Below are 72,089 nucleotides of genomic sequence, written 5' to 3'. Positions count from 1 at the left end.
CGGACAACATCCCTGTATTCATCCCAGGCCACCTGTCCTTGTTTCCACCATTTATAAGCCTCTTTTTTCTTTGAATTTTTCTCAGCAGCTCCTTATCCATCCAAGGAGGTCTCCTGGCCTTCCTGCTGCACTTCCTTCTAGTTGGGATGTATCACTCCTGAGCTTGTAGCAGGTAATCCTTGAATATTAACCAGGAGTCTTGGGCCCCCTTACCCTCTAAGGCTATATCCCATGGAACCTTGCTAAGCAGGTTCCTGAAGAGGCCAAAGTCTGCTCTCTTGAAGTCCAAGGTAGTGAGCTTAGTGCATGCTCTTCTCACTGTCTAATGCGGGAGAAGACCTTAGGATCTGATCTCTGTCTTCTAAGATGTTTGCTTTCCTCTTTCTTGTTAGTAGTTTGCTCTCCTAGAACAGCTGGAACAATGAAACTGGGAAGTATAACACTTGTAGTAGAGAACAAAGTATAATAGAATTTAGAGTGAAAAGGGAGGTGTTTGTTTAATTTTTGCTCAGAAGATTGCTTGCCTGAAGTGTCTGGTTTGTACTGGGTACAGCTAAATAATTGGTAATAAAGCAGCTCACAGCCCTTGATCCTAAACCTTTACATTTGCCTCAGTGGAAATTACAGCAACCTAGGGCTGCTCTGAATTAATGATTAACTTGGCTCTGGTCCCATAGGAGCCATCTGGGTGGACCTAAAGTGCAGCAGCTCTCGGTTGGCAGGAGCCTGTGGGGAAAGGATGTAAGAGAGAGCTGTGCAAATAGGCAGTGACCTCTTAAGATCTGATGGATCCCTAACAGGGCATTTCTGGTTGAACAGGGCTGCATGGATACTATGGTGTTATGTAAGAGAAACTAATGTTAGGTTACTTGCTTGATTTAAAAATATAACTACTCTCTGTTGTGCTCCTGATTTTTTCAGTCCTCTGGTTATGTAATTTCTCTTTTGGATGTAGAAAGTGAGTTGTGTCCCATCATTATTTGACTTTTTCTCTGTAGGGATGATAGGCAAAGGGGGTTATATTCTTCATTGTAAACAGCCTTTGAAGACCAACAGGAGCAGTGAGACCTGGCTGAGATGCAAATATGCCATGGAAGAAACACCTCATTTATTGTGGAAATAGGTAATTGTGGAGGAAAGTTCCATGCAAATGAAAAATTATGTTGAAGCATTTAGGCTGGTTTAAACTAAGATGTTGGACGAAGAAAGCAATTTAAAAGTAAAAAGACATTTGCACAATCAGTTTGAGAAAATATTTGGAAAATTCATATTATATAGAAATCCAGTAAAATATATTGGGGAGTAACACAATAGATTGTGCCAGTAGCAGATTAGGAAAAAAAGAGATCCAACCTTAAAAAAATACTTTTTTTTTTTTTCTTTAGATATGCATCATAACCTGATCCTAGAAAAGAATCTGAATTGTCTTGAAAAGATATGGTCCTCTTTGGGGATATATTTCATTTGGTTTTACTCCATTGGAAATGAGTATTTTTCTAATTCTCTTGGGTAACACCTATGGCACTTCAGGAAGCTGAATAATAATCGTAGTATCTAAGCTTGTTACTAATTACATGGCAAAATGTTTGAGGCATTCATGACATTGATGTCAGAAAAATCAAAATGTTGCTAAACATTTCTGATAAGAAATCAGTGATGTTTTATGTGGTTAGAAGCATCTGTCCCATGGCCCCATCTTCCTAGCTTTTCACCAGCATAATCTTGCTGAGGGCACAGCATCTTACAGTATATCTTACAGTATCTTCACTGGCTGCTCCCACTTCTACAGTTTTGTTCCAAATGATAGGAGACAAGTGCAGAGCCTCTTTAAAGATGTATACTGAGATATAGGTGCTTTCTATCCTCTAGAAATCCTGCTGTGGGATAGGTACTGGCAGAACTTTCCTAGGTGTTTGATACAGGAGACATGCTGTCAGAAGGCAGCTCTTCCTGATGCAGCATTAATATGACTCACTGGTGCTCCAAGAATGTCCCAACAGCTTGCAGAGTGGCTGAGGTGAGTCACCTAATACAACAGTAAAAAGGCAATCTCACAGAGTGACTTGGGAACTAGAAACTGTTTGCTTAGGTTTACCAAGTTGCCTAGTCTCATTACAAAGACTTTCATGAAAGGCAGATTGTACCCTTGTTCACCACAAGCATCTAAGTCATTTTGACCCAGGAAGCAGCAAGTCCTTATGTCCTTGGATCAAGTCTTCAGCCAGCAGATTAAAGCCAGATGCTGCAAATGTGTGAGAATTTAAGCACTAGGCCCCAGCAAATATGATGAGATATTCTCAGAAGAAAAAAATCCTGTTTTTTTCCAGAGCTCTTTTTCAAACCACATCCTTTCATTAAGGCACTGAAGCCCAAACCATTAATACTGAGCTGTTATCAAGGCTTAGCCCTTTAATTTCCTACTCCATGTAATATGCTCAACTGGAAACGAACCAGGCCCCTGGAAAGCACTGGGTAAGAGCTAGGACTCCTCAGTCATTCAGAAGCTTAAGTTATCAAAAAATCACACCCACAGGAAAAAGGAGTATCTGCCTCTCTGAGCCAGGACGTTATTCCTACTGCATGAGCTTTGCCAGCATGAACTTTCATTGGGCTTTCAGACACAGGATGAAGTGGTGCATATTTGAACAGTCAAAGAAGGTGTGTGTGTTTTGCTGGAATTTATGTCCATAACATAGTATGTCTTGATCACATCATCCTAATTTGTGATTTACAAAAGAGAACTATTTTCAGTGTAGTTCAGCATTTAATAACAGTACTGCTTAAGTTAAATGATGGGTGTACATGGCTACTTTGCATCTGGATCAGCTCTTTAGTCCAGTTCACACTGTAACCACACAAATGCTTATGCAAGCATAGCACAAAGAAAAGAGGTCAGAGAAGCAGAGGGAAGGTGAGCCAATTAAAACCTATACTCTAGCAGGGAGCTGTTCAAGAAATTGTCTTTGGAGTTCTTACAAAAGGTTCTTCTTCCCTCTGCTCTCACTTCATTTTCAAGTATTTCCAGTGATAGAAATACAAAATGTGATTACAGAGGAATCCAGCATGAGTTAGATAGCAGAGGCATCTAGTTTCCAAAATCATAGTTATAGCTCAGGTTGTCTGAATTCAGACAAAAAATTAAGGCAAAATTAATGTAAATGCCTAGCAATATCCCCATATACTGGATATATGTCACTGAGTTTTTGTTTTTGTAGTAGCAAAAATGTTAATTCTCATTATCTTTTTCATCAGTATGAGTAGTCACCCTGTTGCTAGTTTTATTATTTTATTTAAATTAAATCCTCATGTATTGAAGTTATTTTTAGAGGACTAATATCTGCTGTTGAATCAGTGGTAGAGACAAAACAACAGACAAGCTTTGTGGCCTTTAAAATTTATGTCAGAAGCAGAAGCAATAAGGTGCAATCTAAGGTGATAATGAGAAAATTTTGCTTAGAATTTGATTTAATTATATTAATTTACTTTTTTAGAACTTAAGCATAATTTTCTTGTGAGCCTACAGATGAGTCCTGGAAACCCTGAGTGTGAGAGCATGACTTTGTGGACACAGACAATGAATAAATGCGCCTGGCAGGAAGGTGAGGAGGAATTGTACAGCAAAAGGTATCTGTGACACTTAAAAATACAGTACTTAACTATATAGCTCTATTGTCTTACATGTGCAAAGAGACATTGTGTGGACATCTGATGTAGGACCCTGGAAGTATTGGCAGACTTCGGGGGCCTGGGTTAGAGCCACTTAAAACTACTTTTAGCATTTTAACCCTAATTAAACAAGAGGCAGATGAAGACAAGAAGCAAGAGCATTTAGAACATTTTATAAAAATACTTCATGAATATTTCATAAAGCATTTTGTATTATAAATGCCTTTTCTGGAACTTTCAAGACAACCATTTGAATTTTAATGTGGCTGATAACTTCCCTGGGACTAATGAAGCAAGAATGTTTAATGTCTTTGCCAGCTACCTGCAAAATGGCTTTCCATGAACTTCATTGATCATGATGAAAAAACTGTATCAGCTAAATATCCATCTTATCAGACACATGCATAACGAAGCATTGAGATTTTTAATTTATCTTTTTATTAGGTGATGTGACTACAAAGTGTGATGGTTTCAAGTCCAGAAGCCAAGACCTTTTATCACATTGGTATATTTACTAATAAGCAGCCATCATGCAGCTGCACAAGCACATTTTTTTCAGACTAGGTAGTAGGCAAAGTCAATATTAGGTAGTTCTTATTCCCCATCCTAGCTCAGACACAATCCTTTCTGCTTGAAACTACTGTGTAAGTACAGACACACATGAACATAAATGCTCAATAGTACATGGTATCCCAAAGGAGCAGGAACCTAAATATTCAAAGTTATTCCTTTTCTAGCACCAACTTTGTCATGCTAATTCAGCCTTCCTAGAAGAGAAATGGGATACAGTGGTTGTTCTGTGAAAAAATGGGATTTTTTTATGCATAATTCTGGCCTTTCCAACATATGTTAGCAAACTGAAAGTGCTCTGGTGGGCTGTCAATGAGTGTAGGGTAAATATATGGAATTTGCAGAAAAAATTATCTGCAGCCTATAGATACGCAAGAGTGATTTTCCCACATCTTCCTTTCCTTTTTCTAACTCAAGTAAAAACACTTCTGTTTAGTTACATGGCATTGACATTTTCCCCGTGCAAATTTCATATCAAGGACTTTAAATCTCTGGATAACCCAGACAGATTTAAGAGAACGGCATTAAGTGAGATGAAGCTTTGTCTGTCCATCTTACTTAGATTAAAATCAACCTAGTGCCAGGAGCCAAAACATTATTTCCAGAAAACCCAATACGTGCCAACATTTACTGAGGTTTCTTACTCAGGAACAGGCTTTATTTAACATAAGAATCTTCACTTCTGCACTTAAAATGAGCTTCGTACCTCACACAATAAATGATTCTTATTGTTATGAACAAGTTGTCTTCCTGAAGAAATCAAATGTAGAAGGAGCTTTGGAAATCCTCCACAGGTCAAAAGAGATATGGGTCTTGGGTCTCACTCTCTTACTAACAAGAAACTCTTTGCTGTGTTGCCTGGTGAGTAAAGTCAAAACACATTCAGATCTGAAAATGTGCCCTTAGCTGATTGGCTATATTCCCAGGTACAGCATGTTACTAAAAATTTGCCTTTCACATGAAAAAAACAAGTAGAAATAATTTTAACTGTCACAGGATCCACTGCTGGTGGTGGTGGCCTTAAATACTTCAGAAAAAGTTCTGCTGGAAGTTGCTTGACATTTGGCTCTAAAAAATGGTCTTGGAGGACAAATTGCCCATCAGCTAATCAAAGGAAAAATAGAGTAAGATAGAGAAGAATTGGAGTTTACGTACTGCTTTTCCCTTTCAAGGCACAAGTGAAAATGGGTTTTTATCTTGAACGCATTCTTCCCAACTTCAGGTATGTACAAATCTTACTATGTGGAATGAGAAAAAGTAAGTTTTCCTTCAGCAATACCACTATAACTTGACCAAACCCAAAGTGACACAGAATGAAATCTTTAACATTACAAGCATAGTAGAAGGATCACATCTCCAAAATTGTCTTTCAGACCATGTATTCTATTTAGTAAGAAGGCAGAGATATGTTGAGGTGGAAATGGCTTTTTCTTTCCCCATAATCACCTTAAGAGCGCAGCTGCTGAAATTTACTATTAATGTTTTTATATTTTCTTCTGCTTTTAGTTTTTTTAGTACGTAATACATACAGGTATTAATTTCATTATGCCAGAATCATAGAAACTTAGTATCATAGAGTAGTTTGGGTTGGAAAAAAACCTTCAGAGGTCATCTAGTCCAACCCCCCTGCCAGGGTCAGGGACATCTTCCACTAGACCAGGGTGCTCAAAGTCCCATCCAGGCTTGAACACTGCTAGGGACGGGGCAGCAATAGCTTCTCTGGGCTACCTTTTCCAGTGTTTTCATCACCCTCATTGTAAAATTTTTTTTCCTTGCATCCAGACCTAATCTTGATTTCTTTTAGTTTAAAACCACCACTCATTGTCCTATTGTAACAGGCTCTGCTAAGAAGTCTCCTCACATCTTTCTTGTAGGCCCCTTTTAAGAACTGAAAGGCCACAATAAGGCCTCTCTGCAGTCTTCTCTTCTCCAGGCTGAATAAGCCAAACTCTCTCAGCCTTTCCTCACAGGACAGGTGCTCCAGGCTCTGATAATTTTTGTGGCCTTCCTCTGGACCCTCTCCAACAGGACCATATTTTTCTTGTGCTGAGGACTCCAGAGCTGGATGCAGTACTGCAGGTAGGGTCTCACCAGAGCAGAAGAGAGCTGAGGGGCAGGATCATCTCTCTTGACCACTGACCATACCTTTTAGTATGCAGCCCAGGATACAACTGGCCTTCTGGGCTGCAAGTGCACGTTACTGGCTGATATCCAAACGTTCATCCACCAGGTCTTCTCCACAGGACTGCTCTCAATCCCTTAATCCCCCATCTTGTACTGACACCAGGCATTTCTCCCTGCTGAATCTCATGAGATTCACATGAGTCCACCTGTCAAGCCAGTCCAAGTCCTTCTGGAATTTGGGACTGTCCTCATGTGTAAACTTCCACAATGACATATACTGAAAATTGGAGAGCAGTCTGGATATGTATATCAAGAGAACTTATGCTCAGCATGTAAATATTTTTTCTAATAAATTAAAAAATAAATACAAAATCTAGATTTGAAGTTGTTTTGAGCACAGTAAACACACAAACAAAAAGGTTAAATATTTTACTCTCTCAATTGTTTCTGAGAGTTTTGCTTTACAACCTCACCTCTCAGACAAGATTAATCTAGTTGTAATCCTAGCATTGTTTGTGAATTATGCAAATACAATAGTCAGAAAATTCAGGATTGGATTTGCAAAATAAAGATAGCAGCTTTGCTAGTAGCAGATAAAATTAAATTAGTGTACCTCTTTTTCCTAGACAAGAAATTGTACGCTGCTGAAACTGATGTATGTCTCATTTCAGAACATTTTAATTTGAGCTCCTAATGATTTGATTTGGGTTGTTTTATTTTTCTTGAGATGTCCAGATATTCTTTTCCTTGAGATAAAAAATGACCTAATCATCTACGTGGCTTGTGCACAGTGTGTTGGACACTGTCTAGCACGACATCCTTGTCTCCAATCTGGAGAGACATGTGTTTGATGGATGGACCATCGAGTGGATAAAGAATTGGCTGGATGGCCACATGCAAAGAGTTGTAGTCAATGGCTCAGTGTTCAATTGGAGACCAGTAATGAGTGATACCTCTCAGGGGCCAGCTCGATCCTGTTCAACAACTTTGTTGATGACATGGATAGTGGGATTGATGCACCCTCAGCAAGTTTTCAGGTGACACCAAGTGTGTGGCTCAGTTGATATACTGGAGGGAAGGAATGCCATCCAGGGGGACCTTGATGTGCTTGAGAGGTGGCCAATGCCAACCTCATGAAGTTCAACAAGGCCAAATGAAAGGTTCTGCACCTGCATCAAGGCAATTCCAGACACAGTTACAGGTTGGATGGAGAGCAACCCTGTGGAGAAGGACTGGGAGTGCTACTTGATGAGAAACTGAACATGAATGGCTTCAGTGTGTGCTTGGAGCCTGGAAACCAACTGTGTCCTGGGCTGCATGAAAAAGAGTGTGACCAGCAGGTCAAAAGAGGTGATCTTGCCCCCCTGCTCTCATGAGACCTCACTTGGAGTATTGTGTGTAGTTCTGGTGTCCTCAATATAAAAAAGACATGGGGCTGTTGAAGCAAGTTCAGAGGAGGTCACAAGGATGATAATGGGACTGGAACACCTCCCATATGGAGACCTCATAGCAGCCTTCTAGTATCTAAAGGATGTTGGAGAAGGACTCTTCATCAGGAACAGCAGTGATAGGACAAGGGGTAATGGGTTCAAACTTAAACTGGGGAGATTTAGTTTGGATATTAGGGAGAAGTTCTTTACTGTGAGGGTAGTGAGGCACTGGAACAGGTTGCTCAGAGAACTGGTGAATGCTTCATCCCTGGCAGTGTTCAAGGCCAGGTTGGGAGGGGGCCTTGAGCAACCTGGTCTGGTGGAAGGTGCTCCTACCCATGACAAGAAGGCTGGAACCAGATAATCTTAGGGAGGTTGGGGTCTTTCCAACCCCAACCATTCTGTGATTCACTGACATAGTCAAGGAGATGCAGTCCTATGTATTTTATGGCTCCACTTAGCTTTAAGCTATTATTTATAATATGGTCTTTGGGGAATTAGTCCTTCCATACTTCATCTACCTGACTCTGCAGTGCATAAAGAGAATTTTCCATCAACTCCAAGTGGCTGGAGAAGGCTTTCAAGACCCATTATACTCTTTCTAGAGTACAATATAGTTACTACACAGAGCTTCCTTGTGCTGTAATGGATCACATTGAGAGGTTGTAGGTCTGCTAAGCTGAAATTTTCTGGGATAGTTTAAGTGTCAAGATGGAATCTGTCTGTCAGGCATAGTGAATATAGATCTTGGTCAATAAATTGTAGGATATGCGATGTGTGTGCTGTTTCCCACTATTTTGTTATCTCAAGTCAAGCAATCTGTGGAGAAAGCCTGTGTTTTTTTAAATAGCAGCCTTGCTTGTCACTGTCTCACAACTTTATTCAGCTGCAAATAATGTGCAAATGAATGGTTCTGCAGACATCAAGAAGTGTAAGATGCTGAGGATGTGTATGTAAATGTATTACGTATGTTCAAGAACAGTGTTGAAAACATTTCCAAAAATCTCAATGCAGTCATCGCACAGACAGAAAGGTCATGTTCCTCCAAAACTGTGCAGTCAGGTAGTAAATAAGGATGACTTTGAAACACCAGGGTGCCTAGTGATGCTGTAGACTTTAAATGAAAAGCTTGCATGAGTGGCCACCCAGAAACTCAATACAAGGCACTACTGTGCTGTTTAAGACTGAAACCTTTCTCTGTCTTTTAACATATTCAGGAAGTACCTTAAATCTCAGATCCTGGTCTGAGAAACATTCTGCCTCTTCTACCAGCACTTTTAACCACGGGTTGAACACCCGCAGACTACTGCAATTTCGTGATTTGACATTGTAATCAGCTAATGTACATAGGCTACCACCAAAGGGCAATAAGGTTCACTTCTGAAACTGAGTGATCACGTGATCACAGACCTCATTTTAAACCCTGCTTGAGCCTTGATTACACCTTAGGCAACCAGTCAAAACTCAGCACAGGGCATTTAAATATTTTCATTACAGAATGTCAACAGTCTTGCTTAACAGCCATATAATGTGATAAATATTTGTGTGCATTTGTGCATCCTTCCAAACAGACCATGGATCATTCAGTAACTGCTAGAGGCTAGGTATAATTAGTGGATGTAAAAATGCAATATTTGCAAAAGGATTTTTAAAAATCTTCAGATACTCTTTCTAGGGAGTTTGTATGAGTTTGAATGAGTTTGCATGGTGATGGGAGGCTATGGGAAACATAGGGAAGGCTGCATAAGAGCTTGCATTCTAGGTATAAAGAATTTTCTAGACTGAGAATACATATAGAATTATTTTTCTCATGTGTATGTGTAAAATAACTATTAATGTGTGTGAAAAATAGAGCCCTTTTTTTTACATTTTGTTTTCATGAACTAGCTGGTGAGAACTAGACCTATAAATAGATCCTAAATTAGGTAAGCCCTTGGCTTTGCACAATAAAACAGAATTCCTATAAGCTACTGTAGTAATGAGTTTAGATCGATCAGAGTATTGTCCCAGATTCTTCTATGATTCTTTGAGAACAAAAATCTTCTTGGTTTGTTTTCTCATGACTTCAGTTTCTGATGATAACATTTCTCTCCATATTCACCCAGATCTCCAAAGGCAATTTCAACATGCCTGTGAGATCAAACAAACAATGTCAGCTAACATCTGTTCCTGTATGAACTCATAAATACAGGAATAATCAATAGCCAGCTACACAGAGTTATAAATGTCACTCACAGCATTCAGACTTGAGAGAGCTTGCAAAGATCAAGTTTTTTCATACTCCAAACAACAAGGATTATACTGTGTTGCCAAGAATACTGAGTAGGCAGTTCCAATGTTGTTATAAGAGTTCCAATGTTGTTATAATGTTGATTTGTCAAGTTGTTATTTGTGCTTGGTGGTTAAAAAATTAGTATACACCTCTACATAGTTTTCCTTGAAAATACTAATCAAATTGAAGCTATTCCCTGCTGAAATACTTTCCAGCCCTTCTGTGATTAGGGAATATGGCTTAACTGCATAATAGGGATTAAGCTTTTAAAATTATTACGTGCAGATAATGTGATGTTAGGCATTCTAACAGTATTGAAGACAGTTTTTTTTTGGTTTGTGGTTGTTTTTTCTTTAAGTACCAGAAAGATTGGAACAATCCCTGTTTTATCATAGGGCAACACAATGTTGTAGGCCAGATAAATAAAATTTATCATAGACAACGTAAATGACAAAGCTGTTAAGGGATTCATCTAATAAAGAATTAAAGGTGAAGAATGTAACTAATGACAACTGAAGTTATTTTTTTGACAGAGAAACTATTCTCAAAAGAGACAGGAAATCAGGTTAGTAAAGGTAACTGCATAGATACAATAAACTTAAGAATTTAAATGTGATGAGACAATACCACAGCTAAGACTTTTGCACATTTATTAAGGAGCCAGATAAGCTACAGACCTCCGAAAGGAATTGTAAATAACAAACAATAACCAAAGTGGAATATTTCAAATGGAATTTGTTGAAGATCAGAAGTCTATGCAAGAAAACAGTTTTCTCATAGTTCAGGAAAAAACCTAAGACAAAAAATAGTTTTAATTCTTCCTTAGAAAATCTACATTAGAAATTGAAGCACCTTAAGAGGATAAAATAACCTCTTCTGTCTCACAAAACTGTGGGTGCTAGGTAAGCTAAATTTGGTCCAAGGAAATTCAAAGAGAAAATAAGATGTGCACACTCTTATGGGAGAGGATGAGAAATCATTAGAACAACCAGTGAAAAAAAAGCTAATTTTTCAACCAAAAATAACTTTTGCTTTACATGAATATACAAGTTACTCGACTCAGCACAAAAGTGTGTTAAATATTCATTACTTGTGATTTACAGAAAGCCAGCCTAATGGTTCTAATGGTCCTTTCGGCTTCACAATCCATAACTCTAGTCATCTATTTTCTGTCTTACAGAGGCAGCCTTCTCTTTTTTCTTTTTTCTTTATTCTTTTTTTTTTTTTTGCAGACTGTTTAAATGACTATTTTATTTTATATCTTCTTTTTCTCAGACTGGAAGTTAAAATCTTGGAAAACTTTTCAGTTAGTTAGCAGCAGAAACACTTCAGACATAGCCTTACAAGATCTGAAGGGGGCCTACAAAGGTGCCATGGAAAGACTCTTCATCAGGGACTGTAGAGATAGGACAAAGACTAATGGGTTCAAACTTAAACAGAAGATATTAAGAAGTTCTTTACTGTGAAGGTGGTAAGGCACTAGAACAGGTTGTCCAGAGAAGCTGTGAATGTCCCATCCCTGGCAGTGCTCAAGGCAAGGTTTGTTGGGGCTTTGCACAACTTCGTCTAGCAGGAGGTGTCCCTGCCCATAGAGCAGGGGGTTGAAACCAGATGAATTTAAGGTCCTTTCCAACCCAAACCCAGATTTCTAGGATTTTTTCTTCTTTTGCAAAATGGGGAGAGAGAGGACATCTCATCTGAAGACCCAAGGTCACAGCTCAGAAAAAGAACTATATAATGGAATCTGTTTCATTTAGTGTGAAAAGGACCTTCATAATTGTCATTCATTTATGTATAAAAATGAAGTATTGATCATGTTTTCTAACCTCAGTTCAACTTAATTGTTGATGGTACTTCATATAATTTGTGATTATCCCTCTGTCCTAGAAAAATACTAAAGCTGCAACAAAAAAATGGAAAGAAAAAACAAACAAGCCCATAAAAAAACCCAGAACCGAAACCCAACACATTAATTGGAACAGCTGTTCTTTAGTTCTAGAAAAAGAAAAAATGAACAAACCAACTATAAAGTGTATTTTACTTGCAGAGCCTCTGATCTGTTATGATCAGTTGTTGTATATTCTTCTATGATAATGAACACCTCCTGTACATTTGCTGCTCATAGAACTTGCAAGAAAACGTCAGGAAAGTTGAGAAATGTGGAAAAACATGTGCACCTATATCCGACTTTTCTTGTAAAGAGATCCACTGTGACAAATTGTGTCCATAATTTTTATGTTGGTGTGGAGCAATCCAGGACCAAAGCCCCTGAAGAACTTCTGCATGTAACTATTGCAAAAACATTATAATCCTTTGTAAAAATATTTTCTCAAAGCTTGACAAATAAATATACATGCATATATATTAGAACTTCTTCCAATATCATTTCCCTTTCTTCCATTTTTCATTATCATTATTAATACATAAATAATATAACAGTAACAGAATTTATGTCATCTAATAAGAGAAGTATTCATATGCACATATTCAGTAATTAAGAGATATCCTGACATTAAAGTTGACAGTGATCATGCCTACAGCACACAGACAGCTCTGAAAAAACATCATGAAGCAATATTAACCTCAATCCGACATCATGAAGTACACTAAACTCATTTAATGAACACTTAATAAAGATGGTGCTAGGGTCAACACTGGTTCTTCTGCAGCCCCCTGAAGGTTAAAGAAAAGAGGAAACCTAGAAGTTGGTTTAGACTAAGTGCAATTTTTTGCTATAACCACTGGAATGGGAACCTCCTTTCTTTACTGAGCAGTTGCAGAAATAATTGTTCACTGACTTCAGCATTATGGATTTTTCGAAAGACTGAAATAACAATAGCCTAATCTCATTTGTCCATGGCTTTTGGGTAGTTAAACAAGATATTTGGGTGAAAGTTTTTTTATATTTTAAGAATTTCCATTTCCTTTGTTATCGTATGTATGCATTTCATTTACTATGAGTGTTGAATGTTTTTCTTTAAGTACTACTAGCATGAAATAGAAGCCCATCAGATTAGGAGTTGTTTGGAATGGAATTAACTTCTTTGCATGCAGTGTTTTCAGACCAGACTATCACTGAAGGGCTTCAGAGCACCATTTCTCCAGCTGGCTGGACACAGCTGAAAAAATATATGTTTTTCTTTGAGGTGCAACCCACTTGGGTCACTGTGAACCACAAATACAAAATATTTTGTTTTACAGTCACCCCCTACAACAAGCATATTTTAAGTGGCCTAATAGAAGTTAATCCTAACTAAAGAACAGCTTAGATAACAGATGATACTTGCTTTATCGGTTTCCGTGTGGTAAGGTTGATCTGTGTTTTCCTAGTGCTTACACCTCTTACCCTGATATTTCTCAGGTTAGCTATTGAAAATGTATGTGCCTAAGGAAGAAAATAAAGGATGCTAGCCTGAGCTGCAGTCTCCCACTTTTGAGTCAGGAGTCCTTGGATTGCCTCTTTTATGCCTACACACCAGTTGTATTTTATGGGCTATCAGCCACCAGAAAGAGATAGAGCACTCATAGGAATATCAAAATAGACAAAGCAGAATATTATGTCCAGCAGCAAGCTGATCAGACCTCAGCATGCAACTAAGATGGATACAATCTGTAAAAATCAATTCTGTGAAAAGCCTTTCTTATCTGTCCTTCCTTAAACAGAAATCTGGCTGGTTTAGTGTCTAAAGTATATTTTCTGTTCTTGGCAATCTGTGATGGATTGCAATGTCCTTTTCTCCAGACAGACACTGATGAACAGTGAATAATGTTCTTCCTTTAGAAAAGAGGTCTTCAAAAAATACTCCATGCTCTTATGCTATCAGTCTATTAGGTGCCATTGGAGCCTGAAGCATCTGATAAATTAATTTCTGGTTATTTTCTTCCAAGGACTCCTGCTACACATTCTATAAAGAGTACAACATTGTAATTGGTTGATCATATTGGAAATTTAGGACTGAAGTCCTCACTGTGACTGAGGTTTAGGAAAAATCAACAATAACGTTACAGAAACTAACAAAAATTAAGACAATCTGAAAACATGTTGCTAAAATGAAATTTATTCTAGATATCTGCTAAAAGAGTAAATTAATTTAGATTTTTTCAGGGTCAGCCTGTGAATTGGAACTGGGAAGCTAGAACTTACAACTGGTTAGGAACCGTGAGAATTTAATTTCCATGTGGAACAACATAAAATTGTTTCAAAAGTATGAGCTGAATAATCCAGTGTATAACTATCTTTGCAACTCATGTACTCATCATAATAAACATAAATAAAAAGCTTTCCACCTCCATCACTTTCAGTACTCCACCACTGTACTTATCACATAGAGGTTTTGACATATGCGCTGTTACTTCAACCACATATACATGTAACAGATTACTGCTGTAACTTAAAATCGAGATTACAAAAGTAAACCTTCCTTTTTAGTGTCTTTATTACTTCACCCTTGGAATGCTTTTTTTATGTCCCAGGGAAATCAGGAACTCCAGAAAGGAGCCTTTGAACAGGAAATCATCCCATGCTAACAAACAAGAAAAATGGAGAAAAATGTGTGTTTTGAAATCACATTTCTCAGTGGAGCTGGGAAGTTTGATCCAGAGTGGTGCCTCTGTCTGTTTGGGACTCCCAGCCTACAGCTGTGTGCTAAAGCTATAACCTTGAACCATTCTTTTGAAGAACAGAGCAAATCGGCTTTCTTTTATAATCCTAATAAAGGAGGCTGCCTGCTTTTCAACACTACAACCAAATGGATAGAGGAATTACCTGGAGAGAAAAAGATCTGTGTCAGTCAACCACAGAGAGGCTAAACCCACAGCTCTGATCTGGTGGAAGAGTGCACTAAACCTAAGTGAGCATTCCTCTTAAAAATGTGCTGTCCTGAAAAAAGGATAATTCTAAATTCACAGGAACAGAAAGGGGGAAAGCAAAATAACCTGTGCTCTATCTGCATCATGAAGGTTAGTTCATTCAGCTGCAAGACATGTATTGCTTTTATATAGGATATTAAAAAATATAGTAGAAAGGTCATCAAGCATATTCCTAAAAAAAAAAACAACAAACCAATACAACTCTATGCTTCAAAAGTAGCAGTTTTATTTTTACAATGATAAAATTCCATGTGTCACTTTTGGTCTCAAACTATGCATTTTGAGGTGAAGGTGGGTTGTGTTATATTATAATTCAGAAAGGAAATAATACAATATAATAGTTGAGGTGGTAGAATGAAAATGCAAAGAAACAACCTGGACAGCTATGAGTTTAGATTCAGACTTTACCTTTTCACTACTTCAGGGCAAGAATTGGTGTCAGCTGAACTTATTCTTTATTTATCAGCTATCAGTAGAGATTAAATCAAGCATCTGGAGAAAGTAAGTTATAAATCTTACCAACTTGATTGACAGTCACTGCCCGTACATTGATGGTTTTAGTAGGTTACAAATTCTGTGCAACAGACAAACCACACAAAATTCACTGTTCATTGGTTTACATCGGTAAGTGGCTGAGCAGTCAGTGTGTTTTCTTGCTACAAGCAGGTGTGATTCAATAGCAGGAAGGAAATTTAAAGTGAAAACATGGTGAGGTGGGAGAAAGACATCTGTTACTTCTGAAATTTAAAACTTACCAGTGTTTTGTTTTTGGCAGATATCTTTGGAGCTAGGCAAGCTGGCTTGTGGTAGAAGACTATGAGTTTGACTGGGTTTTTCTTGTATATTGTAGAAGAGGCAAAATCCTAGTTCTACCTCTACTGATGTTCATGTCATGATGTGTTTGGTGCAGAAAGTGCAAGACTCGATCAAAAAAGCAGAGAAGTGATGAGTGTCTTCAATTATTATTGAGATCTAATTGCTGGAAAAAAAGAAAAATACAGCTCAGGGAACCTTTATTTGTTCTGAAGGTGCATAGTGTGGGCTTCAGAATAGCAATCCTCCATGTCTCATGTATCATATATTAATTGCATGTGTTTTCCTCACATTAAAAATGTAATCCTAAACGCGAGTTATTTTTGCATCTAGCCTGTCATCAGCCTGAGAGGTGTACTCCTCCAGAGGTAGGAAACTTTCTTCTGTAAATATGTAGCACCACCCACTGTTCCTATGAGAGGATGAGAAGGTTTGTTAACAAAATTCATCTCAGGATTTTGAAAGTATAAATATATGATTCAGTGTCCAGTGCTTCACTTGGATAGAACACCTACAGTCTCTTTCTTAACTGAAATGTTGGCTCTGCTTTTACTCACCAATCAGTATTGTTTTGGTGCAAATGAATCAACGTGGCAAGATGCAATAAACATACAGGAAAATATAGTCTAGATTTACGTCTAGATCCAATAGGTCATTATTTGGGTCTGTTTTTATTTTTAATTGGGTGCATGACTTTGTCAGGTAAGGATACCCCTCGTCATTGCTGTTATTTAATTTTGCCTTAGGCATTTTGTCTGGATGAAAAATGTTCATTTACAAATGGATTTCAGAGGACTCATGGGATTTGCATATAAAAAAGGAAAGCCTTTTTTTCTCTGGCTAACAAGCATGACTAGACAATTTGGAATGAGATTAATTAACATGTGTCCCTGAATTACCTGGTAATACTTTGCAGAAAAAGAAATCTGATCTATATTTTAAACTGTGAAAACCCAAACTCCATAAAACTGACACTTCCTTCGCCCCCAAAATCCTTCTTTTTAAAAACTGCTCTTTTATACTTAATACTGGTACTTCATCAAATTAAATTATTATTAAGACATAATTTTGCTACCATTTAAAATAAAACTTGTTTTAAATACCTATTTCTGATACCAGTAGAAATAGATTACATATTGAAATTAAGAGACAGCTAATCACTTAAAAATGTATTCATAAGATTCAGTTATGTAGTAATGCCGAGATTCTCTCATTCAGCTACTGTATTCACTCTAAATATGCATATATATTTTTCTTTAGTATTATGCAGAACGGAAAAATACATATCTTTTCAGCACTGCAAAACAAAAGCAGAAAACAATATGAGAATGGTACTTTCTGTATCAAACCCTTTTCTGTTTTTAAGAAAATCATTCCATTTTCATAGTTTTTTCAGCAGGTCAGTTTTAAAAAGGATATTTTTCAAAGATAAGTACTGATTAATTAGTAAAGAATATCTAACAGTCCTTTTGCTAATATTGTCTTCATCTTCATAGCTTTTTATGTTTGCATTTCTTCATGCATCCATGCTGTAGACACATGATTAGGTTCTTGTAACCCATATGTAACATCTCTAGGAAATCTAGACTTTACAGCATATTGTAAAATTTATGCTGAATGATGCTGACTCTCACCTGTATATCTACCTTTTTAGGTTTTGGTACTGAGAGGGATGGAACATTTAAACATTAAACATTAAATCAGAGTTTAAAACATTACAAAATGTGATTTAAATTCTGATCAATAACTTTATAGAAAAAAAAATTGTTCCTCCATTTCAGTTAACTTACAAATACAAGAAGTGTTTCTGAGAATTTTGATCAAATAATTTGTGACAGCTCTAGCAGGAAGATTCACAGCTATCATCTCTATTGTAGGAACAATAGAAACACATTTCTATCCTCTCCCTTTTGTTCTATTGTTCTTCTGTCAGATAGAGCTATTTAATCTATTTTACTTGCAGCTGACAGTTCAACAGAAAAAAAGAGAGGGGATAAAAGGAAAAAAGCTTGGGTAACTTTATTTTCTTAGAGACACAGAAAAAGACTGTGAAATACAACTACAGTGTCAGTAGTCCAATGATCGTGGCTCTCACTCAGAACATATGTGAGGCAAAATCAAATCTCTCAGAAATTCAAAAGAACAAGGGGTAAGGTCAGATATTTAATGAGTGAGATAACTGGAAACAGTACAGGTAGAGAGAGATACTAGGGGAACTATTAAATACTAAAGTGATGCAGTCATGAAATGGGTTAATATGATTCTACAACATTTTAGAAAATACATTCTGCTCTGCAATTTTCATTTTTTTGAAGCCAGGAAATGAAAGTCTAAGAAGGGATATAACTATAAATACATCAGCACTATTATTACTGGGGAGGATAAAGAGTTATTGAACTTAAAAGGCAATACTGGCACAATTACAAAAGGTTATAAACTTGAGCTGAATGTATCTAGTTTGAACATTAGAATAGGTTTTCTGAATATCAGTATAGTGGAACCATTTTTTAGTACAAGCACTGGAAACACAAGCCCAAGCTAGTTTTACAAGGAACTCTAAGAAATGTTTTCCTGGGATTATACATTACAACTGCCTACCATGAAATAGGATTGGACTTGATGATTTAAGGAACACTCTTTGCATACTAGAGTCTTAATTCCAAGAGAAATAATGCAGATACCGGCTGTTGTCCTGGGCTTAAATCATGACAGCTTTCACCAGGTGGGAAGCCCAGAACATTAGATAAGCAAATTCTGTCTTCTATTTTACCCCATTCTTTTCCAGATAAGTTCTGGAAGATGGTAAAGCTATGCCTTCATTATTAATTTTTCAGGTCAGTTCTTAAAATCAAGTCCTCTGAAATCCTATAATCCTTTCTGAGTGCTAGGATATTATTTCCAGTGCCTGCTCTGCCATGAGTCAGCAGTGTGCCCTTGTGGTGACAGAGGCTATCCACATGTGGGGCTGCGTTTACGAAAATTATGTCATCAGGTAACATTCAAGGAGCTGGAGGAGGGAACTCACTGCAGCCTTCCACGAGCTGGTAGGAAATGGCAAAGAAGGCAGAGGCAGACTCATCTCAGGGGTGCAGAGCGAAAGCATAATTAGCAGGCAGAGATCACAAGTTGCATCAAAGGCAACTCAGCTGCAAGTGAAGAAAGACTTTCACAGTGGTTTGATTAAGCAGTGCAACAGGCTTCCCGGAAGATTCTAGAATCTTCATCCTTTGAGAGTTTTCAAAACTAAGCTGAACAAGGCCACAGTCAACCTTGTCTAATTTTGGAATTATCTCTTCTTTAAGTAGGAGTCAGATCTTTCAGACTACATTTTTCTGATTCTCCCTGAGAGTTGTTCTCGAGTTGATTTCTGTTGTGTTTACAAATACAGGTGTGCATCAATTTTCAAGTGTCTAGTTTAAAGCATGAAATGGTATTTCCAGGTACTCATTTAAAATTCCACCTTTGCAAAGTTTGCCTTCTGCCCTCTAGGTCTAGTAATTTTCTATCTGCTGAGTAAACATCTTTGAGATAATTCAGCTGAGAAGCAAATATTAGAAGAACTTTGTTGCTAAATTTGCTAAGATTATGCAAAAATAAGCTTCTTGATGGTTTTAAAATTTGTTTATCATCTTAGATGGTGTTCAGAGTGCTTTTAAAAATTGTAAGATTGCTCAGCTTCCACATTACTAGTAGGATATAAGGCAGGGGACAAAATACTTTAAAAACTAATCTATTACACGTCCCTTTTTGTTAATTCATTTCCGTGCTGCGTATTCTGAAATAAACCCCAAGAATACTAATTTTAACAAAACGGAACCTAGCTGGATTATGAAGAAAGGTTATGTCACTAACAACTACTCTTCTAGGAGTAGCTTGCTAAAAATCTTTTGTAAAACTTAAGGAAAATCGGTGTTGTTCTTTTGCCTCTATTCCTCTTACATATCGGCAAGGCCATTTTTAGAAGTTATTCTTGCATCTCATAATGATACTTTTTAAAACACATTGGTTTGGTTTTGAAGTTCAAGACTGCACAAAATGCTAGATAGTAATAATAAAGTGTGAAAAAGAAGCAAGTCCAGATTCTCCAAAATGTTGTCACTATGTGTTATTACTGAATACTGTACTACTGAGTACTATAATATGCACTATTAATGTTATAATGGCTAATATTTTTTCTCTAGAAAAAAAAATTATGGTCTATTAATGCCAATCACCCACTATGTTTTTGTGGAAGTCAAAATCAGATTTTTGACAGTGCTGAGTTCCATATTCTAGTGATTTCACATTGTTTCCTTTGCATACACTTGAATATAAACAAACTAGTTGGAATTGCCTTAAAATGGGTTAATGGTTGCTTTTCCTAATCACTTCAGAGCACACCTAGCATATGGGTACATCATGAGATGTATTCGCTGCTACTTAACTTACTAAATTAATTGTCCTGCTTCAAAGTGAAATCACTCTATTCACCAACAAAGCACTCAGTGCACTAGGTCCATGAGTTTCTCAAACCTGGCTTCTTCTTATTTTCAACAATGTTACAAAGATGAAATTTAATATGTAACCAGCACGTCTCCAAAGCTAGCAAAAATTCAAGGAACATATATGTACTTATCCCTCCTTCAGAAGGGAAAACAATTCACTCACCACATAAAGCACATCTTAATCAGCAGAAAACATTGCAAAGAAGTTTCCTTGCCACCTACCCAGGCTTAAAATCCATGTCATTTAGCCTGACATTGTCTGGTTTGACATTGTTCTTACTTTATAAGTATGAAATTTTGGATATGCTTAAAGAAATGAAATTAAGGAAGACATTATCAAATTATACTGAACGTTACTGAGGATATCTCAATACAATCAAAGAAAATTGAATGCACATTTGGTCTGCACTCTCTGGATAACAGGAATGGTAATGGAATCTACAGGAGTAAATGGATTAAGGTATTAGAAATGGGATGATATAATTTTCTGAACTCAGTAGCCTGGTCCTGCTTGTACTACCCAGGTGAATCTCTGCTGAGCCTTCATTCAGTTCACTTAAGAGTGTTCAGGATACAGATCTCAGCTCACTCTCCTACAACTGACTTAGATGTTTAAATGCACTTTAATAAAAAAGGCATTTCAGACTGCAAAATGGCAAAAATTAAGCATCTCACAATCATAATGATGAAGCAAATTCTGCTAAGTTAATTTGAAGCCAAATGATCTAAATATACATAAAACTATGGTTTATATTGTGTTTCAGTTTTGGTTTTCCAGGCTCAAAAATAAATAAAAAAATAGTAGCATGGTGCTTGTGTATTAACAGCTATAAATTGCTTTGTGTAATGCCATAGAACCCACAGACTGAAAAAAAAAAATAATTTAGATTGTAAAAGACCTTTTAAATCATCCAACTATAAACCTAACACTGCCAAGTCTACCACTAAACTGTGTTCCTAAACATTACATCTTTTAAATACCGCCAGGGAATACCTCCAGGGATGGTGACTCAACCACTTCCCTGGCAAGCCCATTCCAATGCTTGACAACCCTTTCAAGAAAGAAATGTTTCCTACTATCCAAGCTAAGCTAAACAGCCTCTGGTCATTTCCTCTAGTCCTAGCACTTGTTACCTGGGAAAAAGGACTGATCCCCACCTCACTACCTCCTCCTTTCAGGTGGCTGTAGAGAGCAATACAGTTCCCCCTGAGCCTTCCCTTCTCCACATCACCCCCCACAGGTCCCTCAGTGGTTCCCCATCACACTTGTGCTCCAGACCCTTCACCAGCTCCTTTGCCCTTCTCTGGACCCACTCCAGCACCTCAATGTCTCTCTTGTAGTGAGGGGCCCAGAACAGAACACAGGATTCGAGGTGCAGCCTCAGAAGTGCCCAATGCAGGGGGATGATCACTGCCCTGGCCCTGCTGCCATACCATTGCTGTTACAGGCCAGGATGCTGTTGGCTTTCTTGGCTGCCTGGGCACAAGCTGGATCGTGTCCAGCTCCATCAGTCAGCACCCAGAGGTCCTTTCCCATGAGCAGCTTTCCAGCCACTCTGCCCCAGGCTTGTAGCAATGTGGGGACTCTGGTACGAGACCTGGCACTTTGCCTTGCTGAGCCTCATATAATGGCCTGGCCCACTGATCCAGCCTGCCCAGATCCCTCTGTAGAACTTTGCTACCTTTGAGCAGATCAACACTCCCACCCAATTTGGTGTTGTCTGCAAACTTACTAAGGGTGCACTTGATCCCCTTGTCCAGATCACTGATGAAGATATTACGCAGAACTGAACCCAAAACTGAGCTTTAGGGAGCACCACTTGTGACTGGCCACCAACTGGATTTAACTCCATTCATCAGAACTCTTTGGTCTAGCCACTCAGCCAGGTTTTGAAATGTGTGCAGGTCCAAGCCATGAGCAGCCAGTTTCTCTAGAAGAGTGCTGTGGGAAATGGTGCCAAGGACTTCCTATAGAAGGAAATTAAGTTAGTCAAGCAAGACCTGCTTTTCATAAACCCATGATGACTGGGCCTCTTCACCTAGTTGGCTTGTATGCGCCACATGATGGCATTTAAATTGATCTGCTCCATGACCTTCTTTGGCACCAAGGTCAGACTAACAGGTCTGTACTTCTGCAGACCCTCCTTCTTGTAGATGAGCATCACATTTGCTAATCTCCAGTCAACTGGGACCCTCCTGATTAGCCAGGACTGCTGATAAATGTTTTAAAGTGGCTTCATAACCACTATTGTCGCTCATTACCCTTGGATGGATTCTATCTGGCCCCATAGAATTGTGTGTCTAATAGTTTTTGGCCTTCATTCTGCTCCCCATCACTCTCTTCGAGCTTGGGAGGGCTGGACAACTGGAGAACTACTCGTAACTATAGTTATCCAACTGCGCAATTGCTTCCAGCTCCTCCTGCTTGCTGCCCATGCTGTGTGCATTGGTGTAGATATGCTTCAGTTGGGCTACTGATTCTGCCACCTTTTTGGGAAGAGGATACCTAATTTCTGCATGCCTGCTTACAGATGTTTCCGTAGTTTCTAACACATAAATAACCCTTACAACTTTGTTTTCATATGGATTTCCATCCACTACTTCCTCTTCAGCTTACCTTGAGCAATTAACCACAGAGGAAATACTATAACCGAACATTTATTATCAAGTAAATTAAGAAAGAAAGAAACGAAAAAATACCCCACAATCCCAACAAACAAACAAACAAATGAAACCAAAGCAAACAAAGAAACCCAACCAAACCCAAGAAAATAGCATTGATAAAAAATGTGCATACTATTCCCTGAACAACCTTTGTAAAAATTATTCTACCAATTCAAGATGGCTCCCAAGCATTTTAAAGCACCTTGTGTCTCTATTGGACTGCTCTGATCAGTTTCAAATCAGTGCCTCTTTTTACTCCCTCTTCATGAGCATGGACTGTGCTCTGGCGAACATGAACTCTCATCCAGGCTTTTCTCATAGAATCATGGAATAGTTAGGGTAGGAAAGGACCTTAAGATTATCAAATTCCAACTCCCCTCCCATGGTCAGGGACACCTCACACTAAAGCATGTCACCCAAGGCTTTGTCCAACCTGGCCTTGAACACTGCCAGGGATGGAGCATTCACAACTTCCTTGGGCAATCCATTCCAGTGCCTCACCACCTTCACAATAAAGAACTTCCTCCCTATATCCAATCTAAGTTTCCCCTGTTTAAGTTTTAACACGTTGTGGCTATAAGACTCTCATTCTGATTTGGATTCCTAATAAGACTTTATATTTTGACAGCTCTGGTGGGGCATCGAGGTTGTCCAAACCCTTCATTTGTGCGTTGCATTTATGCTCTCAGCATCAAGGAATTCTTGTCTCCTCCTCAAACCAACATGTCAAATTTCTGATGCCATCACTTGCAAAGCACCCAATTTCCGTTGAAGGTATTCACTGATCTTTGTGTTGCAGATTTTTTTCCAGTATTAACTTTTCTGGCTTTAGTTCCTAAATTCCCAAATTAGGAAGCCTACTATTCCATGTGGTTAAATACCTTGACTAAAACAGCAGACCATGATTTTACAAATCTGTCATGGTTGTCTTGTCACTCAAACAACAACTTAGTATTTTAAAGTACTCAGGATTCATTCACCATGAAAATCAAATCTGCTAATACACACTCAAATTTTAACTCAAGAATGAACCAAGAATGAACTCCTGCTTTGAAAATATCATATCTGTGTCCCTGGTGGCCAATCACAATTCAGTATTCTTAGGATGTACCTTAATTTTCCATTTGTCTACTCAAGAACATCTAGGTTAACCTGCTCAGACTCTGACAGCTCAGTATTCAATGTCACATCAAATCACATATTGATTCTTTTAGCCTATTTCATTAATCATATTGCAGGATTGTTAAGGGCAAGCAGAAAACACACCTAATAGGTCGAGCCAGAAATTTATTGCTCAAATAAATTAAATCTTAACAATATATTCAGCAAAATATTGTTAGTGAAGATCTATTTTTTGTGGAAAATAAATTAAAACAAGAAAAACACAGTTACAGAAAATAAATTTCAAAATAATGCAACTAAAATTAATATGCATAATACATATAACTACTTTGTGGAGTCTGTGCCTCTCAGTGCATGCCCTTTCATTGCCTCTTAGCTTCCTAATGTTGATAGTGTCCATTTGGTGGTGATGGAGTGTACAAGTGGTCATCACCATCTTGGGTTTGCCTGGGAGGTATGTGCTGTTGATGCCAATAGTCTCCTCTTCCTCAGCCTATGACCTACCTGGGGTAACATTTCTCTTTGATGGCATGTTTTTTTTACTGCTTATTCTTTCTTCATTCATCTGCGAGTCCATATTACTTCTGATTTATTTAATTTGGTGGGTTTTATGTAACTGGTCTTAGTCATTATTATTTCAGTTTCTCTTAATCCTATTTTGACCATGGGTGAGGTGTGATAGCTGAGAGGTCTCCAGTGCTAGCTTGTGCTCCACACCCGTATGTTGTTCCCTTTGCCCCCACTTCTTAAGGCCTCACCTGCAATACCATGTCTGTATTTCTCTACAAAATACACTGGTCTCACAGATCTCTTACTCTGTGCAGAATATGTTGGTTTATACTATTTATAGAAAAACATGGCTGCACCATATGAAGAATAGTAAAATTAATTAGACATAGCCATTAGACAATTTGCTGTTACAGCTAAATCAAGTATAAACAAAGCTCGAGGCAAGACAAGACATATTCAGATGAAGCAAGTCTTTGCAGACTCAGTCCAAAGGTTACATTTACTACCAGCAATGCTACTACTACAATTACTGTGCTATACTTCTACAAGATAAACTGACAATCACAGTATACATATACATGCCCTATACATATACACTCTTACTGTACATACATATTTATATGTATATGTGTGTATAAAGTCCTACTATCTCAGTTTCAGAACATTGTGGTTATATATATATATATATGCTCTGTTTTCTGTATGGCTTAAGTCTTTGTTAGAAACCATATCCAGCACCTTGATGCCTACAGACAGTTTTACTCTAACTGTTGGTGTCTGTTTAATGCTAGTAAAGCTATAAAAGAGAACATGCTGTAGTTCATGAGCTAGGAAAGTAATATCATAGAATCATAAAATGGTTATGGTTGGAAAGGATCTTAAGATCATTTAGTTCCAACCCCCCTGCCATGAGCAGGGGCACCTCACATTAAACCATGTAGCCCAAGACTCTGTCCAACCTAGCCTTGAACATTGCCAGAGATGGAGAATTCACTTCTCTGGGCAACCTGTTCCTGTACCTCACCACCCTCACAGTAAAGAACTTCTTCCTTGTATCTAACCTGAACTTCACCTGTTTAAGTTTGAATCCATTACCCCTTGTCCTATTACTACAGATACTGATGAAGAGTCCCTCTCTGGTATGCTTGTAGGCCTCCTTCAGATAGTGGAAGGCTGCTATGAGATCCCCACACAGTTTCTCTTCTCCAGGCTGAACAGCCCCAACTTTCTCAGCCTGTCTTCATACAGGAGGTGCTCCAGTCCCCTGAATCTCCTTGTGGCCTCCTCTGAACTTGCTCCAACAGCTCCATGTCCTTCATATGTTGAGGACACCAGAACTTCACACAGTACTCTAAGTGAGGTCTCACAAGAGCAGAGGGGCAGGATCACCTCCTTTAACCTGCTGGTCATGCTTCTTTTGATAGAGTTGACTTTCTGGGCTGTGAGCGCATACTGCCAGGTCATGTTCAATTTCTTATCAGCCAACATCCCCCAAGTCTTTCTCTGCAATACAGAGTAAAATCCTTCTGCTAGAAAGTAGAATCACACCTTGCTTACATGACCAGAACAGGATGCCGTTTGTAAAGTACTTATTGAAGGAGGTCATGTAGAGTAAATCTGAAGCAATATTTGATTATGAGTCCCAGCAGGGAGAGTTACACAACCAAACCTCGGCAGTAGTTAAGTCCTTTAAGTCTGTTTGCACATGGACACTCAGGAAAATTGTATAGATTATTTTGAGATCACTAAGTTTCTGTCTGGTCACTTCTTCACAGTGAGAGGGGACTCAGACTGGTTCCACTTTATTAATTCCAGAAATAAACTAAAGTCACTTCATATGTGTAAAATAATGCTATACAGGCAACTTAACACTGCTTCATCATTTTCATCTTTTGTAAATTGTAACTTTCTCACATATTTCAGTATTGGTATCCAATAGATTATTACTGCATTCCTGACTTCTGTTAAACTTGGAAACTTTGAAAAAGATAGAAGGATAGCAACAAACATTAAAGTGCAGTAAAAGTAGACAATTAAGACATTTGAAAGAGATCAATGACAAGACAGACCTGAAATAGCCGTTAAGTGTTCAATTTGAAAAAGAAGCTGAGTTAAATACTATACTGCTGTAAATAGCAGCTCTCAAACAGTCATTTATCTTGGCCAATTAAATGATTCATTAGGGACTAGGGAAGCACTGATAAATGAAATATCCATAGGGGAATACAATAGAGACTTCATTTGGTAAACTGTGTAAGTCAGCAGATTTGGGCTTGCATGCTTACTTACATTTTCTGTAATACTTCTGCCAGAAAACACCTTAGATTTCAATGCTGTACAATAATGGGACTTCAACCATATTAGTGCAGATGATTGTGTTAAAAAGTCAAGAAAGACATTTTAAAACACATGAGGTCTGATTTAATCAGAAATCTTCCATAAAGCTATGTCAGCAATTACAGTTATTCCTACACCAGTGGCTTGGTTTAACCATTAATAATGAAAGGTCACAGGTTATGAACACTTTACACAAGCAGCAGAAAAATTACTTGATGCAATGCCTGCTGCGCTCCACATGGGATTGTGCTACTGCTCGTGGGCATGCAGTACTTTCCTCCACTGAAAATTAAACATTAAAAAGGGCTATTTAAGAGATAAAATTCATGCTGACTAACACCAGAGAGCTCAGGAGACCAGGCTTGATCCATGGGTGTATGGGCAAAATGTTAGTATAAGCACTCTGAAACCTTCTCTGTACAACTTTTCTTCGTCTCTGGGGTCTTAATAAGAGCAGCTTCCCTCCTTTACTGCCAAATGATAGGCAGAGTGAAATACCACAGAATTGTACAAAATATTTAGGATCTCTATAGTCTTCACTGCTGTTCTGCAGTGTCTCTCCTTTCCCTTTACATACAGAATCCCAATCTATGGAGAAATTTTTTCCACAATCTTTCCACAACATTGCAAAGCTTTGCAGAATAGCAAGAGGTTTTCTTTTTTTCAGGTAGTTCCTTATTTTGGTTACCTATCCTTCTATAGTGCAGGAGTCCACTATCTCCAGACCAGGGAAATTCTTATTTCAGCAAGCTCAGGTTATAAACAACATAACAGCAGATGTAAAATACCTTGCGTTAGTCTAAGTACTATCAGCCAGATTAAATAAGCATAAGCAAATCTGCCTGTTTAATGTCTCATGAGAATACAATACCATAAAATACCAGCAACGACCTCACTCCTGGTCAGTTGTTATCATGCAGGCCTGAGTTAAAATTTATCATTGTCTTCCTCCTGGCCACACAAAAATGTGTTCTGAAGGAGAAAACAGTTGGAAACATGTTTCTGTGTGCAGACCACAGATAGCTTGTTAGGAATATCGCAAGATATTACCATGCTTGCACACAGTCTATTAAATGCTCAGGAAAAACAGACAAAAGCTGTGTTTTTTAACTACAGTTGAAAAATATCAATGTAGTATTTCTTCTAAAGTAACAACTTCAGTAAAAACACCTGTTTGTTTTGCCTAAGATTCAGAAATGTATCAGAAGTGAACCTGAATCAAAGAAAGGAGAGGGAGAGGACAGAAAAAACAGAACTACTTTTTCAGGAACATTGGCACTTAAAATGAAAAAGAAATACATGGAAAGTGCTTGTGCACAGCATTCAAGAAGATAGAAAATTACCCTCTGTATTACAAGGGTTTCTTTTTTAGTGATCTGTCACTTCATTCTAGTCACCCATTTCTATTAAGTTTATAAATACATTGAATAATATTTACTCACAGACACAAATACTCCATCTACTATATAACACTCTTCTGTAGGATAACTTTGCACTCTGCAAGCTGTACTACATCACTGAACATGCTAAGACACATGTATTGTTGTTGTCAGTGAATATTTTTTTAGGAAAATAGACTCATCTCCTCACTAGGGTGTTACCAGGTACACAATTTTATTCAGAGTAAAGAAACTTTTAGATGGTGTTAGAGATAACCTCTACCCTGTCCTGTAATGTGTCAGGCTGTAAAAACTGGCAGATGTGGGAAGCAGAAGTGCACTCTTCTTTGGAGATCAAAAAGGGCCCTGTAATAAAAAGGAATCTAATAGCCCAGGGACAGAGAGTTCAGACAGTAGACAGTAGGATGAGGAAGCCCAGCTAAGTCTGCATGACCCAGGCCAAATGGCAGATTATTTTGTTCATATCTGTCATTTCCCTGCCCCTGAGCTATGGTTTCAGGTAGTCAAATCATAAAAAAACAGGGAAGTGGAAGACAGAGAAATAGATGTGTCACCGGGAGGGATGAAAGAGTGGCCTTTTGGGAAGATGATGTAGACAGAGGAGCAATCAGTTCTAGGCATGTTCAACCTATTTTCTGTTTTCCAGAACTTAAAAGGAAAATGGAATTTTCAAAGTTCTGTTTTTATTTAATATTCAAATGCACCTCCAGTGTATATATTCTGTCTCATGCATATATACTGGGATTTGCTGCGTTTTCCAAACATGCGTTTTCTTTGTGTTCTTAGATGTTGAAAACATTTATACTCAGATTTTTACAACACACCTAAGTAGCAAGTATGTGAGCATTGCTTTGGCGTGTGACTTCTGTCTTTACCTGCCATATTTCTCCTTAGTGACTGAGAGCTTTAACGTACAAACATAAATCTTATTTAAAAGAGATGGCTAGACTATAAGAAACACAAAGCACAACAAAATGTCATCTGAAAAATACAAAACTATGAAGAGAGTTCCCCCAGCTCAGTCCTGGATTAAAAAAAAAAAAAAAAAAATCAGATCTTCCTTATCTAAACAAAAAGTCTCATCAGTGATCCTCTTGGGCAGATAATGCAGGTTCAGGATGTATCAAGCCCACTCAAAGCTACCTTCTCTTTCTGTTATATTCTGTTATAATTTTGGTTTCTGATAGGCACCTACTGGCTCTGTTTTCAATTTTTTTTTTAACTATTTTTTTTCTTGCTATGTGCACAAAGGGCCTGGAGATCAGAAGCATTTATAAGAGATATAACATTGTAATGCGAAGGTGCTTTAAGGATGCTTAATCCTCATCTTTCAAAAAATAAATATTCTGCAAAACCACAGAATTTCACACGGTAGTTGACTAAAACCCTTTTCAGTTTTTCCAGGAGATTTTTAAAACTCTTTTGTTTTTACCTCTGAAACATAAACTATTAAAACAGCGTGTTGGTCTGTTATATAACAAGTCCACAGAATACTAAAAAAGAAGTTTCATTAAATTTATACTAAAAGAATTACAATTTAAAATATTGATAAATGAAACCAGTTGTGATTGCTATAAAAAAAGGATTCAAAATATCTAAAATACTTCCAATTAAATTTTTAGAAACATTCAATGGAGAGACATATTTCTTCTCAGTCATTAAGAAAAGAATGAAGGGCTTAAAAGCCCTTATATAGCAGTCTTTAAGATTCCTTACACATGCAATTGAGGCAAAAGGTATCACCTGCAAATATGCAGTAAAAGTACTATTTCTACTAAGCAAACTGCATTTTTAACAAAAAATAAGGAAAGGAAAATGATCTATTTAATTTTACTTCACATGGAGCTGGAATTTACTCCGCATCACCTATCATTAGCATTCAACATTTAATTTTCTTCTATTAAAATGTGTATTTTTAAGATATTGATCTACATGGGTTTCATATATCATTTACACTTTCCAAAACAAAGCTATTTTATTATTTCAATCACATTAAATGTAAGTGGTCTAAAGAAAAAGATTTAAGTGAGATGGAAATGGAAACAAATGAAAATATGAAGTGAAATGAAAATGCTACTGCAATATATTCATTAAGTGGATTCTGCAAGTACCATCCACTATGGAATCTATTAAAAAATGCAGTGAAAAATTGAATAGTCATGGAGTTGGAGATTCATCTCGAGTAAAATAAATTCAAGGGCACATTAACATCTCCTTTGGGAGCAGCTGGGCACTTTTTAAAAATATGACCAGCCAGTAAGTGACAGACTCTTTCAAAAAGTCTGACCAGAAAGGATTTCATGATGCAGTACTTAAAACTAGAAGTACATAGATTCCATCCCAGCAAATTCAAACCACTCAGCAAGCTTTTCAGATGAGTTTGTTCAGCAGACTTTTAGAAGTGGCTGGAAATATTCAGGACTACACTAGCTAAGAATTGGTGTCTTCCATGTATGGAACAATTCTAAGAGCTTTACATCCCTATCTGCTTCCTGTTTAAAGAGTATGGATGTAGAAAGTAGTCAATAGTAAACAACTCAGCAGAATAATCCTACTGTTAAGGGAATCATAGCATCATAGAATAGTTTGGGTTGGAAAGGACCTTCAAAGGTCAGCTAGTCTGATGTCCCTGAGTGATACCCTTCCCTGAATGGCAATTGGGTGTAACTGTTGGCAAGATGATTAGCACATTTAATATAATCGGACTCAAACATGCAAGTTAAATTCTCTTCGGATTTTATGTCACTTAACAGGAAAACTGAACTGAATCAAGCATTTAAACCTTATTTTTTTATATGACTCATTACACCACCTGGGATGGGAATGAGCTGATCTGTTCTGATCTGCATTGACTCCCCATCAGTTACTGTCTGCAGCTCCGAGAGCAGCTCTGGCCTCACACAGAGGTGCTGACACCTGTAAGTAGCTCTGCACTGGGACCGTGATCATCACGGTCACGCCTGCTGCTGGCAGCAAATTGAATTAACTTTGCATATCCAAAACATTGACATGCACCCTGATCTTACTGATCTGTACATTGCATGGTTTCTACACTTCAGGGAGGGAAGAGGTACCCTTATTTCTCACAAGATTTGTTACCAAAAACTATGCAGTTCTCACAGCCAGTGCAGAGATCTTGCATGAACCCAGCGCTGCGGTTACAGGGCATCACAAAGATGTGTCAATAACATTCACACAAGTGGGAAATGAATTAAAAATACCCATAATTATGATCCATCACTTTGGTGATGTATTATTTATGAACAATATCTAGGTTACAAACTGACCCAGTAAGTACTCTCTGGGAATTAATCTTAAAATAGAATCCCACAGAGCTCATCTACAAGGGGATACCGTGATTTACACCTCCTGGAGGAATACAGCAGGAAAATAAGGAATAAAGCTTAACAAAGGATTTTAGTCTGTCATTCATTTACTTTAAATTAAAAAATACAAATGTTACAAAACTTTGCAAATACACTGGCATGCTCTTGTGTCTTCTCTAGTCTCATCCTGCTATATAGTGGGACACTTTCTGGCATTTCAGTCTAGGTAGAGTCCTACTAACACTTTTCTTTCCAGCCTCTCTGTGTGGTCCTTATGAAATAACATCTTTTCAAATGGCTGTTCAGATGTGAAATCTGTTTTCTTATCTTTCTGAGGTTATTGTTATGGAGATACTAATGTTTTGTAGGGACTTTTAAGAACTTGAGAGTCAATCAGAGACAATGTTCTTGCTTTTATCTTGAAAAGGATTTAAAGTTCAAAGTTCAATAATCACAGAAAAGTGGCCTCCAGAGTCACAAGAATAGCAGTATTGGAATCAATACTTCATTTCTGATAGAAAACCAGTGATTTTTATTTGTTTTCATTGAAATTTCCAACCTTGTCAAGATTGTTCCCCTCCTCGTTTCAGCAGCCTCTTACAGAAAAACAGTAAAGTGTATGTACCTTCCTCTCCTGATTTTGATGTCCTTACTCTTAGCAATCCTAACCAACTCAGTCTGCTCATAGCTCATCCTTTCCAGAGTGTCTGTTTTCCTCCACGTCCTCCCCTGGGCAGATCTTGATGGAAGCCACAAGGCAGGATGTGGCATGTCATGAGCCACCAATTCCTCTCTGCAGAAACTGTATAGTATTTCCCATATATCCTGGACATATATTTTAAGGTGTATGAATCCTCCTCTGGGGTGCTGATCTCTCTCCACTGGTCTGTACATGGTAACGATTAGGTGAAACACACCTCCTTTGTTCTTAACTACTTGACAGAGCTCTTCCATTGCTATCTGCAAATGAAAATATTAAATTTATGACTGAAATTCTATTAATTCGTAAGTCCTTTTTCTTTTCACTTTAAAACAGAATAGAAAAACCTGCAACGACTTTCATGGACATTATTATTATTACTGCTACTACTACTACTATTGCTATTATTTGTTGTTGTTGCTGCTGCTGCAGTTGTTTTGTTGTTGTTGTTATTATTATTATTAGTAGTATCTTCCTTCTTTTTCTTTCTTCCTTTTTTTTTTCCTTATGAGAGGAATCCCCCTAAATCCCTATAAATCTCTATAATTTTCGTTTTGCATTGCTACTTTTCAAGCTGTTCAAAAACAAATGTTAGACAAGCTCATGTTTCACTAGTAACCAGTTTCTTTTGCTTTCAGCACAATCAGTTGCTCTCTCTGCTCTAGCCTGTCCCTTATCTTCCATAGCAGTCATGGTACTAGTCCCTATCTTTTCCCTTTTAAACAGTGATAGTCACATCAAATGCTTTACTGAAATACAGATAGATTACATCTACTTCATTTCCCTTGTCTAACATGGTCTTATTTTATCAAAGAAAGTTATCAGATATGTTTACTGTTATCTTTCTTTGATAAGTTCAACATGTTGTTCACAAACAGATCCAGACAAACCCTTTTCATACACACTATCAATTTACATTTCTTATGCAACTGGATACCACCACTATAAGATCTCTTTACCCCTACAAAATCCACATATTTTTCAAGTGATCCATTTCCATGAAATTTGATTTTGGGAGACTGAATTCCAAGTTAATTATAAATTTATTCTTAGGTTCTTATGATCCAAAACACTTTGAAGACCCATGTAAAGCCAAAGAGGAGACTAATTCCAGCAACAAAAAATGTCAGTGATATATTCTCTGGGGTATATTCTCTGATTTAAACGGAACTACAATAGAATCACAGAATAGCTAGGGTTGCGAAGGACATTAAGTTCATCTAGTTCTAACCGCCCTGACATGGTGTCATGGGTTCAGCAGTAGCTCATGCTCTGCCAGGGAGGAGGGAGAGATAGGGCGCCTGGTCTGGGCTAGTCAGGGAGGTATTCCATACCACAGCACGTCCTGCTTGGGGAGGGGACTGGAAGCTGGCCGGGGGGGGGAGGGGGGGGGAGTTCTCTCTTCTGGGCTGGCCTCGTGGCGGTGGGTGGTATCGTATTCTCTCTCCCTGTTTGTCTCCTCTAACACTGATTTTTTATTGGTACCAGTAGTTATTTATGTTATACCTTGATTGCTGGACTGATTTTACCTCAATCCGTAGGAGTTGTATCCCTCCGGCTCCTCTTTCCCATCCCTCCAGGAGTGGGAAGGTGAGGGGGGGAGGGGAAACAAAGGGGGAACTGTGCAGATTTAGTTTAAACCACGACAGATGGACAGGAAACACCTTCCATTAGACCAGGTAGCTCAAGACCCTGTCCTGCCTACCTACCATTGTGAAGAGATTCACAGCTACACTTGTGATCATCACACCAGATTGATTTTATTCAAAATAGTTATTTTGGTAGAAGCATCTTTCAGATAAATGGTCTTTCCTTTCCATGCAACATTAACAGTTTCTGCAGGGAAAATTGATATGCAATTATTCTGTTGATGTCTTCTCTAGACCCATTTTTTTGTATACAACCCAGTCGGCACTAGTAGCAAAAGAGAAATGCTTAAAGAAAAGGATAAACAAAATGTCACCTCTGAAGGGATATAGGATTTGTCATACCAAATCGGTGTATTCATTCTCTACAGAAAATAGAGGATCCCATTTTCATGTGACAGTGTTCCTTGAGCTTGGGAGTAAGAATAAAAATAAAAATAGTAAAACAGCTAATATACCTGACAGCTTAGGAAAATTCTTTTCTGATGTTTACAGAGGGTATCACGAAGCACCCATGAAATGTGCTTACATCAAGTTAAATGGAGATGGTGCCTAAGTGCATGCAGGATTAAGGTCACACTAAATATAGCTGTACATTGTCTCTGGGAACCAACACATTCATACAGGAGAAGTTAAAAATCAGAGAGATTCATGGCTCAGAGATGCCAGAAAGGGATTAAAACTACTTTTCAAATTTTCATCAGTTCATATGCCCAAGATCAGAGGCTTGGCCTGTCCCACAAGTGTCCAAGGTGAAAAATTATGAAGATTTGAAAAATGCAGCTTCATTGAACTCTCCATCTTCTTTAGCTCTCCTCTTTCTATTTTCTTTCTCCTTATGGTTTTCTTCTCTCTAATGTTACACCTGCTTCAATAATCATCTGTCTGTCAGAGTGGTCCATTTGGGTCTAGATGATGCCTTTCCTTTTTTTTTTTTCCATTACCAGTTTGGGAAAGTAACTTGGAACTTAAAACAGAGATGAAAAAGTAAAGTATTTAGGAAAAAAATATGACCTCTCATGCAGTTTTTGTTTATATTATGACATTAAAGCAACCATTGTGATGAAAAATTGAGATGATTCTATTAGGGTATTAAATTTTTCCTTTTCACTTTTAACAGTCTAAAAAATATGTCTTTTATCTGAGAGAAGAGGTATTACCAGCAAGGAATAAATATGCAATCATCGCACAGAAACTTGAAGTAACTTGTTAAAATTCACACAAGAAGCATGAAAAGTAGATGAAGATGATCACAACCATCTTCCCCCCATATCTTCAGTTATACCTAAATCCGTTAGTGTATCAGAAGTTGTGACTGTGTGTACTTTTTGGAAGGGCAGGATTTGTCCCATAATGTTGTCTAGAGAAAAGCATGAAACCATGCAATGTGCTTTAATTTATCCTCTTGTGTGCAAAGTCATTGTGTATGCAGAAACAGACACTGTGGTGATTAGATTTAATAGGATTAGGACTCCCTGATGCCTTGCTTGTACAGTCATTGTTCAAATGCTTACAGAAGGAGCATTTTAATTTCATTTCACTGTAAAACTCAAACTTCATTACCTCTTCAGCTCATTTATAATTTAATTCATTGCATGTTTATTTTCTCTTCTAATAATTGTACCTCTACTTCACCTTCCTAACACAGGATCTCTCTTACAGACAGATTACACTGAGTATTCTCTGTAACAGGCTTGGCACTTTTTTGGGGTTGCTGATTTTCTCTCTTTAGTCCTCCTCATTAGGAGTTCCCTGTAAACAGATATGCATCTGGGTATACAGGTAGTTGCTTTTCTTAACCCATTCCTTGCAGTGCAAAATTCAACCTTGGTTTTTGTTCAAGCATGATTTCCCTAGAGAGAATAAACAGACTATCAAGAAAATATGTCAGATAAAGACCCATTCTCCTCTGGTTATCTCCGTTGCTCAGTTTTTGGCCAGAAAACTTCTAATTTCTATTCTGTACACAAGGTAATGACTTAAGTACTCCAATGACTGGATCATTTGTAAGTAGCACGAGTAGGCACATATTTCTGGAAAATGCTGCCAGACTGTTGCAATCTGTAAGTTTCTGTTGTGTGAACTGGGATTGGGCAAAAGCATGTGGGAGCCATTCTAGCTGGTGTCAGTGTTACTGGTATTGCTTACAAAGAAGATGCTGCATTTCTTGTTGCTATTCTTTCCTACTTTTAATGAAAAATGTAGAATCTGTTGTTAGTTTATGCTCATCTTCTGTAACATGCAGCACAGATAAATATATTTCAACATCTTGAATGCCTTCTTTCCTCTAATAATTGTCCACATAGCTCCTATATATGTATTTTATAAACAAAGCAAGACATAAGCTACTTCATCCATTCTGAAACAAATATGACTTTATCCAGAATCCAGCCCCTCTAGAATGTGTTATGAGAAAAATCTAAATAAAAGCCACATACAGATGACTTATCAATCTACTCTGTATATGGGCTTGAGAGTTAAATAACATATGATCTGGAGTAAATTAATATAGTCAAAGTGGCCTCTTCTTCTTAAATATGACTTACGAAGTAAAAAATGTAATGAAGAAACAAAAAGTTGTGTTCTTCTGCACCTCCTAAATGCCAAGAAGTGGCTAAAATGTTTAATTTAGTAGCACAGTCTTTTGAGTTGTGTGCAACTTCAATGTATCACCCAAACCTCTAAATATGAAAATTTGTATTTTAGTAAAAATGAAAGCCATTATTTTCTCCCCTAAAGGTCAAGGCAGAGATTAACAGTGAGGAATCACACTTGTCACTGCAGCTTCATCTTATCCAACATTAAAGATAAGTAGATAATGATAGGTAAGAGATAAGATGAGAAACATAATACGAGCTGGCTTCAGTGTACGCTCGCAGCCCGGAAAGCCAACCATATCCTGGGCTGCATCAAGGGGAGCGTGAGCTGCAGGTCAAAGGAGGTGATCCTGCCCCTCTACTCTGCTCTCATGAGACCTCACATGGAGTATTGTGTGCAGTTCTGGTGTCCTCAACATAAAAAGGACATGGAACTGTTGGAACAAGTCCAGAGGAGTGCCACAAGGATGATCAGGGGACTGGAGCACCTCCCATATTAGGACAGGCTGAGAAAGTTGGGGTCTATAAGGATGCTGCGGGGGGGACTCTTCATTAGGGACTGTAGTACCAGGACAAGGGGTAATGGGTTAAAACTTAAACAGGGGAAGTTCAGGTTAGATACAACAAAGTTCTTTACTGTAAGGATGGTGAGGCACTGGAAGGGATTGCCCAGGGATGCTGTGAATGCTCCATCCCTGGTGGTGTTCAAGGCCAGGCTGGACAGAACCTCGGGTAGCATGGTTTAGTGTGAGTTGTCCCTGCCCATGTCAGGCAGGTTGGAACTAGATGATCTTAAGGTCCTTTCCAACCCTAACTCTTCTGTGATTCTATGACTCTATAAGAAATAGTGCCACTTTCCCTGATCATTAACATGGTGAAATGTAAAGTATTTTCCCCATGCCATTTACAGACTGTGCTTTATTAGAGAGTTAGGCAGGCATTTTTTAAAATCTTCGAAGTAACTAAGTATGAGAAATATACCTGTACATTACCAAAGTGCTCTGTGGCCACTTATATGTAAATCAGTTTGTGGAATATATTGATTTTAGTTATAGTTTAGTAATAATTTTCCGTTTGGAGTGGGATATTTTGATGTAGTTTTCTAAAAGTTGCATACAGCATGGACTGTAAATGATAGGCTACAGGATGGAAACACATTTTCCCTGCTTTTTAAGGCTGTATTAAGACATCACAAGTGATGAGATAACAAACAATGCAATTGAGTTTTAAATTAATTTTTATAGCAGAAATAACTCTTTTTGTAATTCTAGTTTCATGATTCATTAATTTATTACACATGTTATAATAATGTTCAAGTAACTATGTAGAAGTAAAAGCTTCCAAATAGGTATAAATATCAGTAGTAAAATGACAAAAATGCCTTTAATTGAAGGAAATTAGAACGGTGTGCAAATACACTACAAGATGCTTCCATGAAGGCAGGGGAAGTAGCAAAATGTATCTTGGACAGTGATTTTGTGGACAGAAGCAATTATTAGTCATTGAAGGAGCAGAAAAATCACCAAATACTAACTGAAATCACTTTCTGGACTTTCTAATCATATTCTAAAATTTGTAACATTGCTTGGCAATGCACCGCATCTCTTACTTTTTCACATACTTGAAACGATCTCCAATCATTTTAGTTACAGCTTGCTAAAGTAATGGAATTCTATGAAGTACCTTACTGCCTTTTAAATATCTCAGGTCAAGTACTGCTGTTGCATTTTCTGCTTAGAATTATGTAAATTCAAAATCTTACAAAACTTTTATAGGAATTATATGAATTATATAGGCCTAATTTTTATAAACTCTACTTTAGTTCTTTGAAAATTACAATTTTATTATAGATAAGTGTTTGAGGAAACATTATAACGCTAGGGTGATAAGTAAGTTATTTGTGAGTTGTGATTTCCTGTAGGTGAATATTCTGATTACAATTTTGAATCACTAGCTACTATGGCATTAGATGCCCTCGTGAATTATGTCTATTCCTTCATATTTTTAATGCATTTTAAAATGCTGATTAAGTGACAGAGTTAAACTTAGTATTTTTGTTAAGTAGAAGATTGATAGCTAATATTTTTTTAAATTATTTTATTTTTAATCTTATGACTCTGTAGGATGTAACAAAGAGTACTTTCACTTATGCCCACAGCTTTGGACTTTGGTGGGAACCTCATTTGGGAATGACTAAACCTGTGTTTCATTCCTGGTACTACCATCAATGATAAGCTAGTTGCACTTTTGACTAGTCACTGTTTCTGTGATTAGCTTTTGGCCTAAGATCATATAATTAATAGCAAATGACATCATTACAAAATAAAATGAAAAAATAGTTACCAGCCTAGAAATCATTTAAGCTCAAGTAAGATAAAAGAGCTGTGGGGGAAGAAGGCTCAGTGGGCCCATAGTAACAAACTAACACAAGGCATTAATATAGGGAAAAGTGATTTTTAATCATAGAGATAATTTGAAAATCCATTTGCATAGTTCAGTTTGTAAACTGTTAGCTCTTTGCTTTGTTAATTCACCTCACCTTCTCTTACTCTGACATCTTCACTCTTCAGTGCTTTTATTCAGGTCAACCAAAAGTATGGGCTAGAGACACGTTTCTTCATGTTTCTGATGAAGACTGGTCCAAAGAAATAAGTTAGAGGAACAGAACTGTTTCTTTCAAAACAAAAAGGCTAAATCTGTTTATATAGCCTTTCCTTATTTACCGAATCAGCCAAGTGCTGTAAGCTCTTCTTGAAATCTGTAACTTCCATGTGATTTATTACATACTTTAAATAAAAATTATCAAATCTTGATTTAAAGACCTCAAAGGACTGAAAATCAGACATTCTTAGAGATGTTATTTTAATTGTTCATTATCCCTGTTAAAAAAAAAAAATAATTGAACTTATTTCTACTATGAATTAATCTAACTTCAAAGTCCATTAAGACATTTCTTCTGATAAATACAGACCTCTTATGAAAAGTTATTTTCCACACAGGAATGATAAGACCACCCAACTAGTTTCCTTTTGATGACTAGACTAAATTTCTCTACTGAAGCTTCTGAGTATCCTTTTAGCAGTTTGATGATGCAAGTAGACACTGAACCAGTGACAAGCATACCTGCGTATCTGTAGCTAACATTTTCACTCTGGCATATTCTGAAAGTGTCTTTAGTCTTTTACTCATCATCAAAAGAGAAGTCTCGCTTATTTTTGGTTAGACTGAGGGCACCTTGTATACCAATTGAAAAGTTCAGCTAGTGCCTCAGTGATACCCATGCAATTTTATACAAAGAAGCGCAGCTCTTTTTCCAGGCAGCTGTGAAATGAATCTTAGTCTAAATCATTTTAATTTTATGATTGTTCAGCAATTATGACCTGGCTTACCTCTACAGCCTATAGCCAGGTGTAACCTAACCATATATTCACTTTTCTTTCCTGAAAAACCTATTTGATAGTCTTAAAGCACAACTGGCTGAGCTCAGACAAATAAAAGAGATATTACCTTCCCTGCAGCAAAGTACCTTTTACCCAAGTTCAGCAGTAAAAGTTGCTGAGTCAAATTCAACCCTTGCCATTTAAAACAAAACCTAGTTCTCATATCACTTATAGCTTCATTTTAGCTCTTCCTCCCAGAGCTGATCCAACTGTTTGAAAAAAACTGTCCCTTAAGAAATACAAACAGCATAAAGAACTTTAATTACAACTATCCTTATACAAACATATAACTTTTAAGAATAAATTTATTTTCCTGCACAAAGTTGCATTTTACATACTGTGGGAAAAAGAAATGCTGTTATCTATCTCCATACTCTGTTTCCTGTCATTTACTTATCCACATAAAATGAAACAGCTGCAATGGACAAGTTTGAAACAAAGCAGTTTCTAGAGTTTGTGTTCTCTCACCACCCTTCCTCCATTATCTCCAGCACTATATAATATTCCGTAGATGGTGGTAACTAAGACATCCTTTCAATGGAGGACAGAAGTGAACCCAAGCCTGCCATGTGATACAGTGATTACTTTAGTAATTGTGTTTCTTTTTCTATTTGTAGTTCTGTCTCATAGATGAATGAATATGTCTTTAAATTCCCAAAATATATGGAAACAGAGAAGTTGTGGAATTTTCATCCTTCAACAAGTCAAAAATTCAGCTGGAAAAGGTGCTAAGCAACCTCATATAATCTCAGAGTTGGATACAACTTCAAAACTGGTCCGGCATTGAAGAGGAGGGAGAAACAGATGGTATCCAGAGACCCATTCCAGCCTGAATAATCTTACATCTATACAGCTGTCTTCAGTTCTGTAAAGCATGCCTAAATCTTGGATAAGATCTACTTACAATCTATCTGTGTTGTCAAAATTATGTTTGATAGGGAGTCTATAGTCATTCTCAGAATTGAGTGTTAGAATAAAACTCTAAATGAACAATTGCCTTTGAATGCCTAGGGAATCTAGGAATCTTGATCAGGTCATTAAATAACTTCAGGAAGCCTAACAGCTAGGAATTAAACATCTTTGAGGCAGTATAGACTTTTCTTGTGGATTATTTGTTTACTTACTAAAATTGGAAAGGCATTTTCATCTTTACAGATTTAGACTAAGCTTTTATCTTTGCAAGTGGATATTATCTTTTTATATACTAAAGATATAAATTTTTGTTTGTTTGTCATTGAAATAAATTTTGTAACTGTGCTATGGTTGTGTTCTCCTTAATTGCTTTTCCTTTTACTTTGTATCATTTCAGAAGCAAAAGTGAAAAATAAAAATATCTGCCCTAGTTTGGAGCAACATGAACTTGTGAGTCTTTACCAAAAAGTTTAAAAAAATAGAAACACCATCTTTTTTACTGTCTGCCTTGATTGTACAGATTTGGGCTGAGAGATTGTTTTGGTTGAAAGAATATAGTCTTTTTATCACTTACCACTTGAACAATGTCATTCAAATTGGCAAGGATCCATCATTCTCCCCAGGAAATGCAGCACAGTTGTGAAATTACATCAGATGAATCTGTCATTTCACACACTTGAAAGCAACATAATTGTTGCTAATGTGTGATTCTGTTTCAGTTTGCATTATCCTAAAAAAGGAAAGAAGTGTTAAAACTTACTATTATTTACTCAGAACTGATTTTTTTTTAGTCAGGTTTGTTGGACCTTTATTTTTGACAAAACTGGATAAACTTCAAAGATTTATGCAGAATTTTAATTCTGCCATATTTGAGAGTACTTTCCCACTTCTGTGAAAACTAACACTTTCCTGTTTAAATAAAATTTAATTTTCATATGTGTCTTGAAGAACTGGCAAATCCATATCGCAGCCATACTGCAGACTGCCAAGCACCCTATTGTACAAATCTGGTGTGTTTTTTTAAACTCTGCATCATATTGAGCACCAGTTTGGAATCCTTCATAGTATAGGGTAGATTTAGATTAGACATTGGGAAGAAATTCTTCACTGTGAGAGTGGTGAGATACTGGTACAGGTTGCCCAGAGAAGCTGTGGCTGCCCCATTCCTGGCAGTATTCAAGGCCAGATTGGATAGGGCTTTGTGCAACCTGTCCAGTGGAAGGTGCCCCTGACCATAACAGATGGGTTGGAACTGGATGGTTTTAAGGTCCCTTCTATGCAAACCATTGTATGACCCTACGATTTTATCACTCTTTAGTGCCAAACACACAGTTTATTTGAACTAGTACCTCAAAACCACCTGCCGATATGGTTTATACCAGTGGAAGATCTCAGCCATCAAACAGAGCAAACCAAGGAAAGTCAATCCCAGGAGGACAATTCATCTAAACATCCCTTATCATCAAATACAGTATTTACAGCTATAAGAAATTAGTTTAAAACACTGTGTTGTGATAGTTTGCACAGATTACGTACAGCTTCTGGTACTAAGGTGGGCCCAACAAATGGAAACATGCATAACATTGGGTTCAGGAATCAAAAAAGACTGACTTGCATTTTCTATATAAACTGTTGGTAAAAATTTGTTTGTTTGAATAAGCTCCTCCTTGTTTAGACACAGTTTTCAGAGAACTTTTAGTTTGGATCAAGGCAATATAAAGTCATTTTCTATTGTCAAATCAACTTCACAAAGTTATATTTGAAATTGCATTACATGTTCCCAAATTGTATTGTAGCTGTCAACATTATATATGTTCTCAATACAACATTAAGTCCTCCTATTTTTGGGTATTATAAAACCATTTATAGTGTTGATTTGCCACCTTTTCTTATTTCTAAGAAATCTGCAGTCAGTTGATTTAGAATACTAGATAAACTTTGTAGACTTCACATCTGATGAAATTCTTTGATGTGACAATTTGGGGGGAAAAAGAACCTTAACGCATAGTCTGAAAGGTTGACTTTCCCCCTATAGCTTGTTAGAGAAAGCAAGAGCTTGTAGTTTTCCAAATCTGCGATAGTACACTGCTTTCTTTTAAAATTGTATTTTTAGGGCATATTTTATTTTCCCTAAAGAATAAACTTATCTGTATAAAAATTACTTTTTACTTTTTAACCATAACATGACATTTTTCTTGTTTAATTTGTGGTCATGTAGCTCACTGTCAGGATAATTTCTATCTGTGGTTTTAGTCTCCAATCTACCAGTACAGGTTTCTTTGTCATGTACCTCCATGCCATTTTAATGCAGAGTCACTGACATAATATGTTACTTTCATCAGGTCATGGAGGAAACATCAGTTTTTGGACAGTACTGGCCTGGATTTAAACTGGGATGACAGCAAGATTCACAAATCAGAGCTGATCCTATGTCACACTCAGTCATGAATCTGCTGCTTTGAATAACTTAGGCGAAAACATGAAAAAGGGCTTGAAGAAGACAAGGCCAATTGATGAATCTAGAAGCTGCTTTCAACTACCTAAAAGACTCGGAGCTGCACAGCTAGGGTGAGAGACCATCAACAACTGCAGAAGGAAAAGCTCCTTGTCAGAGGGGCTATTGACCTTCAATTCTTGGTCATGTCTAGAACACAACTGAGCAAGTTCATGAGTAACCTACTGTGACTTCACAACTGACCTTGCTTCAGTAAGGATTCTGGACTGGACAACTTTTCACTGATGCCTTCCACTGCAGATTATCCCATGATTCTGTTCCATGATGCAAAGTTCATCAGGTTACCAAAAGTTTATATTACCTTAAAAAAAATACACTACTTGAATGTTAAAGCAGTGTTTTATATGTTACCCCAAGAAAATTTCCAATACAAGACATTTTTAATATTTTGCGAGAAAAAATATAGCTCTAGTGTACTGGTAAATTATCTGCCAATGTTAGATTCTGATATTTAACATAGTAACCTCAATTAAGTAGAAAAGATGTTTCTGCTTTAAAAAAAATAATCAGAATATTAGCCATAAATACAGAAATAATAACCATGAAGACAAAAGCGCAAAATCAGAAACCATAATGTAACATGATCATAACATAAATAATGTCAACCATATCTTCTGAAATATTACCCGATCAATCAAAAGAATCTTTTTTCTATGGTTTTTTACTATATCTGTTCTGTAACCAGGAGAAACATTGTCATGGGTTCAGCCGTGGCAGTCATTTTTTCTCCTTCTTGTAGTTGGTGTAGTGCTGTGTTTTGACTTCTGTGCTGGGGGCGGTTACTTGGTGGCGGACATGTTTTGAGGGTGTTTTTGTTCAGGGCCTTTTCTGAGCACGTGCTCCAGCCAGGTGGAGGAGGGGAGTCCGGGAGGAAGGAGAGACAGGACACCTGACCCAGGCTAGCCAATGAGGTATTCCATACCATAGCACGTGATGCCCAGGATGCAACTGGGGGAGAGAGCTGGAGGGGTGGAGCTCTGGAGAAAAATGGAGGAAGGAGCACGTGGTGCTCGGCCGGGCAGGGTGGAGTGAGTTATGGGTCGGTGGCTGGTGGGGTGTTGTATTCTTTTCGCTTGTTATTGGCTGTATCACTATTATTTGTAGTAGTAAATGGCAGTAGTGATTTTGTGTTATGCCTTAGCAATTAAACTGTTCTTATCTCAATCCGTGGGGGCTACATTCTTTGAGTTTTTCTTGCTAACTCTCCGGGAGTTGGGGGACTTGGTTTAAACCACGACAAACATTTATAATCCAGTTCTTGTTGTTGCAACTCAGTTTCATTTTTAAGGAAGTATCAAGAAAATTCTGACATTTTGAAAGCATTTATCAATGTACAAAAAAGTTAACAATAAATTTATCAGAGCTGGTGACCTCCTTGAAAAGATTTTTTCCTTGATCAGTCTCTTTTTTTGACTAAAACCATTTCCAAAATGTTGAGAAGTTGCCAACATCTCAACTCTACTGAGAACCCCATGAAAACCGAGTTGTGGCCACCTAGGCAGTAAAGGCAGATTTATAAAAGCCTGCTGCAGCAGAAGTCCCAGTTCAAACTTTAATATGTATCTAGACTACGCGAAAGTCACCTCTCTTTTCCCTCCACCTTCCCTCTCCTCCTTTGTCCTTCAACATGCAGTCACTCACAATCTAGAAAAATGAAACAATGTTAAAGTAATATTCAATTTCTGCAGCCTTTTTAATTTTATCTCTAGTGGTGGTCTTTAAGAGCTGAAATCCTAAGGACAAAACTACTGTTGTTTACTCCTAATTAAATAAATTTTGCATATTTTTCCTGAAAATTACAGTCACAGAAATGTCATTTCCAATTACGCTTTCTGAAGAGATGAAATAGAATAGATGAAGACATAAAGAGATAATAAATAGTAAGTAGATAAGAGTGAATAATTCACATTTCACAAATGTCCCTCTTTATGATGGATAGCGTTCTTATCAGGTCTATATTTGCTTCTTTGCCTGGCACTGTTTGAGTTCTGTGACTTCCAATTGTTATTGGTAATATTGAATCATGGTACTAAGATGGTAGAGAAATCATTTGACCTTGGAAAATTGCTTTCATCTCAGTTAAAGCTGCTTGCACAATCGCTTTGTCCTCATTTTGCCTTGGCATTCTGTTTGTCATACGTATGAATGTTTGCAGTGCTATATTTGCCAGTACCCCTAGGCAGGATAAGCACAGCAAAGCACGCCTGCTCATGGAAAGCTTCTTGAAAAGGAGCTCATGGAGTCATGGCCTGATTCTACAGGAGCCAGCAAATTTTCTCTATGACAGTTATTTGCATGCCTAAAGGCCTGCGTAAGTCAAGTAGCAGCAATGAAGTATCAAGACGGGCAATATTTAGAAGGGAAGTTGCAGATAATTTTTTTCTTCTTTTATTGGAAGAAGATCATATTTCTGATCTATGAAGATAAATACAGAAGTGATAAAAAGATACGTTAGTATATTAAAGACATTTTCATTTCTTATTTAAACCAAATAAATTCATTACAAGCTTTAAGACATAGAAGCAATTTTGGAAGTACAACAGTCTTTAGAATAAAAAGTTACTTGAACCTGGTCTCATATTACTCTCTGCTGTCAAGTTACCAGAATTTGTCAGAAAGTGGGAGAAACAGAAGAGGCAGATGATTCTAATGCAGTGCAGTTTTCTTTCTCTTCTGTTAAATTGTTGATGCGCAGATAGACTCCACAACTTGTTAAAGTTGTAAAGTAGGTATGCTTTTATTCAGCGCTGAGATGCATGGGGGTAGCTCCTCCAAAGTATGCACACCTCAGGGTTGTTCTCCCTTTACATTTATTCTCTTAAGGTGTGCATATGCATTAGGTTACTCAATACACCTATACATTTTTATTATCTATCCCCACTTCGTATTATAATGAGCTAGAAGGTCCTTTGCGCCTTCGCTGTGCCCCTTCTGGTCATGGGCAGGGGTCTCAAGTGGAAGTAAATGAGTCTTCCTCTTGTAGGTAGGGGTCTTCAAGATGAAGTAAATGAGTCTTCCTGTTCTTAAACTTTTCATCTTTTAATCTTCACACATGGCTTTAAGGTTTGGTCGGTGCCCAGTCTGCTTCTCTCCGGCTTACCAGTAAAACCAAACATCTGCTTTTGTCCCTTACCAGTAGAGCTAAGCATCTGCTTTTGTCCCTTACCAGTAGAACTAAGCATCTGCTTCTCCCCCTCAGCAGTAGTAAGTGCCTTGGCATGTTGGGTACTTAGGACAGATAATACTTTTGTTTAAGCAAAGGAATTCGTTTAACCCCCTTGTACAATTTCTCTGTATTACCCCCCGTACATTGGTTACCCCTGTATCACTGTGAAGATAAATTTAACACAAACACACAAAACCTCAGAGTTTTTAGCTGAACTCTTGCTATCCTGAGTTGTAGCAATTTAAAAGGACCTTTCAGCAGTACTAATAGAAAAATATTTGGCAGAATATACTCCAGTTGGTGAAAATGAAGAAATACAACACTTCAGTAAGCCTCACATTAAATAGTAGAAAAATCATCACCCAAGCATGGAAACCACCACCTCCTTTGGATTTCATCTACATCTGCTGAACAAAAAGTTAGACAGAATGTGCTTTTGATTATAGATTAATTTCTACATGTATGTTGATACACATATCGGGAAGCTGTGAAAAATCAAAAAGCAGAAGCCAATATACAGCTACTAAAGTCCTTGCAGCATGATTCTAAGAAAATAAGCAAGAAACAGGTAACCTGTTTGACTGACAGAATTTTAAGGAGAAACTGGTATTTAGAGGAAGGCCTTGTACAATGCTCAGAGGGCTCTCTCCTGTTGAGTGACATCTACTGTGCTTGGAGAAAGCAGAATGTATATATTTTTGTTTCATCATTAATCCCTTTTCCTAAAGAAAAACTAAAAAGACTGAATTTTAGTTTATTGTTCAGTCTAGTTAAAAGGAGAAGAAAGAAGATAGAGGAAAAAAACAGAAAATATCACTGTAAGTACTTGAAGGATCCTTTTGTGTCCCTTACAATGGAAACATACACCTTGTACCAAACTGCAGAAAAAGGAAGCTTTGTGACAGAATTACACAATTCAAAAGCTGAATCTCAATGGAGCATGCTAGTTTCCAGGAAAATAATTATTTTCGTTCTTTTGAAACAGAACAGAATGAACAGAGCTCTGTGATAGACATGACAGGGTAGAACTGCAGACTTGAGCTATCATCCAGTAATTAACTTTATCCTGAAAACAACTTTCTGCCAGGGTTTTAACACAATTCAGAAAAGTTTACGCATCATCAGGTACCATTATCTGTCTGCCCACTTCTCAGAATTCCAATGCGAACAAGATAAGTACAATATGAAGTTTTCAACTCAAATGTGTCCCCTGAATTTCTCAGAAGATGTTTCAAGATCCATGGAAAGATTGACGAAGCATCAAAATTTAATTGCATTAAAACTTTCAAGCCAGGATACCTGCTTTTTCTATCATTACCTCAGTATGTAATTCCTGATTAGTCACAGGTTTCTGAAAGAAAATCAATCACAGAAGTATTCACCAGCTATGTGCCTAACAACTTTATTTCCATGAGAGATAAGGTATCTATTCTGAAGTACCATAGATAAGATATTTTGAAGAGTTTTTCTAGTTCTTACTAATAACAATGAGCACAGAGAACCTAAATAGTTTTTAAAATTCAGCAATCTGTAAGGCCTTTTTTTTTTTTTTACCTGGCAAAAAATTGCTAAACTTTCTGATGAAGTGAGAGTTAAAAAAAAAAAAAGTTAAAGCAGAGATTTCTCTAGAAATTTTGTCATATCTGAAAACTCATTTTTAGTAGCAAACCAATTTGAAATAATCCTCTGATCATTCTTCAACATAGTAATTTCTTCTAAAAGCCATATTAGATGGGCAACAAAAAATGGCGCATGTACTTTCAGGACAATTACTAAGCCTGAAAAATCCTGAACTAAGTACTGCAGCCTCCTCAACCAGGTCAGCCACACCAAAAAGTCTTTCCAGTCTTTCCGTTTTCTCACTGTCTTTCCTATTAAACTACCTTTCATTTTTATATAACTGTCAACATGTTTGCATGTCAAACAGCTGCGAAAAGTTTGCTGAATTTCAAGGTGACTGCTAAAAATGTTTCTCTTTTTATTATCCAAGATTAAATGTGTCAAATTTATTAAGAAAATAATATTCTTTTTACTCTGTTTTTGATGGTAAGGTGACAGCAACATTTGGCTGACTGCACTGGAACATATTTTATCTGCTGAAGGAAGTAAGAAGCTTAAAATTATATTTTGTTGACAGAAGGAAAATAAACTTTTGAGGAAATGAATTCTGTCATTGGAATAAAGTAGGCTTCTAAAAACTTCCTTCCATCTACTAAAAAGTAACTTGTCTGCAAAAAAGCACTGCCCTCAGTTCATCCAACCTCTCTATCACTTCATCTGGCAGATTTTCTCTGATGGTTTAAGTTTCATCCTGTATGCCCTTCTAAGTGGCTATAAAGGCTGTTATCTACATGAAGGAGTAGAGTGAACAAGAGTTCCTGGGCACATTAAATTTGGCCAGTAACATTTCTTTTCCCATTCATGTTTTATTATAGGAGATCAAACACTGTTCCGTATCATATAAGGACACATTTTCTGAAAAATCTTCAAAATACCGATACTGAAATGTTGTTAACCCACCAAAGAGTAACTTACTGCACTGTTTATTTCTCTGTATGCATATTGCATATGAAAAAAATATTTTTTTTTTGCAGATAAATTGCTCTTGATTTGTAATGATATCTTGGGCAATGTTACAATCACAGAATGGAACAGGAATAAATTTATCTCTGTTTCCATCTCCTGATCTATTAATTGTCTGCATATTGTTACTGTTTGTCAGGAATAGCAAGCAAAAGAAATTTTGCAAGACACTTTCTGTACTACTAACTTTTTATTATTCAGTCTTGAACCTTACCTCTAGAAAATCAATCTTTTTGTCTCAATATGAGGCTCCTGATGGAACCAACAGGAACTAAGTGGTTTTAATATTTTTGTAGATTTTTTTTCACTGAAAACTCTACCTGAGTTTTAATTTTTCCATTTAGTGTTGCATTTCACCTTCCTCTGAAACATGTTTAGTTAATAACAAAGGTATAACTGCTGAAAAGTGAAAATAAGAATCTCTGAAAATTACAGAAAGCTGATGTTTGCACAACTTGAACAGCCAAGCCAGGTGGCAAAGGTGGTTCTGGGGTTGACAATGTACTATAACATCATTTACATAAAAGCACCTTTCATTTTACTTATAACACACCAAAAAATTTAGTATCCCTTTACCTAGTGCCATTTTTTTTCTGAATTCCTGTCATACTGTGTAGCTCTGAATCACTATGAGTTCTGTTGGATTTTGTTTTTCTCTTGTTGCCTTCCACTAGGGTTTGTTTTTGAGCTTTAACGGTTCTATGAGTTTCATGCTTAGTCAATCATCTAAAAAAATCCCTCTGAACACAACTAATTCAAATGTGATTCAATTGCTGTTCCATCACAATTAGAAAAAGAAAAAAAGCTATCACTGGGTACATTACCATTACTGCCAAAAAAGATGCAACTTCAGTTCCTTTATTTATTTAGAACTTCCAAGTCTACATCACTTATATGATGGCTAGCAAGACAAATGTGTTATGCTGATCTTTATTAGATATGTAATATGAATTTTCTGGAGAATAAATTTAAGATAATTTATGAGAAAAATCCAGGTATACTGTGGGGTTTTGCACATAAAGTACATGTAATCCTAGCCAGTCTTCTGTAAGATTATTTGTTAATCTGATAAAGTCACTTAAGAGAATTAGCAAGTGCCAAAGATTAGATATAGTACAGTAAATCAGGTTACACATCATGGGATCATTAAAATGAAGACACTACATGGGAATCACATCCACTGAATGTTTATAGTCAAATACAAATATCATTCAATATACTATACCAGATGAAAAAAGAAAAAAAAATCAGTATCTTTATGAAAAAGTATTGGTGTGACCACAAATATAGCAGCAAAATATTTGTGTTACCATCAAATCCATAAAAAATACAGAGTACAAGATCAATAATTTTTACAATACTGAAGGGATTATCATTAAACAGACCTAATCGATGCTATGATTTTTTATGGATGAGAGATGAATTCTGTCTCAAATTAGTAGAATTACGTAAATTTAATGCAAATTAAGCCACTGAGATATGCTTCACAGATATAATTTCTTTTCCTGAAGGCTCAAGTGTTCTTACCAGGCATGGAGATTTCTCAGTCATTTCTAATCATAGAATCATAGAATGGCTTGGGTTGGAAAGGATGTGAAGGTCATCTAGTTCCCATTCCCCTGACATTGGCAGGGACACCTCACACATTAGACCATGTCATCCAAACGCTGTCCAACCTGTCCTTGAACATTGCCAGGGATGGAGCATTTAGCACTTCTTTGTGCAACCCGTTCCAGTGCTTCACCACCCTCACAGTAAAGAACTTCTTTCTTATATCTAACTTGAACTTCCCCTGTTTAAGTTTGAGCCCATTACCTCTTCTCCTATCATTACAGTCCCTGGTGAAAAGTCCCTCTCCAGCATCCTTGTAGCCTTCTTCAGATACTGGAAGGCTGCTATAAGCCCACCACACAGCCTTCTATTCTCCAGCCTGAACAGCCCCAACTTTCTCAGCATGGTGAAAGGTCTAAAAACTCCGTAAACAGCAAAAGTAAAACTTCAGCTCTTTTCCTTTCTGAGGTAACTCAAAATAAAAATTTGATATGAAGTGTTATCAAATGGGAAAAGATTTTTATTTTTCTCTGCCATCCCCCCCCAAAAAAAATGAACAAGGTACTCAGGTTTGCCGTACTTAATTGATTTGTCTTTCCTTTTTTAGAAAACTGAAAATTGGTGAGAATAACAGGACTCATTTCAATATGCTCTCTTCCTTAAGTTCCACCTACAGCTTGTGCCCCAGGAACATTACATTCACCAGAACTGTAAGCCTAGAAGAGAGGCTGGGAAGAGGAGACAAGTCATTGGCAAATTTTTTCAAATCTCATTATAATTAAATGAAATATATTCAATAAATATAACTTTGTAATCTAAAGAGTTTCATTTTAGTAATTGAAAATAACTAGTTTCTACAAGAAACTTCAATATTTTTATTTTTCACTTTGAACTGGCAATAAAATATATGTCAGTGTAACCACACATCAATTCTTAATCAACACATTTTTGAAGTATATGATATGAAGTATATGAAGGATATGTTTTCCTCCATAGAAATAGAGTAGAAAAATAGCAGCAGGCTTATGCCTTGTGCTGGTTGTAGACACTTCTGTGCATCCTGGACCTGCTAAGGTGTGCTGTCTGTTAAGAAATATTCTCTATAAAGAATACAAAGCTATTGAAAAACATATGATAAACTCCTATGATAATAAATTTATTAAAACCATACATTTTTTACAGTCTTTTTCTATGCAGCTGTGACTACATTTAGTATTACATCAGTTTCACTAAGCCAAAAAAACAATATGCAAGTTAGCCTTGATCTACACTATCATAATTTTGTTTGTTTTCTAGTGAACCAAATATTTGTAACGGATGATATTAAAAATGAAATATTTCTTCAATAATTTTTTTCACAGAGAAAATTAATAGTTAAAGTTATGTCTCTAGAAATGCTGTCATTGCACTAATACAGTTTATTAGGGTTGTATTGCTTCCAAAAGCTCTGAGTTTATCAAACCACTGAGTTTATCAGATGTGTTTTTATAAGACTCCTTTACACATATAGCATGTCATTGCTATAATATTAAGCCAAACTAAATTGAATCATTTATCTTTGTAGAGGAGAAACTGACTGGGGACATAGTAACTGAGGGGTGAAAAGAAGTATTAAAAGTACTTTATTTAATTACCTCAGTATTCCTAGTTCCATCTTCTGACTCAGATATGTGCTGCAGACTTGCAAAGACCTGCAATTTTTAGTAATTTTAAAAATCAAGTAATTTTAAAGAAAAATAATATTTGATATATTTACTGAAAGAAGCTACTTCAAACAGTAAATATAGCTGCAGGGGAAAAAAAAGAAAGAAAAAGACAAAGACAAAGGAAAAAAAAACAGCTCTGTAATGATTAATGATTTTTAAAATGCATCAGAATTTTTCCATAATTAAAGAACTTTCCAAGTTAAAAATCTATTTTGAGGAATTTAAATGCCTAGAAATTCTCCAGCTTATTGATGACACTTGCATTGAACATTGTAGTCCACAGCATTATTTGACCCACCTACACAAATACATAAAGACTGATTTAATAAAGTTAGCAGTTCCCAAGCTATTGAGAAGATATTTCAACTGCATAATTGAATAGATACTATCTCTTTCAGACACAAAACTCATAGCTCACTTCCTGCAGGGGAATTATTCATGTGAGCATCAGGGTACATTTCAGCAAAAGCTGCAGAGTCACTGTGCTCATACTAGGAAAAGGAGATATCGAAACAAATAGCCATGTTCCTGGAATGTAGAAGTTTTCAAAATTCTCAATTAGATAAAATAATCATGTTTTGTAGTTTTTTTTTTTGTTAGCACTAAATAAGTATGGCTGATTAATCTTTATGTATAAATATCTGATTCACTGATAACTACATTATAAATTTGCATTAGTTTATTATGATTATTATTCTCTTATTGGAAAATGATTGCTGGAACAATGTGTGCATTAAAGGTCTAAGCTTTTATTTCCAAACTCATTAAAGGGTGATGGATTCTGGAAGTTTAAAGTGCAATTTACTATCAAATCTATCCTAACTCTGCCTTGTGATAGTTTAAACCACGATCTTGTCAGACTTATTTATCTAGGAATAATTGTCTCACAGGTCACAATGAATTTGGTACCTAGGACTGTAAGACACTGACAATCTGATGAAGTACGATTTAGTAATAGTAGAATTATTTTTAAGTAAAGTAGTAGCTTAACAGTAGTTAACAGAGTGAAAACAAAAGAACAAAAAGGCTAATACAGTTGGCTATAACTTTGTATTTACTCTAATTTAAATGTCTTTGAATTATGAAACAGCTTATTTGCTATCAAGATCTAGCAATGTTAATCTAGAAGGATTCCTAGAAGATGTTATTTGGTCCATTTATACAGGCAATGTAAGACAAGCCATACTGAGGTATTCCTCAACATTTACTTTTCTACCACAGCTGTGAAGACTTGCACAGTTAAAGCCCTGTTACTCTCCCCAGAGAGTCCGTATGGAGGCTGGCATTCTTTCTAGTTATGAAATTTTTCCTAAGACCTGTTTTGCATCTTCATTGCTGCAATAAAATTCTACTATTTCTCTTACAAAATTGAGACTCTTTTAATATACATCTCCACTCTTTCTTTAATCTAAACAATCTTGAATCTTTAAGTCTTCTGGATGTCTAGGAGTTGTTCCTTGATGAAATGGTTTCAGGTCATCCAATTGTCCCTCAGACTAAAATAACTGACTCTAGAATATTGGTTTATTCATTTTTTTACAGGACAAAGGTATATCACTTATCTCAGATTATTCTTAATTCTGTTTTCCAAGACGATGTTTGCCTTGTAAGACATCAGTGCTGTCTCATGTTCAATTTATGCACCAGATGCCTCTGAACCCACCCATAGGCTAAAACTACGTCCTACAGCTGCATAGCTTTTTACCCCTAGCAAGGCCAAGATTCAATGTTTGCCTGTGTCAGATGCTAATTTATCTTTTCCAGACTATTTCTCCAATTTATCCACATCATGTAATTTCAAACCCTTCAAATTATAACACCAGGATGCGCTTCCAAGCACCTTCTATTAGCACCTGATCATCAACAAAAGCACTGAATGGCAGAAGAGTCAGAGCAACCCACTAGATGCCCCCTCCATTTTCATAATGGCATAGAGGTATTCAAATAGTTTTCCAAGTAGGTTCCTAACCAGACCAAAAGCTGTGATACAGTATGTTCTTCTAGACCATGCTGCCCAGTGTGTCAAGGCTACTCCATTGTTTGCAAGACTATGGTTATGGCAGCTGTGCCATAAGTCAAATCTATCCTGCTATGTATTCTTGACTGCACTGAAGCTCTTGACTTTGCCTAGTGAATAGATAACATGAAAACATATTACGGGAAACACAAAAGGAGGCAGATGGTATGTCTTATTTTCCCTTGTACTTGTTCACCACCCACCAGTGCAATGCTCTTAGGTCACAATAGGCTGTGACAGACAAGAAGAAAAGAGGCCAGATGTTCACTGCAAGTTGCTGTTGTATTAAAATAATGCCAAGCTGAAATTCCAGCAGCAGTAGGGTCATTACTGCTGTGACAAGAAAAAGAAAAAAAGAGACTGCAACAGATGTTTCTAGCTTTTCTGAAAGATTTTTTAATAATTATTTTACACTAATCTAAAGCTTCAGTGACGTGTTTCTTTTACTGTCCCCAAGGCATACAAAGAATAAGCAGATGCTTCTCATAATTTTGCAGTTCCTGATCTGAACATGGGTCAAAAGGACAGCCAAGCTGTACAGAAACTTGTCTCAGTCCTGGGAGCCATATTAGCAATTTAGTGGTGCAATCCCAGGGAACTAACTTTCCACTCTAAGGAGGCTCAGACCATGCATCAGAATATGGTCATGCTGTTGCCAGCACTTAGGAAAACTTGCTTACAGTTAAGTACCTGTGCTTGGCACTGCACTGTGTGGTGAGGAGAAAGAGAGGTGACATCAAATGCTACATGTGTGCCCGTAAACTAACAAGTCATCTGAGGAAAGAAAAAAACCTCCTAAAGTTAAACGGAAAAGCAATCCTTTGAGTATCCTAGTCATTTTATATATATTAATTACCCGATGGTGAGATGCTTTGTAGTTGGATAAATGATCTATTTTAAAGGAAAAACCCAACCATGTCTCTTTGAAGAAAATACCAAGCCAGCGTGAAATGACATATCTCCCTTATAGCCAAAGATGCTGTGGCTGATTAAAACATCTTCACATGTGGCCCACTAAGGACTCTTCAATATGGCCTGCAGCCATGACCATTTGGTGCACCTTATTTCTGTACATCTACACTACTTCCCTTGCAATGACAGAACAGAACCTTGTGTAGGGACAGCTGATGCTGTTTTGGTGTGAACTGTGGACATTAACAGTAGATGTCCATGAGATGAGAGTAACTTTTAAAATATAGATAAGCTTAGAAAATGGAATGGGATTCACAGAGAAAGTGAAGGAAAGATTTGCCAAAAAAGAAAAGTATGTTGCTAAATAAAGTGGTCCTTTCAAAAAGCTGAGCTTGATCCTATTTTAAAACAAACATTTATTTTAACAGCATGACTATTGAGATAGCAGCAACAAACTTCAAGCAACTTCTAAGACTCATTTGGTGAAAAGGAGTGGGTTCAAAGGAACAATTGCAGACATAATTCCAGTTGCTTTTATTAATGTTACTATTGCATTGTAGAAAGAAAAGTGTGTATAGACCACCAGTAGTCCATGATTTTATTTTTTGTGCAGTGATATGCTACTAAAGATAAGGCTACAAGTGCTCACATTTACAAGTGTTCTGAACTGTCACTCTGTTACACACATCAACTCTTTTAACCAGACAACCACTGATAGAATCTAGGTTATGGCTGTAAAACCATATATGCTGGCATCTATTCTATGTGTAGCTTTTTCTTAACATCTTGAAACAGGATTAGTGCATTTCTAGCTATTATTTTAATTCTACATTATAGCAAAACAAACAAAATATACTGAAATCTATTTATGTCTGTCTTTCTAAATTTCATACAGAGAGATAAATTTATTTTTATCTTAGAAAAAACTATCTAGAAGACAGCCGAGAGTCTTGGACACATCAGAAGTTTCTTGGCCCTACTCACTCAGGCACCATCAACAAACATAGCATGAAGACAGGATGAAAATAGGGCTTGTGAAATTTGGTCCCTGAAGAAACATTACTCTGGAGGCTGGAAAGGAGAACAGGCATGTGTCTGCAACCCCTCCCATGAAGAAGACAAGAAATAGCTGTGCTCGTAGAAAGCATCTATCACACCCACATAAAACAGTGTCTCTTGAAAGTTTTAGGCATCTTGCTTGGTGATGTGGAACCACAAGTGATAAGCAGGAGCAAACAGTACAATAATTGTAGCTAACTCTTCTTTACATTTTACTATGCTGTAATAAATGAGAGGGTATTTTTAATATTTGGTGACTGTTGTTTAATTTCCAGACATTTTTATTAGTATTTTATCACTTGCTTGAAAATTTTAGCGGCATCAGGAGGTTTTCTAACCCGTATTATATAGGCTGCTTTTGTGGGTGTAGAAAGATACAAAGTCACAACAGCACTGAGCATTTCTTTGCAGAACTACTTGCTATATTTATATTTTTCAACAGTTGCCATCTTCCTTTCTTTCAACAGGACAAAACTCAGCTCTGGTACTGCCTCTTGAATATAAAGAAATGGCACCAAAGAGTTGGACAACCAAAGAAAGAGGGCCAACAGATGAGACAGGACTAATAAAAGGCTTAATAAATGCCTTAATTCTTATAGCAGTAACTCCTAGCTCTCATTTGCTACTAATAAAGAATTATGGTAAAACACTAGGCATCCTCAATTTCTCAACAGTGAATGTCTGTATTCTTACAACAAACAAATCAGTATCTTTTTCATGCATCAAATGAAAGGGAGCAAGGGCTTTATACTGTACATCGTATATGTAAGAGTACTCTTCCTATGCCTTCTTTTTACACTCAGAGAATAGGAAAGTCCCATTCCCCAAAGTGTATTTATAATGATAACTCACTTCATTGGTGAATTTGCCTCCTCCCATTATTTATCCTTTATTACCTGTTGGCTTTTGCAGTGAAGAAGCATTTTTTAGCCCATCAGTGGCTAATATGAAACAGTAAAGTGTTTTGGCAGCAGCAGCCAAAGTTTTGCAAACATATTTGGCTTCTTCCAGTTAGAAAGGTAAATGTTTTACTCCACATGTGATGATAAAAGTTTCTGGTTATTCAAAATATAAAAATTAAAATTTCATTGAAAAATACCAGTATTTTGGGAAGAAAAAGAGACAAAAATTAATGTCTAAAACCTGATCTGCTTTTGCTGTCCAATTTCTCCAATATGGCCAACATACCGAAATCTAAAAATGGTCTCCCCCCTCTTCCAAACAACTCCTAAAACCCAAGGTGATCTCAAAGTAATTTAGCAGACAGAAAATATGAGCTTCAGACAGAGGGATTTCTTTCTAGTAGACAAAATCACATCAAATGTGTAGTTTGTACTCATTTTAACTTTTCTTAACAACTTTATCCTCAGATGTGTGCCCACATGAGACTTCTGCTGCACATTCTGACTTGGCAGTGCGTCTTTCCAGCAGAATCAGAGTGCCTGACATTAAAATGTTTAGCACTTTCCCAGACTTCACCAGTGTCTATTGAGCACGAGCAAAACTTCATAAAGTAATTTCAAGTTCACATCTCATAGTTGGTGACTTCATATAATCCTTTAATTGTTACAAGAAACAGTAAGCAGAATTGTAGAGAAGATCAAACAAATGCCAGGCACAGATCTACGAAGTTTACTTGGGTGGCATCACAGAAGTTTAAGCTATACTTTCACTCTTTCCTCTGCATTCATTTCTAAGCACTGCAGGAAAGGTACAAGAATTGCATAAGTACATAGAAACTTCTCAGCCATTTTGGGCTCCTACATGCTGGGAAAGTCCCTGTAGGCCCCATCTTTCTCTCCCTGTTAGTATTGCCACAACAGGTGTCCAATTAGTCCTAACAGAAGAACCAAGGTACCAGAGAAGGGCTTTAGTAAAGGGATAGAGGGTCTGAACTTCATCACTGAAGCAGGTGGAAAATAAGCAACAATTCCCAGCTCAGTTCTTCAGCTGGGAAGGGGTGGGGATTTGTAGTCAGGGAGTCAAATTTGAGGTGTGATAGGCAACTTAAGCAGTTCCAGTTTATGCGGCTCAGCTGTCACAGTGATTATATCCCAATACATATCTGGGCAGATGTTGCTGTATTCCTGAAAAAAAAAAACAAACCAAACAACCCACATCTGTCTAGAGGCTCATATCGAGCTTGTCTAGTCAGTGAAAACGCCACACCTGTGTAAGGTGTCTGTCTGCAGGGGTAGTGATTCATGGCATTACAGTGATCTGCTCTTCAGTGGTGATGCTGGCTGACAGAACCTGCTGGGTTGGACTGAGTTCATTTCAGTGGAGCCAGACTCTTCTCGGTAATGCCCAGTGACAGGATAAAAGACAATGGACATGAACAGAATTATAGGAAATTCTATTTAAACAGAATTTTTTTTTCATTGTGAGAGGGATGAAACATGGAAAAGGGTTGTCCAGAGGTGCTGTGAAGATTATCACTGGAGATATTAAAACCCAAGCAGAGCTGTCCTGTGAATCTGTTCTATGTGACCCTGCTTTCAGCAGGAAGTTGGACCAGATGACCTCCAGAATTACCTTCCAGCCTCAGACATCCTGTGATGCTAGACATTACAGAGCAAATCTTTACAGGTATGTGGTAAAAAGCTCTATTGATACCCATGGAAGCTGAAACTTCCAGGAGTTGGCTTTCTTTCATTTCAGGTCCCTATTCAAGTGTGGCTTGGTGTTTAAAAGAAAGGTATACACGACCTTGGGGAAAAAAACCCCAAACAAAAACCCACAAACTTTTTTCTACCACTCACCTGATACCACCTACTTCCTCCTTGTCCTGTCAGACATTCCCACCATGGTGTGATCATATTATCATAACTCATTATCATAACTCATCATATTATCATAACTCATCATATTATCACTTCATTTAAAGCCTGTTCCAGGTTTCTGTGAGTCTGAGATTTCTCTTCAATAGAGGACAAAGAGACATTGAGGTGTAATCCTGATTGATCCTTGGGATTCTGTGATTCTGATCCAACTCTGAAGCTAGAGATGACAACTATAAACTAGTTATCCAAATTTTATTATAAATAAGATCATTCATTATACAAATTTTGTAAATTAAGACTGATAATTAGCCGACACGCAGTGGTTCTCAACTAGTAGCAGAATAATTTCTGCAGAGAGAATGGTCACATGATGCTATATATTTCTTCTAGACAAGACATACAGTATACATTTGGCCCCAGATAGTGCTAAACTAAATGTTCATAAATTATTTTTTACAGTCTAGCTGTAAATCCAAATTCAATTCTGCAGTCTCCAAGATATTCTCATGTGTGAATATTTTATAAATTTGGTACAATGCAGAGTCTTGAATGTGTGCAAAATAAATTTTAAATTTTATAAAATAACACAGTGTGTAAATGCTGGCACATGAATGAAGAATGCAGTACATATATGCTTAATGGCAGTGGAATGATAACAAAGATAAGTAATAGCTATGGTATGGTGTGCTTCATTCTTGCTTGAGGAGTGAGAATAAGTGAAATAAATAAATAGGCACTATATCGTGATTGCTGGGAGGCTCTGAATATTAGGAGACTAAGTGTAAAGGTATATCCTATAAATCAATATTAAAATGACAGCACATTGGTAAAATGCCTACAGAGAAAGTCATGCCATCTTTTCCAAATCTAGCTATTTTTTTTTTTATGAACATTCAGTGCCTCCAGATGATCAGAAGTTTCGGACTGCCCATTTCGAACTATTTTTATCTTTGATGGGTATCACAAAATTTTGCCTGGCCTTTAGTTTCCTTAAAGAGTCACTATATTTGTCCTTTTTCATTACCTCTTTACCAGCAAAACCAGTATTCAAATGAATACATGAAAAAGCATCTTAACAACATAAATGTCACCAATGTTCTGCAGTTGCATCAGCTTTCGAACTGTATTTTTGTGCATGTCTACATAGATGTAAATACACACATGTACATACATATTAGAGATGCGTGTAAAGACTAATGTCTCAGATTTAAATTCAATAGTAGTTTCTGATTCATATAGACTTTCAAGTTGTTTCCAGTGTTTGTGAAATCAGTATTATTAGTATTATTAGTATTATTAGTACTATTTCTTCTGCACTTCTTTTTAGGATAATGATTATGACAAATTCAAAAATACCATATACATTACTGCCATATCCAGTCACCTTTTGATTCTATGTCATTTATTCTATAGTAACTGGAAAATCATATTCTAGAACATATTTCATGCTATACTTAACAGGTAATGATTTTTAATTTTGCCAGGGTCTTTCAATTTGCTCTGTTAAATAAGAAATTTGAACTCCATGTTACTGTATTGTGTAGTCCAGTACATAAATAAGTAAGTATGGGTACCTATCAAGAACCAGAACTACTTCTGTAATGCACCAACACACTAACCCAAACCCAGCAGCAACAGCTTTTTATGTCACTTTTTTTTCTGCATAGACTAATTGCTGGTTTTACTTTCTTGATTCAAACAATATTATAGGATATCATTGTAGCAAGTTTAAATTATACAGTGCTAACAAATAAGTATGGGGTATTACATACTAAATTATACTAGAAGTGTACATACTACATATTTTGCTTTAGAATTTTGCTAGTTGTTAATGAAAATTATAAGGAAAATAAAGATAAATATTAACATGGGCCTGTTGAATAGATTTTTTTATGTTCGCAGCATTTTGCTCAGGCAACAGGGTATTCTTCTGTTTCTGGTACAATACTAAATAGAGAGCTTAAAAGCTATATACTCCAGCAAATAAAGAGGCAATATCTAAAGCCCTGACTTTCTCTAGTAGAAAGTAGATGCATTTGTCTGGTTTAAAAGCATTTTGGTGCTATACCACCATGTGCATACAAGGGATGAGAACTGTAAATACAGTAATACATTAAGAGATGAAAAATTTAATGTTTTAGCAAAAGACACTTTTAATAGGCCTTGAATATCAGTATCAGTATAATTTTTAAAAATGTAAGCATAATATTATTTATAAAATTATTGCTACTTTGCTATTAATAGAAAATCCTCTTACAAATCCATTTTCCTCTAATCTTAACTTGTTTTCCTAATCAATAGGTTTTGTTACTAGAAGATAATTAATTATGCATAGTCTTGATGTTATTTTAAGATGAAGAATAATATTTTCAATAATTTCTTAATTTAAAGAATCTCTACCTCTCTTGCTTCCTCCCAGCCAAAATTAGGCTTTTTCCTCGAGAACATGAGATTTTGCAATATCTGAGATTTTTCTCAGTTTGAATTGGGGAACACTTAACATTTCCACAACAGAAAACCATGGCAAATGACTAATTTGGGTTACCACATGGTTTTGCTCCAGTTTTGAATTTTTATGTTATTTATTGTCCTGGGTTCATAAGTAGCAGTCATTTTTTTCTCCTTCTTAGTAGCTGATGTAGTGCTGTGTTTTCGACTTTCAGCCTGGGAACAGCACTGATAACACTGATGTTTTTAGTTACTGCTCAAATGTTTAGTCTGACCAAGGGCTTTGTGAGTCTCATGCTCTGCCAGGGTAGAGGAGAAGCCAGGAGAAAGAAGAGACAGGATACCTGACCCAAACTAGCCGAAGAGGTAATCCATACCACAGCATGTCATGCCCAGGATGTAACTGTGACTTACCAGGAAGGGTACTCACTGCTCAGTCGGGCTCAGTCAGCAGGTGGTATTGTATTCTTTTCCCTTGTTATTTCCCTTATCATGATTATTATTGGTGGTAGCAGTAATGATTTGTGTTATACCTTAGTTACTGGGCTGTTCTTATCTCAACCCGTGGGAGTTACGTCTTTTGATTCTCCTCCCCATCCCTCTGGGAGTGGGTTGGGGAGAGGGGGGGAAGGGGAGAAAAGGGAGGAGAGAGCAAGCTAGACTGTGTGGCTTACTTGCCAACAGGGCTTAAACCACGACATTTATTACAGTTTATATTATGAAATAACACTATTATTTCAAAATAGTTTTGTCTTCAAAATACAAAACCAAGAAAGAAATACAAATTAAAAAACTTTTTCCAGATATATTTTGGAAAGATGAAACAAACTAAAACCAATCTTTTCTCATAAGAAGATGAGCTTTTGATGAATTTGTACTTTTTATGTACAAAAAAAAGAAGCTGTTAAAATAATCCTAGATAGTACTTTGGTGTTCTCTCCCAGTCCCTTCAACTTTGTTAAGGTTTAAGCTCAGTTGTAAATCAGCCACGCAGTCCTCCCTCACTCTTCCCCCACCCCCCCCCCCCCCCCCCCCCCCCCCCCCCCCCCCCCCCCTTTCCTTCCCACTTTCCCAGAGGGATGGGGAATAGAATCGAAAGAATGTGACTCCCACAGGTTCAGATAAAAACAGTCCAGTAACTAAGGTATAACACAAATCACTACTGCTACCACCAAAAATAATAATGATGAGGGAAATAACAAGGGAAGAGAATATAATACCACCCACTGACTGATATCCAGCCCAACCAAGCAGTGAACTAACCCTTCTGGGTAACTCCCAGTTTACATCCTGGGCATGACGTGCTGTGGTATGGAATACCTCTTTGGTTAGTTTGGGTCGGATATCCTGTCTCTGGTTCCTCCTGGCCCCCCCTCCTTCCTGACAGAGTATGAGAGTCAGAAAGCCCTTGGTCAGACTAAACATTTGAGCAGTAACTAAAAACATCAGTGTTATCAGCTCTGTTCCAGGCCAAAAGTCAAAAGTACAGCACTGCACCAGATACTAAGAAGGAGAAAAATGACTGCTACTGCTGAACCCAGGACAAATCTTAATAACAGGAAACTTTCTTCCTAGCCCAGAGCTTTTTATGGTTAAAATCAAATAGGAATATTCTGGAACAGTTATTACCTTAGTTTAAAACATAGTTCCAATGACTTAACACTAAACTGGTTGAAGATCTGCCTTTAATGTTTCATGTCAACAACCACAATGACTAGTGCTGCAGTTAAGTTCCTTGCCATGTTCTTATTTTCTCCTTAGCAAAGACTGAAAGTTTTGTTTGATACTTTTGGCCTTTAAAGCCTAGGTAAATCCAAGAACTTGTGCTGTATTAAAAAGTTTCAATGTTATCTGGAAACCTCAATGGTTAAATTTTCAATAAAGTAGACAGAAGTCCAAAAATAATCTTTCATTTGCTAGGAAGCTGAGCTGTAAAGCCTAACCTCCTTAGGTTCTCTCTCACAGTTTTAATTCAAAAATTATAACCTCAGAAGTCAGTGCAGTAGTCTGTGAAGATGTAACAATGCAGATTTCCACATCAAAGTGCCACTAGTTAAGATACTTTATCTGAAGTGTATTTTACAGTGGAGATATGCAATCTCTTTCAAGTTCCATGCTGCAGCACTTGCTACAAGCTAAGTCTTATTGCAGAAATAAGCCTTCCGCAATTAATTTAGCAACGTAGGTGAGAGTACATGTGCTACTTTTTAATAGGTGAAGGCTACCATGACCCTTGTTTCAGGTGAGTTGTTCAAGCTAATTGATAGCTTACAGATATTTGCTTGTAAACTGACTGGGGAAAAAAACAAACAAACAAACAAAAAAAAACAAAACAGTGGAATAAAATTCAGTGAAAAAAAAAAAAACCCAAGCTTTTCAGATTAACAGACTGACTCAGGAGAGATGGATTTATACTGATCATGGGAAAATTGAAGATGAATTTTGGATATAAGTAGGCTCAAAGTAATTTTTAATTGCAGAAATCCTGTTTCAAAGATAAAGTTTTTATTTTTTTTTACAACACATTTGAAAATATGATAAAGAGAAGCCAGATGCAAAGAGATTTTTAACCCCATGGGTTTGCCAAACTTAGACCTGACAATGAAGAAAACATAGCAAAATTTGATATACCTCTGTCCAGTCTGCTAAAACCTCTGTCCTGTCTAAATATACAATTATATGTTCATCATGCACCATGTGTATAGATACAGTGCTGGAGCTTCACTGAGTTTGCTTACAGGAAGGGGTTTTGGGTATATTCAGTTATCAGAACATTTCAGACAATGAGTCACTGGGAACCCTGAGAAGCATCATCATCAGCAAAATCTGTGATCATGCTGCTGCTGGGAAGGATTCATTAATGACACTGATAAAGCTGAGGAACTGACATTGTAAAGATTAGTTTACAGTAAAAATCACTCCATAGAAGTAGGTCAGATAGAAGCTGATCAAATCCAAGCCATTTAGCCACTCTCATCCTTAATTTAATCTATGTTGGCTGCATTTGGGCAGAGGGTGAAAAATACACTTTTCAGGGGTTTAGAATTTTTTCCTTTGATAACCTGGAAGAAAGGTCTCGTTTTTTTCAGTGCAGTGATGAATTCTGCTACAGTAAGCATAATGCAGTTAATAAAAGCAAACCATTTGACAGATTGTCAGAGATACATATACAAAATGACAGCTATGCCCTTTAGTGTTCTTAGAATAAAAGACTTTAAAATTAAAACCAACTATAATCAACTTTTACGAATGCTGGGATTCAAAGCAGAATCCTCAGGCAATCATTCCCAGGATGTTCAAAGCTCAGATCTGACTCTTCTTTCTGGCTAGTTTGAAGAAAAGCCTTTTCCCTACCTGCCTGCTAGCAAGAATGAGTGGTTGATCTTGAACTGGAGATGGGATGCTGCCATGAGTTTATCCTTACATAAAGAAAAATGTCATCATATTCTCCTAGTGTAATGTAAATTCCTTATGCAAAGGAATGTAAGAGGGACATAAAAAGAGTAAGGTGTGTAACATGACCACTCCACACTAAGATGATGCAACATTCCAAGAGTGTGTCAGTGAAAAAGTTGTGTCACTGTGAGCCCCTATTCTTTGCTAGCTTCCTTCTTGTTTCAGGTTCAGGCAAAGAGAACACAACACAAACAGTTAAAGGAAATGACATTTACTTTATGTGCCCTCATCTCCTATGGTGGTAAGTGAGGGAAGGCTCAGTTTCTACCCTATGAGCCAAAACATTAAGTAAAAGGATGAAGCATAAACATCATGTCATTATGGACATGCATACTGTATTTAAAAAGATACTGCAATTGATTTCTGTGAATATTATTTGAGGGATTTTAAAACTGAAGTGAAAATTGGTAGACTTCTTAAAGGTAGACCTTCTATTACACTCTGCTTAATTCTAGAGTAGCTTACTGGAAAAGTAGTAGAAGATGGAAGTGGTGGAAAGAATTCTCTTCAAGTTGCAGAATGGATTTGAATCTATTTTTTAGACATTACCTAAATAAGATCCAGGAGGTTTCTCGATTGTGTGGAAGACAACTTCCTTCTGCAAGCATTAAAGGAGTTGACAAGGAGAGGTGCCCTGCTTGACCTCGTGCTCACCAACAGGGAAGGGCTCGTTGGAAATGTGACTCTCCAGGGAAGTCTTCGATGCAGTGATCACGAGATGGTTGAATTCGAGGTCCTCAAGACAGTGACAAGAGCATGCAGGAAGCTCACTGCCCCGGACTTCAAGAAAGCAGACTTTGGGCTCTTCAGGAACCTGCTTAGCAAGGTTCCATGGGATATAGCCCTAGAGGGCAGGGGGGCCCAAGACTCTTGGTTAATATTCAAGGATCACCTGCTACAAGCTCAGGAGTGTTGTAACCCAACTAGAAGAAAGTGCAGCAAGAGGGCCAGGAGACCCCCTTGGATGGATAAGGAGCTGCTGAGAAAAATTCACAGGAAGAAAGACAGCTTATAAAAGGTGGAAACAAGGACAGGTGCCCTGGGATGAATACAGGGATGTTGTCCAGGTAGTTAGGGACCAAGTTAGGAAAGCTAAGGCCCAATTGGAGCTAAACTTGGCAAGGGATGTTAAAGATAATAGGAAGGGATTTTATAGGTATGTAGCGGCTAAAAAACAGACTAAGGACAATGTAGGCCCCCTCCTGAAACTTTCAGGAGCACTGGCTACACAGGACTTGGAGAAGGCTGAGGTTCTGAATGGCTTCTTTGCCTCGGTCTTCACTGGCAAAGGCTCTGACCGCAGCACCCGAGTCTTGGAGGGCGGACGTAGGGACTGTGAAAACTTAGACCTTGGGCCCACTGTAGAAGAGGATCTGATTCGAGACCATCTTAAGAACCTGAACGTCCACAAGTCCATGGGACCTGATGAAATCCATCCGCGGGTCCTGAAGGAGCTGGCGAATGAAGTTGTAAAGCCACTGGCCATCATATTTGAAAAATAATGGCAGTCAGGTGAAGTTCCTGACAACTGGAAAAAGGGAAATATAAGCCCCATTTTCAAGAAGGGGAAAATGGATGACCCAAGGAATTACAGACCAATCAGTCTCACCTCTGTGCCTGACAAAATCTTGGAGCACATTCTCCTGAAAGGCATGCTAAGGCACATGAAAAACAACAAGGTGCTTGGTGACAGCCAGCATGGCTTCACAAGGGGGAAATCCTTCCTGACCAACTTGGTGGCCTTCTATGACAGGGCTACAAAAGTGATGGATAGAGGTGGAGCAGTTGATGTCATTTACCTGGACTTGTGCAAAGCGTTTGACACTGTCCCACATGACATCCTTGTCTCTAAATTGGAGTGTCATCAATTTGATAGGTGGACCACTCGTGTGGATAAAGAACTGGCTGGATGGTCGCACTCAAAGAATTGTGGTCAACAGTTCAGTGTCCAGCTGGAGATCAGTAACGAGTGGTGTCCCTCAGGGATTGGTGTTGGGACCGGTCTTGTTCAACATCTTTGTCGGTGACATGGACAGTGGGATTGAGTGTGCGCTCAGCATGTTTGCTGATGACATCAAGCTGTGTGGTTCAGCTGATATGCTGGAGGGAAGTAATGCCATTGAGAGGGACTTTGACTCACTTGTGAGGTGGGCTGATGCCAACCTCGTGAAGTTTAACCATGACAAGTGCAAGGTCCTACACCTGGGTCGGAGCAATCCCAGGCACAGCTACAGGTTGGGCAGAGAAGAGATTCAGAGCAGCCCTGTGGAGAAGGACTTGGGGGTGTTGGTCAATGAGAAAATGAACATGAGCCAGCTTCAGTGTGCGCTTACAGCCCAGAAAGCCAACCGTATTCTTGGCTGCATCAAGAGGAGCATGACCAGCAGGTCAAAGGAGGTGATCCTGCCCCTCTACTCTGCTCTCATGAGACCTCACTTGGAGTATTGTATGCAGTTCTGGTGTCCTCAACATAAAAAGGACATGGAACTGTTGGAACAAGTCCAGAGGAGGGCCATGAGGATGATCAGGGGACTGGAGCACCTCCCGTATGAAGACAGTCTGAGAGAGTTGGGTCTCTTCATCCTGGAGAAGAGAAGGCTCCATGGATTCATCATAGCAGCCTTCCAGTATTTGAAGGGGGGCTATAGGGATGCTGGTGAGGGGCTCTTCATTAGGAACTGTAGTGACAAGACAAGAGGTTACGGGTTAAATCTTAAACAGGGGAAGTTTAGATTGGATATAAGGAAGAAATTCTTTACTGTGAGGGTGGTGAGGCACTGGAATGGGTTGCCCAGGGAGGTAGTAAATGCTCCATCCCAGGCAGTGTTCAAGACCAGGTTGGATGAAACCTTGAGTGATATGGTTTAGTGTGAGGTGTCCCTGCTCATGGCAGGGGGGTTGGAACTAGATGATCTTAAGGTCCTTTCCAATCCCAACTATTCTATGATTCTATGATACTAAGCACAAAAACATTCATCGAGTCTATTGATGGCAGGAATTGCAGGGAGGAAAATGAAGAGAAAAACAGACAGGTACTCCTTTCACAGCATGAATGCCTTCACCATCTCACAAGAAAGCAGTCCTTCCCTCCAACAGTCTCTGCATTTGCAAATACTGCAGCAGTGTCAAGGTCTGTCATTTCTGCTCATGTGTGTTCAGATTGCTTTCATGTTTAATCTTGAAAAGTGTGAGGCCTGGCTTTCCTACACATTATTTTGGAGCGTGAATTAGATTCAGGCTGCGTCTCTGTAAGTTGTAAGTGGCTAAGTCTTCTACATGGCTCACTGCCACCAAAATGAGAGAAGCCTTGTTTCCATCATATTTATCTCATGCCATGCCTTCTGTCTCTCACTGCTCATCCCTATTCCAGATTATTTGCTCCCTTGAGCCAGATCAGGTACTGACTGAACAATTCTGTAGCAAAAGCAGCAGAATCCATTTTAGGAGAAAACTACTCTGCATTTTTCTAGATTATTTTCCTGCCATGTTTGTGAATACATGGTCCCCATGCAGGAGACCAGTGATCTCCAAAGCAGTAACGAGTGGCAGAAGCTTATGGCAGAGATGGGCAGGGAATCCATGGGGAGAAGGTGAGTGGCAAGAGGACATAACCTGCTGCCCAAATTCACAGCAAGCTATCAGACCAGCTTTCCACATCTTGGCATGGTAACTTGAATTTAAAATTTGTTTAAAAATATCACATTGGAAATAACCCTCTACTTCTGTACTGACCATCTGACCTGGTTACATGTGTTCATCCCCCTCATCACAGTCCATTTCCTTGGGCTGCTTGTTCTTTCATTTCCTCACCTCTTTTCTTTAGCATCTCAGGTCCCACATTCATTCTTGCTCCCCTTGCTATATCCTTACTTCATTTACCACCGTTAATATCCCCCCTCACTCCCCTCCACCGCCTTATGGGTACAGCCAGTGCAAAAGAAATGCATAGTTCCTCAGGCTTGCACTAAGGCACAGTAGAAGAACCATCCTTCATTCCCCACCGAATTTTGTAAATCCACTTGAGAAACAACAATAAAAAATACCCAACGACTGCTCATTTCTATCTGCTTTGTGTGAGGAAATGCACCTTCTGTAATGCATAGGTGCCTCAAACCAAACTTTTTTACTGAGAAATTGCATGACAATAGAGATCATAGCTGGACATTAAGTAATCATTCACGTTTCAGACTACTCTGACCTTTCTCTTACTCAGCATTTTAAGATCAGTGTCCCGTTTCGTTCAATTCTGAACAATATTTTGTTTAGAAGATGCTTTGGAAATAATTAGGGCTACCCAGAAGCTGTAGCCACCAACCAGACATTAATCCAATCAAAGCACAAATTCCTGACATGTCTCACGTAGTGGAAAACATCACTGAGAGCTTATGAGTGTAAAGCAGTTCCTGATGAAACCAACACAGCTCAGACTTCAGCACAGATCCAGCACAACTCAGGAATTTCAATTGCTGCCCTACAAGCACTACTCTCAGCAGGAAGGTTTTCAAGCAGCATTGGAGACAAAGCTCTCCCATTCCTGTGCAAGGGAAAAACAGAGCATAGGAACTGGCACTGCTTGAGGTACCCAGCAAATTGAAAGAGCCTGCAGGGAATTATTACATAGTTCTACAGATGAGAAGAGTATGCCTACACCCTACATATACTTTGCCCTATGCATGGCAACCCTAAGTGTCATGGGACAACTAGTACAGGGAGGGGAGTCAGCAATAGAGCAGAGAAGACAGCAACTAAGCTGTGAGCTGACTGGGGGTCCCCTGTTTCTAGGACAGTTTCCCTGGGCAGCCAAATGCTATCTTTTATTGGAGATAGACTGGGATGCTGATCCAGCACACAGACACTTGAGACCTAAAAATGAGATCCTGTCAGATTATGTATTTCTTCCATTTCCTTGCCCCTTGTGAAGGGCAAAAGGCAGCTAGATGAGTTATTCAAGTCAGTATTCTAGCAACACAGCTAACTAATCAGACTTTATGTTTTTCACATTTGACAGCCTAGGTTGTGTATTGTATTTCCTATTTTCTGAAGTGCCAGAAGACCTCAAATTGTTTTTTCTGAAACTGGATCATGACTTCTGAAACTTGAAGATAGACCGTTGGAGGTTCTAATTAAATATTGATTTTTGTGTTCAAGAAATTTGTTGTGAATACCAAATGACCAATACAGAACACACAGAACACACTATCATACACATATATATGCTTCATTTTGCAGCTACTGTAGCTGGCTCTATTAAAACTGTATAAACAGGGATCAATTCATACTTTGTAATTATTGCCCAGAAGAATGTAAGTACATTCTGCTAGTTGGGCAGTAACCACTCAGAGAACAAACTGGTGGATAGCTCAGTGGATTCAGCTGTCAGGACAAAAAGACCATCAGCTGCAAATGATGTGCTAGTCAAACATGAATTAGCACATAAAAAGAGCAGTTATCTCTCTGAAACTATTCCAGGTATATTTACATTGAGGGAGGCTCTGGCAATAATTGCTTCAACAAGAAACACCATTAGAAATCTAATTGTCTTTTGTCTCCCGAAGAAACTGAATCCTCATTCAGTGTAGATGGACTTGGCTGTGCCCATGAGAAAATAATTTTGGTGGCTTTTCCAATGCTTCTTTTGTGAAGAATGAGCTTCTAGTATCCAGTAGTTTAATAATATATCACTCTCAGTCCAGATGTTACCAAAATTAAGATTACATAATACTTCACAGAAATAATATACCACATGTTCTGCCAACTGATAGCTTTTACTCCACAAGCACAGAATGATGTTCCAGAAACTGAAGCTTATTTCTTTATATGTATTACATGTATACAATACACACCCCTTAAAGTAGTTTCTTTTACTGTTTTAGTAATGGAATTTTCTACCAAGACTCAGAGGAAGTAAATCAACAATTTCTAAATCTAACATTTCTAAAATTAAAGAAATTTTAAATGTATAAATTTATAATTTTTAAGTCTAGATCTAAAGATTGAGTAATACCTAAGTGCAGTAAAGTGTAAACAGGTGACTATTTATCTAGCTTTAATAATTCTTTTTTTTTTTTAATTTAAGGCTATTTTTTGTTCCAGTAACTTGTATCAAATGATTATATATGAAGTGTCCACTTAGAATCATAGAATAATGGAATAGTTAGGGTTGGAAAGGACCTTAAGATCATCTAGTTCTAACCGCCTCGCAGGGACACCTCACACTAAACCATGCCACCCAAGACTCTGTTCAACCTGGTCTTGAACACTGCCAGGGATGGAGAATTCACAGCTTCCCTGGACAACCCATTCCAGTGCCTCACCAGCCTTACAATAAAGAATTTCTTCCTTATATCCAATCTAAACTTCCCCTGTTTAAATTTTAACCTGTTACCCCTTGTCCTGTCACTACAATCCCTAATGAATAGTCCATCCCCAGCATCCCTATAGCCCCCCTTCAGATACTGGAAGGCTGCTAGGAGATCTCCACGCAGCCTTCTCTTCTCCAGGCTGACCAGCCCCAACTTTCTCAGCCTATCTTCCTGCTCACTTCCCACTCACACTGACAGAAATCTGAACCAGAAATCCAAACCCCTTGGATCAGCCGAGTTAGCATAATTTTTCATCGCAACTGTGTTTGAAGAATATTAAATCTATTGGGTTTTTTTCTTGCCTTTTCCTAAGCTTCTTTTAAATCATATAATTTTCTGCTGCCAGCATAGGGTTTTCTCAGCTTCCAATTACTCAGCTCTCACTTAGTATATTGTCAAGGAACTACTCAAGCAGTAAAAGACACATCTCTGTAAAATTGTTAATTATTTATTGTTTATAGGTAGGTGAAAATTAGCCTAACCAACCCTATGAAGAAGAACAATAAGAACTAACTCTAATTAGCTTGAGTAGTTGGCAACACAAAATACAGTTTCAAGTCACTGTGAAGACAAAAGTGTAATTGCAGGGATGTTATTCCAGATCTTTCTTGTCTCTTTTGAGAATTCACAAGTATCTGCTCCCTAACTG

This window comes from Melopsittacus undulatus, chromosome Z, assembly GCF_012275295.1.
Source record: "Melopsittacus undulatus isolate bMelUnd1 chromosome Z, bMelUnd1.mat.Z, whole genome shotgun sequence".
In the NCBI taxonomy this organism is placed as follows: Eukaryota; Metazoa; Chordata; class Aves; order Psittaciformes; family Psittaculidae; genus Melopsittacus; species Melopsittacus undulatus.
Note: the sequence above shows the minus strand (reverse complement) of the source record.